The sequence below is a fragment of the Adiantum capillus-veneris genome, chromosome 17, assembly GCF_014529385.1.
Source record: "Adiantum capillus-veneris isolate H3 chromosome 17, ASM1452938v2, whole genome shotgun sequence".
NCBI lineage: Eukaryota > Viridiplantae > Streptophyta > Polypodiopsida > Polypodiales > Pteridaceae > Adiantum > Adiantum capillus-veneris.
This window is the reverse complement of record NC_140947.1, coordinates 84,893,048-84,965,136: the sequence shown is the minus strand read 5'-3', so window position 1 is coordinate 84,965,136 and position 72,089 is coordinate 84,893,048. Positions and strand designations below refer to the sequence as shown.

General features: G+C 43.9%; 1 protein-coding gene across 1 annotated transcript; it reads right to left on the bottom strand.

The window, feature by feature from the left end:
• Positions 1–18,119: 18,119 nt before the first annotated feature.
• LOC147437609 (uncharacterized) lies at positions 18,120–37,603 on the bottom strand. The gene is made up of 8 exons (XM_086487122.1): positions 36,880–37,603; positions 35,965–36,318; positions 35,467–35,599; positions 35,135–35,310; positions 33,616–33,689; positions 33,483–33,518; positions 33,298–33,394; positions 18,120–18,212 (listed from the first exon to the last, which is right to left on the bottom strand). Exons 1-8 carry the CDS (start codon positions 37,546–37,548, stop codon positions 18,120–18,122), a joined length of 1,632 nt encoding a protein of 543 aa, XP_086343248.1. The 5' UTR covers positions 37,549–37,603.
• Between the last annotated feature and the right edge of the window lie 34,486 nt (positions 37,604–72,089).

Here is a 72,089-nt window from a genome sequence, read left to right as displayed (position 1 = left end):
TTCAGGAGTCTACAGCACACCTGGCTACAGCGAGAGATGAGCAACAGCATCTTCGACGGAACGTTGCTTCCTTGCAGAGGATGCAGGAGCAGCATCCAGATAGTCCCTGGTTGGAGGAGCAATTGTAGAAGGCTCGCGATGTAGCAGACTTGGACACTCCAAGTCATCAAGAATCAACCGCGACAGCACCAAATAACCACTTCAAAACAGTTCACAGTTGGCAATAGATTGACACTGGCCCGACGGAGTTCCGTGCCTAGAGATATTGGCCCCAAAGACTGGCGCCCCTTTCGGTATTTCTTTTTGTATTAATCAAAGTTCAAAGTACAAGAGTGGTTGGGTCTCACTCTCAGACTCTGCGTCCAGATGCTCTGCAGAGTGGGAGCCCAAACCATATATTTATTTACAAGGGATGCCAAAAAGAAGAGCCCCAAAAGCTCAAAATCAAAAGCCTAAAAATAAAGCAGAGGCTCTTTCTCTCACAAGCGAGCTTACAAAAATAAAGCAAAGGATTCTCTCTCTCTCCCATCCTTGGCGTAGAATAAAAGCAGCCAAAATCTTGCGTAGCTTTTTTTCTCATCTCGCAGCTGCCGTACAATCTAGCGTGAGAAACGCCGCAAAATCCGGGGTTCTGCCGTACGGTGCCACATCATCATGTCTGCACATTTTTCGGCATCTCCCTGCTGCCCTTAGGGTTAGGATTAGGGTTAGGGTTTTTGGCAGCAAAGTTAGGGTTTACAGGTTTTAGGGTTAGGGTTTTCAAAATTAGGGCTTGCAGGTTTTTAGGGTTTCTGCAGACAGGTAGCCACGTCATCACTTTGTGACATACCCCCTCTTAAAAGCATTGTAATCGCCCTCGATACGCCTGCAAAACAGAGAGGCCACAAACCGGCTTAGCAGACACTGACTGTTAGTACCTACGCACTAGGAACACACATCTAGCACATGTACCAATCGACAGTCACATCATCACAGGACATTACATGACATTCAACATTCATTCGGATCTTAGACCATGATTTATCAGCAATGTAGCTAGCAATCGCATCTAGATCCAATCGGGACCTCATTGATGTCCGATTGACTAACCCCAAAATGCTGCAGTCATTTGTCTTTCAGCTCCTGCACTTAAAAGAAGTCAAGAACAAATCAGTATCATATTCAGGAATTCCATTTCATAAAGTCATACAACAGAATATTGTCAGCTCTCAGTATCCCTGAAGCTCAAAGAGACATCAATGACTCTAGTATCAAAATTGAGGCATCTGTTGACAAAGGAGCAGAGTAACTCCCCTCTTGTGCATCCCACTGCACCAGATCTCCGGCCAAGTTGAATTCTGGGTTCCATTTGGAGTAGACTATGCTAAACCAAAAGCCTCGAGGTAAAGTTTCACAATCTGAGGAGTATCTACTAGGTCCTCCTCCTCCATCCACTCCGCATCCAATGCAGAATAGTTCTTGAACTTAACCAAGGACCGCCTTCGGACTTTACCTTTATTCTTCGTATCCTTATGTGCCAAAATCTGTTCAGGAACAAGGATCTCCTCGTTTTCTTCCACTTCGGGTTGCTCATCATGCTCCCCATCATCAGGGACGTCACCTTTAAAAGGTTTCAAGAGACTCACATGAAATGCATTGTGAATCCTCCAAGTGTCAGGTAGTTTTAGTCGGAAGGAGACATCGTTTATCTTTTCAGAGATCTGGAAAGGTCCGTAGTATCGCATACTAAGCTTTGGAAAAAGCCTCTCCTTTCCTTTTTTCTTTCTCAGCCGTGCCTTCTCAAAACGTAAGAGCACCCAATCATCCTCCTTCAACTTCAAGTCGCGACGATGGCGATCCGCTGCCTTTTTCTGTCGTTCTTGAGATTTCTGCAAAGCCTTGCGAACCTTGGCAAAAGCCATGTCTAAGTCTTGCGTGTACTCATCCGCTTCAAAAATCTTATCTTTCGTGCTTAGGAAGGGTGGAACCTTCGCAGCACCTTCAACAATCTCAAATGGCGCCTTCCCCGTCGAAGAGTGTATCGTGTTATTGTAGGCAAATTCCACCAAAGGTAAGTCTTCTGATCCGAGATATAAGACTTCAATAAATCTAAAACCACTGAATTGGCAATCTCAGATTGTCCGTCAGTCTGTGGGTGGAATGATGACGAGAACTGCAACTGCGTGCCAATGTTATCCCAAATTGCCTTCCAAAACAAACTCGTAAATCTGGGGTCTCTGTCGGAGACAATTGTCTTAGGCATGCCATGTATTCTGAAAATCTGGGCCACAAACAGTCTCGCTAAGTGATCCGGCTTGACTGTTTTCTTCATTGGAATGAAATAAGCCTGCTTGCTAAATCTATCAATAACAGTCTAGATACCATCGTGACCACTCTGTGTTCTCGGGGATCAAAAATGAAATCCATTGCAATACTTTCCCAGGGGCGGGTGGGTATGGGTAAAGGCCATAACAATCCCTGTGCTTTATGCCTGTCAAACTTGACCTTTTAACATACCAAGCAACCGTGCACAAACTCTTCCACGTCCTTCTTGAGTCTCAGCCAAAAGAAGTATCTCTCTACCCCTTCCATGGTGGTAGCAATGCCGCGGTGACTCGTAAAAGGTGGATAGTGGCATTCAGTCATAACCTTTTCCCATATACGGCTGTGTAATGCACAACATGGTTTTTCTCATCAAGTAGCCATCCCGAATGGAATATCCTGCTACTGTCTCCCCATCCCGTATCCATGTGAAAACATTTGCAAAATCTGTATCTATGGCATACTGGTCGACCATATCCTCGAAGCTCCTATGATGTATGGAATAGCCAGAACCAACGGCTTCCGAGACAAAGCATCTGCCACCACATTCTTTTGTCCTTGAACATGGACAATCTGGAAGTGAAACTGTGACAAGATGTTCGTCCACTACATCTGCTTTTCCGATAGCTACTTCTGTGACAAGAAGTAGTGCAAACTCTGATGGTCTGTAAAGACAGTAAAATCCGCTCCGAGTAGGTAATGCCACCACTGAGTAAGAGCATGGATAACCGCCAAAAGCTCTTTCTCATAAATTTGTGCTCTCATTTCCGGCTTTGAGAACAATTGGCTCTCGTAAGCAATGACATGGCCTTCTTGCATTAAGACCGCACCCAGACTACGAGCACAAGCATCACAATATACTTCAAATGACTTTTGCAAGTCCGGCAAAGTCAAAACTCGTCCCGTAGTCAATTTTTCTTTCAATGTCTGAAAAGCAGTCACCTCTGTGGGTCTCCACGAGAAAGGGACTCCTTTCTGTGTCAAGATATGCAAAGGAGAAGCAACCTCTGCAAACTTTCGAATGAACCGCTTGTAGTACGAACACACTCCCAAGAAGCTTCTAACTTCATGGACATTCTTCAAATCGGGCCAATCACGGATAGTCTCTATCTTGGCCGGATCCATTTGCACTCCCGCTGCTGAGACAATGTGTCCCAAAAAGTGTATCTCTAGTAAGAAAAATTCACTTTTCTTTGCATTAATCACTAACTTGTGATCTCGTAATGCCTGAAAGACTGCCAGAGTGAATGGCAAAACCCCGTTTCGCATGACTCATCAACTCCTGAATAGAAGCTGACTTCTGTTCCAAGCAGTGATCTCCGATCTCTGTAGGTAGACCCAAGGTAAACCGCTCAATCCGTTCTTTGAATGAAATCTTCTTGAATGCAGATGCGGGTAGAAAAGAGCTCCAGAATCTCTTGCAATAAGCATCCACTGTATCTCTCTTGGTCATCCGAAGATGGTTCAAGCAGCTCGTATATCACGTTCATACTCTTGAGTTAGCCAAGAAGAAATAAAAAGCTTCTTAAATTTCAGCCATTTAACTGGCGTAGTCTTGTTTACAAGAAGCGTCGACCACCAAGTTCACGTATTCCCCTCAAAATAAGAGGCAGCTCTCTGAATCTTGGAGTGCTCTCAGTAGCGTCCTCCCCCGAAAGCGATGTCAAACTGCTGTATAAAAGACAAAGCCTTCGAAGCATCCTTATATCCTGAAAAGTGTCAAATTTGATCGACTGTCCACCTTCCCTAAACTCTCGAACTTTCTTGCTTTTATCTTCCAGAAAGTTATACCGGTTGGCTTTATAAAAATTCTTCTTGTTCGCATAAAAAATGCCGTCGTTAGAGTCTGAACTGTCTGTAGACGAGTCCTCTATAGAACTATCACTCACTGAGCGAGATTTAGACTTATTTGCCTTTTTCTTGCCCTTTCCGAAGCGTTGTTTCTTGCTTCGCTTTTTGCCTTTTCTGTCTTCTTCGCTCGAGTCTACAGAAGAAGAAGAAGAACTGGGTACTCCTTCAAATCGAACACGCTTCTTCTATTTATTTGCCTTATCAAATGTCGACTGACGACCCAAATAACCCGGGAAGTCAATGCCTTTCTTCTGCTTTTTGCCGTGCTTTTTAGCTTTGTTATGCGCGTCAAAAGGCTAAGCAATCCGTGCATCAACCAGCTCTTCTAATTCCTTCTCTGAATATTTCTTGTGAGCAAAAGGTTTCTTGAGAGCGGGTTTCGGGGGTGGTGTTGTGGTTTTCTGCCACTGCTCGTGCACTTCCTGAAAAGAAGTCTCGCTCATATATTTTGTCAATTTTGGGTCCTTTGCAAAATTGAGCATCATCTTTGTTGCATCGCCGATCAATTGACGACACTCCATCTCTCGTCGCTCCGCCTGCGTAGGCCGAGGCGGGCCATACTCTCTGTCGGAATCTTCGTTGTGATCCCTTCCCTTATCTCCGGATGCAGAGGGAGTCGACTGATCCTTGCGTGAAGCCATAGGTGCCGCGGAAAAAAATTAATTTGGGATCGGATTTTCCGTAGAAGAGAAATCGGCCGTGCTCTGATACCACTATAACAGACTTGGACACTCCAAGTCAAGAATCAACCAAGACAGCACCAAATAACCACTTCAAAACAATTCACAGTTCACAATAGATTGACACTGGCCCGATGGAGTTCCATGCCTAGAGATATTGGCCCGGCGGAGTTCCTGCCTAGAGATATTGGCCCCAAAGACTGGCGCCCCTTTCGGTATTCCTTTTTGTATTGATCAAGGTTCAAAGTACAAGAGTGGTTGGGTCTCACTCTCAGACTCTGTGTCCAGATGCTCTGCAGAGTGGGAGCCCAAACCGAGAGGCTCTTTCTCTCACAAGCTCTCTTGAGCTTACAAAAATAAAGCAAAGGATTCTCTCTCTCCCATCCTTGGCGTAGAATAAAAGCAGCCAAAATCTTGCATAGCTTTTTTTCTCATCTCGCAGCTGCCGTACAATCCAGCGTGAAGAACCAAACAACAATGTTTTTAACATCATGGGCAGATTTGAGATGGGATAAATAAAATAAAATGACAACAAATGCCGCAAAATCCGGAATTCTGTCGTACGGTGCCACGTCATCATGTCTACGCATTTTCCGGGATCTCCCTGTTTCCCTTAGGGTTAGGGTTAGGGTTTCTGCAGTTTTAGGGTTTTTGGCAGCAGAATTAGGGTTTGCAGGTTTTAGGGTTAGGGTTTCCAGAATTAGGGCTTGTAGGTTTTTAGGGTTTTTGCAGACAAGTAGCCACGTCATCACTTTGTGACACGCGAGGAGCATGCCAGCACAGAGGAGCGGTGCCATGAGTTTGCTTTCCATCGACAGGCATCTCGGTAGACCCAGGTGGGTGACAGAGTGACATGGGCTTTCTTTGAGACAGTGGGACCCCGACAAGCGCATGCTAGTGTCAGCCAGTTGAGAAGGCTTGACGGGTCAGTTGCTTCAAAGCCAGAGGACATCCGTGCAGTGCTACTGACTTTTACCGTGATCTGCTGTCAACAGAGCCTCAATCGGAGCATCAAGATGCATGCAGAGAGAAGGTTTGGGGACAGATGCCTTGTCTTGTGACTGAGGAGATGCGCCAGAGGCTTGAGCTGCCTCTTCAGCTAGAGGAGCTCCGCGCGGCCCTCAAAGCAATTTCCCGTGGTAGCTGTCCAGGTGAGGATGGTTTGACTCCCAGCTTTTTCGTACTGGGACTTGCTTGGCTTAGATCTCTGCAGCACTTTTCAGTATATCCTTCACACAGGAGAGATGCCTGACAGCATGAGTGAGGGTCTAATTTACCTCATTCCCAAGGAGGGTGGCTCCTTGGATGAGATTCAACAGTGGCGGCCCATGACCATCCTTAACCGAGCCTGCAAAATTCTTGTCAAGGCTCTCAGTTTGAGGATTCAGCCACTTCTAAAGAGCATTATACATGGGACACAGACAGGTTTTGTCAAGGAGCGTAGTATCCTTGACAACATCTTTACTTTTTGGGAGGCATCTGCCCTTGCACGCCTCCGTGGTGAGGATCTGGTGATACTCCTCGATTTTGAGAAGGCCTACGATAGAGTCGACTGAGGCTTTTTGCAGGGCATTCTGCGCAAGATGGGCTTCTCAGATGCGTGGATCAGAGGTGTGTCCGCTCTTTACAGACGGGCAAATAGTCAGGTACTTTTGGCAGGTGGTAGAGGAGATCGTTTCATGCTCATACGTTTGGTCAGACAAGGCTGCCCTCTTGCCCCCTTCCTCTTTCTGTTCAATGCTGAGGTGATGAGCAAATTTTTGGTTTTACATTAGGTTGGTCTACGTGGCTTACCGCTCCCTATTTGGGGCGAGGAGCTACTGGATGCTGAGTTTGCAGACGACTCAGCTTTGTATCTGTGTAGGTTGGCCAGAGGCCAACCTACACAGGTGTGAGCACGCTCATGAGACTTTTTGTTGTGCATCAAGCGCACTGCTAAACTGGAGAAAGACGGTGGCTTTCTCAGTTCACAGTGTTCCTACACCTGATTGGCTGCCAGGTGAGGGTTTCAAATAGATCCCCCCACGGACTGTAGTTTGATACTTGGGCTGTCAGGTTGGCTCGGACTTGTCTCTTGAGCAGCAGATAGCTACCCTCCTCCTGTCCATCAGGAGGAAGCTGTTACATTGGAGTTTAGCACGACTTTCTCTGGCAGGCAGAGTTGTAGTGGCCAACAAGGTGTTGTTGGCTACTACGTGGTACATTACATCTTGTTGGAGCTTTTCGAGTTCCTGCATCAGCCAGGTAGAGAGGCTGATCAGGAATTTCCTTTAGTCAGGCGCGACACTCACATGGCCCGGGCCAAAGTGGCCTGGCAGGTCATCACTTTATCTTGTTCTCAGGGGGGTTAGGATCATAGACCCAGCACAGCAGAGCAAAGCCCTTCTTGGGAAGTTTATTGTCAAAGGATTGCTTCTATGGGAGGTAGAGTGCCTCAGGCTGGAGGCCCTTGGAGACCTTTGATCAGATGGATTTTCACAGAGATGCGCAGAGTTGGCCTGAGCAGGAGACTGGAGGACCATTTTGTTGTGAGTCTTCTCTGCTCCTGGGAGCAGTTGCGGAGAGGCCTAGAGCAGCACCAGCCTACTTGCACGGAGGAGCGTCTGAGACAGCCCCTTGTTTGGAACCCCATGGTTAGCACTCAGAGAGGCCACTTGGTTGGTAGTAGGTCTCATGTTTCTTGGGGTCCCATGGAGAGGGTCTAACACGCACTTTAGGTGACTGGCTACAATTATCAGGCTTGTCGGAGGAGCTTCAAAGCATCCAGCTATAGGGCATGAGAGGGGTTCAGAGCATGTGTCAGGATATCACAGAGGCAGTACCAGCTGAGTGGCTCACACCTCTCGAGTCAGCGGGTGGGGGCCTCCACGCGACTGGAGGTCCTCATCGCAGTTCGAGCTTGCAAAGATTGTACCCTCCCTGTTTTTCGAGCTATAATGTGAGGGTCGTTTACACTGAGTTTCAGTAGAGGCCCCATAGGTTGCAGAGTGCTGTTTTCAGAGGATCGGAGTCGTGGGCATCTGCGGGAGGACTTGTGTCATAGATCCTGACCCAGCAACTCTTAAGACTGGCCATTGGAGGCTGTGCGCTTGGGAGAGCTGTCCACTGGCACGAGTGCAGTGGGATCCTTGAGAGTGATTTTGGAGGGACCCTTTCTCCTCAGCCGACATCCAAGTGTCCCTTTCTTTCAGTACACTGTTAGACTGGGACGTCACATACTAGCAACACGGAGAGAGATTCGTCTTGCTGCCACACCTCATTGGCAGGAGGAGGGTCTCGCAGCAAAGTTCTTGTCAGCTTTTTGGGCGAGGTTATGCGACGCCAGGCAGTCGCCGCGAGTCACGTTGTTCGAGTGGCTAGTTGCACATAGAGCTATAGCAGTGGGAAGTTGGCTTGTACACAGTGGTCTCTCGGCAACATGTGCAACTTGTGACCATCCCTTGAAGAGTCAGCGTCACTGTCTTTGGGATTGCCCTATGGCACAATAGGTTGATGCCAGTTCTTTCTACTGCACGGCAGTACACTTGGGGGGCAGCTGCTTGGTCCACTCTCACGGGCCGTGCATTACAGTTTGAGCTATCCTCCACCAGCAGGATGATAGTGATACAAGGGAGTCGACCTACACTTTAGCCTGCTACAGAGCTTACCCCACAGGAGTGGTGTAGTGTGAGAGAGGGGTGTTGGGAGCTCTGGCCTAACACTCTAGTTCATTTGGCGGGCCCGTTGCTTCTGCATCTTCGAGGCTCGCCTTGTGCCACCGGCAGAGACTGTTCGAGATTTTTGGCTGAAGCTGATCCATACTCTCAAGGGACAGTTCGAGAGACTTCAGGGTAGCTCCGACTGCATACGGGAGCACAGAGAGGAGTTCCTTCGACTCTAGCACCCTGGGCCTTACCAAGTAGCGTCTTGCAACCTGTCCTTTGACTTTTATGTCCTTATGTGCCAAAACTTGCTCAGGTACCTGGATCTCATCAAGTTCCTCAACTTCTTGCTGATCCTCATCTGGCATATCTGCTTGCACATCACCCACGAAGGGTCTTAGAAGACTCACATGGAACGCATTATGAATCTTCCACGCATCAGGCAATTTCAGCCTGTAAGCCACATCGCTATCTTGTCAAGCACTTGAAAAGGCCCATAGTATCGCATGTTGAGCTAGGAAACAGTTGTTCCTTGTCTTTTCATCTTCTTTAACCTTGCCTTTTTGAACCTTAACAGAATCCAATCACCAGGTGATAACAACAATTCACGACGGTGACGATCAACATCCTTTTTCTGCTTTGCCTGAGTCTTCTCCAAGGCAACTTTAATTTTCTTATACATTTCGTCCATGTTCTCAACATATCGGTCTGCCTCAAAAATCTTGTCCTTTGTGTCGAAATGGGAGGAACCTTTTCGCCGCCTTCAACAATCTCAAAAGGTGCCTTGCCAACCGACGAATGCACCGTATTATTGTACGCATACTCAAGCATAGGCAAATACTGTTCCCACTTGCCCTTATTATCTGACACACAACATTTCAGCAGATCTAAGACAATAGAATTAGCCTCTTTTGATTGTCCATCAGTTTGTGGATGAAACGAAGACGAGAACTTGAGCGTAGTGCCCATGTTCTCAAACAATCCTCCCCACAACAAACTAGTCATGCGAGGATCACGATCACTGACAATTGATTGTGGCATACCATGGTACTTAAACACATTGTACATGAACAAGCGTGCCACCTGATCAGATTTTATCTTCTTCCTAACAGGGATAAAATGGGCCTGCTTGTTGAACCTGCAGATAATGGTCCAAATACCATCATTCCCTTTGGCATTCTTGGAAGATCAAAGATAAAGTCCATAGCAATGATTTCCCATGGCTTATCAGGAATAGGCAGTGGTTGTAACAACCCTGGTGCCTTTTGCCTGTCAAACTTGACCTTTTGGCAAATTATGCATGCTCGCACAAAGGCATCCACATCTCTCCTCAAGGTAGGCCAATAGAGGAATGTCTCTACCGCTTTAACTGTCGCATCAATACCACGATGCCCTGCATATGGTGGGACACGACTCTCTTCCATGACCTTATGTCGCAATGGCCTTGTGACACAAAGTCTGCCATGCATCATCATAAAACCATCTCTGAGGAGGTAGTGCTCATGATGTTGCCCCTCTTGCAGCTGTTCAAAGATCTTGCAAAATCTTCATCAGTAGCATACTGTTCCTTCATGTCATCCAACTCATGATGATAAGGAATTGACACAGCTGAAATTTGTGGTTTCCTTAATAACGCATCACTGCATATAGTGGGACACGACTCTCTTCCATGACCTTATGTCGCAATGGCCTTGTGACACAAAGTCTGCCATGCATCATCATAAAACCATCTCTGAGGAGATAGTGCTCATGATGTTGCCCCTCTTGCAACTGTTCAAAGATCTTGCAAAATCTTCATCAATAGCATACTGTTCCTTCATGTCATCCAACTCATGATGATAAGGAATTGACACGGCTGAAATTTGTGGCTTCCTTAATAACGCATCAGCCACTACATTTTTCTTGCCTTCCACATGCATAATCTGGAAGTGGAACATAGAAAGAATGTTTGTCCATCGCATATGCTTTTCGGATAACCTTGACTATGTCAAGAAGTATCACAAGGTCTAATGGTCTGTCTGGACAACAAGATCAACACCTAAAAGGTAGTGCTTCCAGCTAGAAAGCGCATGAATCACGGCCAAGAGCTCTTTCTCATGGACTTGCATAGTCTTCTCTAGCCCTTGCAAAATTCGGCTTTCATAAGCTACTACCCGTCCGTCTTGCATTAGCACTGCTTCGATGCTACTGCCACACGCGTCACACTTGACCACAAATAACTTCTTAAGATCTGGCAAAACAATTATTGGATCTGAAGTCAACTTTTCCTTTAAGAGACTAAAAGCTGAAATCTCTTTTTGGGTCCATCTGAAAGTGACCACTCTCTTTTGCAAAGTGTGAAGAGGTGATGGTATCTCCGCAAAATTTCTGATAAACTTTCTATAGTAGAAACACAATCCCAAGAAGCTTTTGACATCGTGCATAGTCTTCAAGTCTGGCCATGTTTTAATAGCTTCAGCCTTTGCGGGATCCATTCTGACACCATCCTTTGAGACTATGTGGCCAAGAAAGTGGATCTCTTCCAGGAAGAGTTCACTTTTCTTAGGGTTGACAAGTAGCTTGTGACTGCGCATCTCTTCAAACACAATGGTCAAGTGACGTCTGTGCTCCTCTTCATTCTTCGAATAGACTATCATGTCATCGAAGAACGTCCCACGTCCCAACAAGCTGTTGATGCGAGCGGAAAATCCGGTCCATCATTCTATTGAATGTGGCAAGAGCATTTGTTAGCCCAAACGGCATCACTAGAAACTAATAAAGAGCAAATGTCGTTCTAAACGCAGTCTTGTTGTGCACATCCTCTGGCCTTACACGAATCTGATGGTACCCACAATTAAGGTCTATCCTGCTGAAAATTGCAGCACCCTCTAAAGGATCGAGAATATCATCAATTCTAGGAATGGGAAACCTATTCTTGATGGTATTCTTATTCAACGCACGGTAATCAATACACATGCGCCATGAGCCATCCTTTTTCTACACTAGGAGCACTGGGGAGCAAAAGGGTGAAGAGCTAGGCTCAATCAGCCCCTTCTCTAATAACTCCTCAACCTGGCCCTTAATATCTTTCTGTTGCGCCGCACTAACCCTGTAGGGAGGTCTATTTGGTGGGCTACACCCTGGCACCAAAATCTGATGGTCCTCAGAGGTCTCTTTGGCAGCAATTGCGACAGTAATGAATCAAAAAAATAGTCACTAAACTATTGCAAAAATGCTGACCTTTCTTTATCTAACACAAATAAATTTAACTGACAATTATTTGAGACATCATGTGCAAAAATCAAGTGCACAGAAAGATGATTCTTTACCTTCGGAATGACAAGGGGAACATTTTAGAACTCTGCCGCAAAGTCATTTGGGCAATCAGTCAGGAGATTTTTAGGCGGTAACCCCGAAACGGGAAATTGCTTGTAAACCCGCCAAGTGGCACATTTTTGTGCACTTTCCTCATGCAAGAAGAAGTGGCGCTGAATTTATAGCTGGGAGACTCATTTGCAAGTTTCCAGTCACATGCTAAGAGCTATGGAGTGCATGCTTTCCACTCTATGTACAGTGTGGTGCTAGGAGTGATGACCTGCACACTACACACTGCTCTCTCTCCCCCCTACGTGTAGTTATGTGATGCCCCACAAGAGGGCTCTTCATTTGATTGATGTACAGCTGTGTAGTTTCATGCTTTTGTGCTAAGGCAAGAGCCTCCTTGAGCAAGAACAAGAGTAGCTAACTGCTACTCCAAAAGCAGGCACCGGTGAGGGTGATAGCCTCACCGTACAGGTGCGATTTCAGTGCTGATTATGTGTTGTATTTTGACTGTTTTTCAGCAATATGGACACCAGAACCCTTGGGAATAGTGCCCCACTGCTAGAGGGCATTTCAGGGACTGTTTAGGGCTGAAAACAGAGAAAAAACCAGTAAATACAGCGAGCTGAATTTACTGTTTTTGGGCAGGAATTAGAGGGTTTATGCAAGTAGAAGTGAGTTCCAGCAGGGGAATTAGTTTCGGGCAAGTTTTGGGACTGTTATGCTTTCGAAATTTTGCCAAAACAGGTGGTATCTAGCTGGATACAGGTAAAGAATTCCCGGGACTCGTCTTTGTAATCTACCCTCTTAAAGTATAAAGAAATACCGAAAGGGGTGCCAATTTTGTGGCCTACAAGTTGTCGGCGTTTGCTCGGACCATTCTACCTTCCGAGCCGAGTGTATGCTTAAGTGTTAGTTCCCGTCGCAGGTTCCCTTTGCAAAGTATACTCTCTCTGTGTGTGTTTAAAGTAAAGTAAAGAATTTCGGGTGAAAGCTATAGCCTACCGCCCCACGGGCCTGTTTCAACATCTTAGTCACTTATTATCCTAGCAAGGATTTCATGTTATCTGACAATTTCTTCTACAAAAACTTGAGCAATATCGGCTACAAATGCAGTGGTTTTAATCAAAACAAGATGAGCTACTTTGGTAAGATTATCCACCACTACCAGGTGGAAAGGTACGTAGTGTACGGCATGTTTTAGGCACGTACGGAACGTACTACCGTACTGAACCACCTCTCAGGTACGTACCATTTGTAAAAAACCGATGTTTTAGTGAAAAACCCATAGTCTCTGTGCTACTGTCTGTGAAGTTCTCTGCAAAAACTTGCTCTTTGGAATCTCGAAATCGTTACGTGCAATAAGTTTATAGTTGTAACCCTTGGCTATTAGGCTTACAGACCACCCAAAAGCCCAAAACGGCTCGTGTTCCCATTTCCCACCTTATTATCCCTACAATTTTGCCCAAATTTGCCAATTACCATCGTACTGAACCGTACCGTACGGTTGTACCGTACAAAAAGGTTCCGTACATACGTATGAATACAACCTTGATCACTACAAAAATTGAATCAAAATTTCGAGCATTTATAGGTAACCCTGTTACAAAATCCATACTAATGCATTCCCACTTCATTGCAGGTATATCTAATTGTTGTAGCTTCCTAGGGATCTTAACTCTTTTAGCTTTAACCTTCTCGCATTTCAAACACTTCTTAGCATACTCTAGGGTATTCTTTTTCATCTTGGACCAGTAGAAATTTTGTTTAAGAGAAGCAAACATTTTGTGATAGCCTAGGTGAGCTGCAAGAGGAGTTTCATAAGCTTTCTTTAGAATTTGCATCCTTAAGCATGTAGGTCTGCATAATCGATTTCTAAAGAATAATAATCCATCTTGAATAGAATAGTCTTCTAAAGTATCTTTTTTTAATTTGAGCTTGCACCTCTTGCATTAAGAGACCAAAGTGGTAATTAGTTTGGAGGGCGCTTTGAATCTCTTTTGGTAGGGTGGAATGGACAAGGGAGATGGCAAGGGCACTACCCGTCGTCTTAGAGCATCAATGGCTTTGTTTTCCTGCCTCCTCTAAATTTGATCTCAAAAATAAATTCTTGTAGAAATTCAACCCGTCGCCTTTTTGTCGCATATTGAGACCTGGCTGGGTGAAAATCTACTTGAGACTTTTGTGGTTGGTAACAAGCTCAAACATCTAATCTAGAAGATAGTGTGGTCACTTCTTGAGGGCATGAACCACAACTAGAAACTCGAGATCATGGCCGGGATAATTCTTCTCATGGATCCTGACCTATCGGGATTCCCAAGCTACGGGATGGTGTTCTTGCTGTAGGATTCCACCTATACCTCGTCCGCAAGCAGCCACTACCACCTCAAAGGTATTCTGAAAATCTGGAAGTTTGAGAACAGGTTCACTGGTCAAGATCTCTTTTAATCTATTGAAGAATGCATCTCTCTTATCACACCAAATAAAGGATTCCTCCTTCTTGGTGAGTTCAGTGAGAGAACCTGTGATAAGTGTATAGTTTTATATATATATATATATATATATATATATATATATATATATATATATATATATATTGCATCATCCTGTGAGGCCGAGAAATCCAAGGACTTCTAAAACAATCTTGGGAATGGGCCACTCGATTACAGTTTCCACCTTAGCTGAATCGGGAAAGAGACCATCCTTAGAGACTATGAATCCCAAATAAGCAACCTTTCCTACAAAGGAAGAGCATTTGCTCCGCTTGACATAGAGTTGGGTTTTTTCGAGAAATTCCAAGACATGCGGTAGAGGATGGTTCCTCTGCCTTTTGGTTCTTTGGCTGCTCAAACTGTGTGGTGTCCTCTTTTGTTGCAGTATATGCCGTTCATGATCTTCTCTGGTCTTTGAATATACAAGAATGTCGTCAAAAAAGACTAAACAAAATCATCTATCTCTGCCCTGAAAAGGTCAATCATGAGATCGTTAAATGTGGCAAGGACATTATTCAGGCCAAAAGGCATGACGGTGAACTCATAATTCTTGTATTGAAATCTGTTTTAGGAATATCCTCATTTTTTATTCCAACTTGGTCCCTCGTGGGATCCATCATGCCCACATTACATGTCACAAGCCATACTCACACAAAGGAAAGCCTGATTTGAGATCAACCTTGGAGAAATATTTGGCACCACCTTGTCGATCAAGTAGCTCATCAATGCGAAGCAAGGGGTACTTATTCTTGATGGTGCACTGATTTAATACTCTGAAATCTATGTAAAGTTTGAACGTCCCATCCTTCTTCTTTTGGAAGAGTACAGGAGCACCCCAAATAGAGACACTAGGTCTGATAAAGCACTGTTCTAAAAACTGTGTCAGCTAGTTCTTCAGTTCTATAGATTCAGAAGGTGACATCTTGAAGGAGGCCCTTGCTATTGGTTGGGCACCTGGAATGAGCTAGATCTCGTGATCTAGTTCTCTACAACTCCCTTGGAAAAATGTCTTAATATTTGTTTAGCCATTCAGGCTCTGATCCTTCTGATTCTGTTTTTGGTTTATTAAGTCTTATAAAATAGATTGATAGTCCTTTCTTTAATTCTTTAACTAAACGAATGTCTTTGACCACCTTCAAGGGAGCTTTTCTTGCTCTTCCTTGTATTAAGACTTTTTTGCCCTTTGAATTTGAAAAAAAGATTGGTTCCTTCGCTACAATGGATGTTTGCTTTTTTTGCTCAGCTAATCTATCCCTAGAATTTCTTCAAATCGGTCCATCTTTAGGATTCTAAATCTTTGTTGGGTTGAATTGTCTTCTAATTGAAAGGATAGATCTACCATATGTTCATCTGTCAAGATAGTGGACCCGTTTGCTAAAGAAACTTGCAATTTACAGCCCATGGGTTGGGAAGTGACTTGCAATCTCTTCATAGTGTTAGGTGATAAAAATGAATGTGAACTACCATAATCAATAAGAAAGGAAAGGATTTACCCATATTCTCTCCCTTAATCTCGAGAATGCAGAATTGTTGATTCCGGCCACTCGGATCTAAGGCAACATAGATATTAGCTTGTTCTTCTAATCTCATCCTTTATTGAAATGAAGTTCATTGTGCACGTTCTAGGTGGGTTGATGGTTGGGTACTACTTTCACAAGTGGAAAATACTCTCAAACTGAGCCCAATCCTTCCTAATGCCTTGAGACCAGAGTTACCGGGGAACGCCCCTCTGTGGGCTGGGAACGCCGGAACGGCGTTCCGAAGGGTTTTCATGGCCCAGAACGGCCAGACGTTCCAGACAGGGATTTGGTACCGGAACGGCTGGGAATGGCAGATTTTTAGATTTATGAGCTTTATCTTGTGAGGGTCCCGCTTATTAAATGCCCTTCCCCCCACCCATTACCTTCACAATGCACACAAGCTTTCAAGGGTCAAAGCTCAAGCTCTACCCTCTCGAGTCTCGAGTCTTGACTCTCAAGCTCTAGCCTCGTTAGTCTATACTCTAGACTCTAGAGTCGACAAGGCTCTCTCCCTCTCCCCCTCTCTCTCAAGCTCTCTCAAGTCTCCCTCTCTCTCAACTTTTAAGCTCTCTCTCTCTCTCTCCACGTCCCTCCCCCCTCAAGCTCTCAAGTCTATACGACACACGTTATAGTTGTATGGTCTTCAAATCAAGTTTTTTGTGAGTATTAGAGTCAAAGGACTCTGACACTACTATTATTCAATCACACAGAGCTTAAGATTGCATTATTTGGGTGTTTTTATGCCTCCCGTTCCGCGCCGTTCCCGTTCCGGACCCCTCACCGTTCCCCCGTTCCGCAGGGGATCTCGTCACCGTTCCCGTTCCGCGTTCCGGTAACTATGCTTGAGACTCATCCACCATTTCTAAGCTTTTGCCCCCAATGATAGAATAGCCTCAAGGGATTGGTACTCAGGTGGGGTGTTTTTTAACCTATGCAAGTCTTGCCATTTCTGTAGAGAAGTATAAATAGCATCTTTGTGGGTTGTCCCTAGGTGTAGGTGGAGTTTCAAGAGGAGGAAGAGCCGTCTCTTTATACACAATTCCACTGTCATTAGACGTGGAAGGTATATTTGGGTCAGATGGCACAGCCGCCATCGGTTGCTTCCCCTTTTGTAAGTACTCATTTCGTTTATTCATCTAGTCTTCAAGACTAGTAGAGTAGCAAGAAAAGTTTGTGATTGTAATTCTATGTTTTCCACTCTACGTACTATCATCTCATGCTGCTTACACGATGGCACATCCCACTCTTCCCCCATGTCCTTAACCCCATACATATTTTGGTCTTGATTGGTGTCGGTCTCAAGTTGCTTTTGGTTTTGGTCATTTTCCATTTTATAAGTTCTAAAAGCAAAACTCACTTAGAACTTTAAAAAAGACGATAAACACGATGGCACATCCCACTCTTCCTCCATGTCCTCAATCCCATACATATTTTGGTCTTGATTGGTGTCAGTCTCAAGTTACTTTTGATTTTGGTCCTTTTCCATTTTATAAGTTCTAAAAGCAAAACTCACTTAGAACTTTGAAAAAGACGATAAACACAAAGCTAAAAGCTATGCACAAATGTACAGAAGAAGTGGGCCAGAAACAGCTCTGATGAAGAGTGCCGACGGCATAGTTTCCCCGTTTGTTGGAGCAGAGACCGTATGTCTGCTACTAGAAAGAGGAAGGCAAAGACGATAAAGAAGGCTACTGAAAAGCTGAAACCAGCCCACAGGTACTTGGCGAGGGGGGGGGACCTCCCATGGCAAGGGGTGAGCGCAAGCAGTAAAGAGGATTGACGGTTTGTTAAGACACTACGTTTCTTGAAGCTAGTGGTCTAGAGCCTCACTTTGAGAAGCAAGTTGCAAATTCATAAAAAGACGTGCAAACTTTGTTCAATTTTTTCCTTTACGGTTGGGAGGGTGGATTTTGATTGACATTTTCTTTAAAGTTTATTATCTTATTTGCTTTTGAGGGTTCTCTAAGCGTATTTCAGCACTATTTGGCCCCCGAAACAAATATCCGGCATGATGACTATAACCATCTCGAAACAACAATTTCAACTCTAAGCAGTTTCCCATTAAAATAACCCCATTATTGCATTTCAATAATTTTTGTCCTTAGCAGAAGCAATTTCCAAAAGCAAAAGGTGCATGAGACACATAGACTTGGCCGTTTGGGTAGACAACAAAACTCAAAAACCTTTGCTAGTGAGAAAAAAGAATTGTTTCCTATTATACCAAGTCCTCTTAATAGGTCTATCAGAAAAAGAAAGAGTGCAATTAACAAACAAACATAACAAAGAGAAAGTTACACTCCTTATCGACTTCATGTTTGTGCAATATTCATACAATCAAGGTAAATAGTGAGCAAGAATGGTGCAAACCATCACTGTCTCTCTCAGCAAGATATTCAATTCGTGTAAACGTTGTCCTTTGGAAAAATCCTGCACCCAAAACGCCCAAGTAAATCTGTTATTTTTACGACAAAACAAAGGTATGTAGAACTTGCATTTAGAGAGAATGAGACACCTAGAAATACAAGCTCCAGTTGACATCTTAAGCATGTGAAATAAGAGTGAATTTAAAAAAAGCTCCCTTAATATCAAAATTGCCAATTAGCAATACACACACTCATCAAGGCACCCACACACACACACGGAGGCACATACACAAATGAACAATGCTCTCTCTCTCTCTCTCTCTCTCTCTCTCTCTCTCTCTCTCTCTCTCTCTCTCTCTCTCTCTCTCTCTCTCTCTCTCTCTCTCTCTCTCTCTCTCTAGTTTAATTTATTTTGTTAATCTAACTTTGTATCAGATACACCGCATTGTAACTTTCTGGTCTCATAGGTCACTTTGGTCTTTTGAAGACGTTAATATAACATTTCATTTCATTTCATTTCTCTCATATTTGTATTACTATGGACCGAATACCCCAAAGATGCTAAAAGCAACCTATCTCATAAGGTGCACAATATTGTATACATGGGTATCAACGATCAAGCTATACATCAAGGTGGCTCATGAGATGAATGAACTAGGAACCAATGAGGTAGAGTATACTACCACTATATCTATCCTCTGCAAAAAGTAAAAAGTAGAGTGATCTCCACCAGCATCGCGTAAAAGCACATCGCCTCTCCCTTGTTGCCATGGAGGAGCCAAGTGATGTATCCCACTAACTGCGAAGGGAGCGGATAATGTCAAGCCAAATGTTGAACACCCCTTGTGAGGTCGATGGCATTGCACTAAGAACGTGGAGGCAACAAGTTTCCCAAACGTTCCACGAGGTGATGCTTCTTATTGCGCAAAATTTTTAATCTCTGGAGTGTGGAATTTTTGGGATCACCAGCCATTTGCAGCATCCATTTAAATATGGGCATTACCAAAGTAAATGTCCCTTGCCAGAAGGGTGTCCTTGCCAACATTGCCCTGAGGCTCAAGATCACTATAGTAAGGACTACCCAAAACAACGTGCATCTACTACTTCTTCGAGCCAGCCTGAATTCACCTTTCCCAAAATCAATTTGATAGCAGCTAGCACCCTCCCTCAACCGTCACCTTCTACTCATGTGGTGGTCCCTAATGACAAGTTCAATCAGGTAGAGAAGCCCATTGGTGTCCTCACTCAAGCCCAGAGGGCATCCTTGGGTCTCAGCCTTCCAACCGATTCCACTCTTCCACCCACAATCCCACTAATGGATACCCCGCTTCTAGCTATCGACAAGCCAAAGGGCATCCTTGGGTCTGAGCCTTCCAAACCATTCCACTCTTCCACCCACGATCCCACCAATGGATACCCCGCTTCTAGCTATCGACAAGCCATCCCCTAGTGTCAAGCGAGGATCCTCATCTCTCCTCTCTGATATTGACAAAACCTTCTTGGAGGTAGTAGCCAGCCTACAGCAGATCAAGGTACCAGAGAAACCACTAGTAAAAAAAGAAAATCTTACAGTCGAGACAATCTTGAGGAGCACCTTCCAACAAGTATCGCTCCATGACATGTTGTGGCTAGATGCGAGTTTTCAAAGTGACACCCTTGCAGTTATTTAGTCGCTTTACCCCGAAGCAGGTCCTAGTGGTGGGCACCTCCCAGTGCAACCATCAGAGTCTTATATGATATCTTATCCCGCTGCTCCCCTCAGTGATTATAGAAGCCCTCGTCTCACTGTATCCATCTTGGGGCGGCAATTCTTAGGAGTGATAGTGGATGGTGGATCTGGCATCATCTGATGCCTGAGTTCACTATGTTGGCTTTAGGTCTGCAACCTACACAACCTGCTCCCTTCACAGTTGCGTTGGCCGAGTAGAGGACAGTCTACCCATTGGGCATAGTAGACAAGGTGCCTTTACAGGTACAAGACTTCACCTTTAGCTTGGATTTTGTTGTTGTTCATCTCTCTTTTGAGGGAGGATCTCCTTTGCTCATCGGTAGACCATGACTGCGGCACATTAAAGCACTGCATGATTAGTGAAATGACGCAATGAGGATACATACTCCTGGCTACCCAATGAAACCCATTTGCCTTGAAGGCATGGATCCAGGATGCAAAATAGTTCCTTGTCAATGGAGTCCAACCCCGAACTGGAGCAGCCTACTCTATTTGATGGGTCAGAAGAGGACCTATTGGAGATGTTAGAAGCCAGCAAGTCTATGCCTTGTTATGGAGTCTCTATTCAATCTTTGCCCGAGGATACACCCTCTTCCAATGTTTCTACAGTAACTGAGCCTAGTGAGCCACCTGAGCCTGCACCAAGTGTGGTGGTCACAGAGGCCAATAACTATGTGCCCTTGGTGGAAGCCTTTGGACTTGGTGAGCCTAAAAAGCATCATAGAAGGGGTAAGAAATCTCCTTTACAGGAGTTCACCCACACCTCAACCTCAGCCCCATCTCTATCTAACTCTCTGGCCAAGCCAAAGTTCTCCTCTATGTCTGGTGAACTACCCTTCACCAAGCTTTCTCAAGGTGGGTTACAACAAAAAGATGTTGATTTCGAGATTGATGAGACACCACCTCAAGATGTCTCTTTGCTCCTAGACATGGCAACCTCTTCACCTATAGCGAAATTTTCAGCAGTGCCATCTCCAGACCCAATATAGGGAGCCATCTTCGGCGACTCTGATGCCCCTTGAGCACTGTTAAACCACATGCTGAGCAGACAATCATATTTGTTGTGGTCTGTGTCACAGAAAAGAAGATTAGCTCCTTTTGAGGTTACAAAAGAGCCAAGCACTGATGATTTTGGAAGAGATTGGTTTGCAAAAGAGCCAAGCACAGATGATTTTGAAAGAGATTGGTTTCCCTCGCACCTTACACCCCCCCCTCTCCTCGCCCCTACCCACCCCCTTCCCCTCCCACCCTCCTCGCCCCTACCCACCCGCTTCCCCTCTCGCCCCCCCCCACCCCTACCCACCCCCTCCCCCCTCTCCTAGCCACTACCCACTCCCTTCCCCTCTCACCACCCCTCCTCGCCCCCCTCCCCCCTCTCCTAGCCACTACCCACCTCCCTTCCCCCTCTCCCCTACCCACCCCCCTCTCCCCCTCGCCCCCTACCCACCACTAGCCCTCTCCCCCTCGCCCCCTACCCACCACTAGCCCTCTTGCCCCTCACCACCCCTCCTCGCACCTCTTCACCCCCCCTCTCCCCCTCACCCCCTCCCCTCTCTCCTCGCCCCTACCCACCCCCTTCCCCTCCCACCCCTCCTCGCCCCTACCCACCCCCCTCTTGCCCCTCACCACCCCTCCTCGAACCTCTTCACCCCCCCTCACCCCCTCCCTTCTCTCCTCGCCCCTACCCACCCCCCCCCCCCAACCCCTACCCACCCCCTCCCTCTCTCCTAGCCACTACCCACCCCCTTCCCCTCTCACCACCCCTCACCGCTACCCACCTCCCTTCCCCCTCGCCCCTACCCACCCCCTCCCTCTCTCCTAGCCACTACCCACCCCCTTCCCCTCTCACCACCCCTCCTTGCCCCTCTCCACCCCCCCCGCCCCTACCCACCTCCCTTCCCCCTCGCCCCTACCCACCCCCCTCTCACACATCAACACCCCCTTGTCCCTATCCATCGTTAGTCCAACCACATTAGCATGAGGTGATTTTTGGGAATTTCTTCTATGGAAGGCCACCACCGACCCCTCCTTGTCTCTTGACTGCATTTACACTACCTTTTCTGACTTCTGAATTTTGTTCATGCTTGGGCCTTCTTCAGCTTCTGCTTACTGTACAACCTATCTCATTGTGGCACAGCTACCCATACTTCTTCAAGATCTTCTGCAAATATCTACGCTTTATCAGTGGCCCCTTCCTCCTCGAATCTCAATATGAAGTCACATCAACTTCTTCACTCAGAGTGGGCTCTGAGTTCTTGTCAGGCTTTTGGGCACGGTTGTGGGACTCCTACCAGCTCAGGCGAGTCACTTTGTTCCAGTGGCTAGTTGTACACAGAGCTACAGTAGTGGGGAGCTGGCTGATACATAGTGGCCTTTCGGCAGCGTGTGCAGCGCTTCTGACCTTCCTTTGGAGAGTCAACGTCACTGTCCGTGGGACTATCCCATGGCACAACAGGTTTGGCTTCGGGTTCTTCGGCTGATGCCAGCTCTTTCCACCACGGGACACTATACTTGGGGTGCTGCTGCCTGGTCCACCCTCACGGGCCCTGCGCTCCAGTTTGAGCTATCTACCACCGGCACGATGATAGTGATCCAATGGGGTCGACCTACACTTCAGCCGGCCATAGAGTTTACCCCCCAGGAGAGGTGCAACGAGAGAGGTGTTGGGAGCTCCTCTGTGGCCTAACACTCACGTTCATTTGGTGGGCCCGTTGCTTCCGCATCTTCGAGGCTCGCCCTGTCCCATCGGCAGAGACAGTTTGCGACTTTTGGCTGGAGTTGATCCATACTCTCAGGGGTCAGTTCGAGAGACTTCAAGGCAGTTCCGACCGCATGCGGGAACGCAGAGAGGCTTTCCTGTGTCTCTGGCGTGTAGCGCGGATAATATGTCGTGCTCTCTACAGTGTGGGTGCCCCTCAGCGCAATGTGCGAGACAATCTCACTCAAACAAATGGAAACTCTCTCAAATAGAATGAAACACAGAAACAATGGATAACAACGGAGACACAACAGTGGACCAGAACATGTGGACTCGACTAGCTCAAAGAACCGTGTACAGACTCTGGCGTGGCAGCACTCTCAGCTCCAGCCCAGGACTCACAGGTACAATGGGGTTGTCGAGGCTCAGATGTGCAGGGATGGTGCTAATGTGCTCTGTCTAGGACTCTGTGTAAGACTCGCTACCAAGACGACGACTACTAGACCAACCATAAAAGATAATAATAATGACCCAACGACTACTACTCATAGATAACATCGTAAAGAGCCACCAACGGCCCATAAATGTCAGCCAGCTAAGTGTGACCTGGCCACATGTCCACTAGGCCACCACCCGTATCCCTGCCAGTGTCACCGCCCAGAGTATCCGTCCAGTGTGAACAGACCAGACCAACTGTACTAACTGTAACTGTGTCCTGTGACAGTGACACTGTAGCCTGCTACAGGTTGCCCGCCACAAGACCGCTCAGCGTCTCGGTGAGAAGAAGACTGAAACTGTGAAAGAAAAATACTAGTATGTACAATGGTGCGCTCCTGAATCTGTCATCCAAGAGATAGAGTGGTGGCCACTGCTGCATCCGAAGCATTAGCCTCTGGAGGTGGAGCCATCAAATCAATTGTGGGGTTTTGCTGTATGTGAGCTCTTCTGTCAATAAATGTGTTTCCTGAGAATTGACCAGCCACCTGCTGCTGGGCCGATGGTAGCACCTGTCCTGTAGTGTACTAAGGACGGCGAGTAACACAGTCATGGCGATGTGCTCCAGCAACTCCATCACAACAAGTCATATGTTGCATCTGAGGCAATTGTGAAGACTGAAACCCCTGAGGAGGAGGATACTGTTGTTGTTGATGATTGTAGTACTGAACGGGAACTGGAGTCTGTGAGTAAAGTCCCATAAATTGCAGAGAGGGACCCGTGGCTGCATGTTGCACTGGAGTACCTGCTCCAGTCCACCCATATCCCATACCCATCATCGTAGGCGTCGTTGCCCTATTTTCATGTAACAACGATTCTCTAAATCCTTGTAGTTGATTCTGAAGGTCACTAATCACTTGAGACTTTAACTTCATGGCCTGTTGGAGAGCGAAAATAGTGGCATCCCTATCAGCGATGGCGCTCTCAACAACCTTCAGAGCTCCCTCCATAGCTGCGTAAGTAGCTGCGTGACGCTGTTGTGTTGCTGCTAAACGCTCTGCTCCCAGCTCAATGGTGGCAATGGCTTGCCTAGTCTCCTGCAATATATCCTCCGATAGCCGAAAAAATGATGTAGAGTCCGACCCTGTGGAAGGTCCTGTAACAGTGTCAGGTGGAAGAGAGCTCACAAGTGGTACAGCTGGTGGGACTGGTGTGACAAGTGGCACTGCTTGCGGTGGACTAGGCGCCTGCCTCTCTGTCGAAGTAGAGATGGTGGGAGTGGTTGCCGTAGGACTCGGTATAGGCGTAGGACTAGGTATAGGAGAAGCAACTGCCACTGGGACGTGGGAGCTAGTCACTGTGGTAGGGGTAAAAATAGCAGCAATAGAGAGAGGAACACACATTGTGGAAGCCACAGCTGTGACATGCATAGTGTGATCTGCACCACCTGTACTTATCATCGAATCAGTAGCGACCGTGTGCGAGGAACGTCGAACTGGTTGCTTCATGCGAAGCTGTTGGCTTTCCGAAACTGGTAGGGATACTAAAGATTCTAGTGTGTCCTTCACTACCTTTGCTCGCTTTTTCTTTGGCTTCTCAGATAGATTCATTGTTTGTTCAATATCTTTCCCTTTTCCCTTAGAGCTTTTACACCGCACCGCCGCATCCACATCCATAGGACTAACAGGTATATTAATGACCCAGGCCAACATCGGAGCTGCGAAGCATTGAAAGCTAGATTGCACAGATTGTACCTGAGATCTGAATCTTTTTGCCCGCGACTGTAAAGAGGTAAATAAAATTTGATGAAAGCCACATGGGATGGTGTGGATGAGGCAGTATAGGCCTTCGCAGTGCACGAATATCGTAGGCACATCACATCTGGCCTTGCCCTTGCCCTTGCCCTTGTTCTGGCTGACTTTAGGATCTCTGACCAAAAAGTAATACTTGAAAATAGCCCAGAGCTTTTTGTTCCTTGCATAGTCAGGATGACTCGTACTAAGTAGCTCTTTGCATGCCTCGATTGTCGCGTCTTTTGAAATTTGTGAATAGGTTCGCGTAGCCGGTTTTACTGCAGGAAAGGTTGTCATCCCCAAAGCGTTACCAATTCGTGTAGCAGTCAGTGAGTGTCCTCTGACTTTGGGAAAAAACTTGAGGAGTGCATACACCATGTCCATGGGGATATCAGAAGGCAGATCCATGTCTGCTAATGCTAAGAGACCTAACTTGTGAAGCTGGTCTTTTGATAAGACTTCTCTAAGAGATGGATGAGGCTGCTGCAGATGGAAGTTCAGTGTGACTTTGGCTTGGGTCTTGGAAGAAGGAGGCCGAGGAACTTGATGACACAATACCTGCATTATGGCTTTCTTCTTCTTTTGATTCTTTACTGCTTCTTCTTCTTCATCCTCTTCCTCTTCCTCTTCCTCTTCCTCGTTGTTGCTTGAAGACTCTGAGTCGGAAGCAGAGCTTGAGTCGGACGCCTTGTAATTTTCATCACCGTGATCAGTGGTGGACACATCGGTGAGGCCATGGCTGGAGGTATCCGCATCCTCTTCCTCTGCAGAACTTTGGGATTCAGTTGGCCTCTCTGGAGAGAGAGCTCTTTTCTTCCTTACTTGTTTGCTTGTACCAGCCATCTTAAAGAAATGTTCTGGTTGATTGTATCACAGAAAAGGTTGATTAAGCATGCACGCTGGCGAACCGGCGAACTCTGGAAGAGCCTGACTACGCCAAAAGCGAGTAGCCCACACAGTAGCTCACGCGATGCGCGACGGATGCGAAAAAAACAGGAGGAGTTGATGGATGATGGATGCGTAAAAAAGCAGATGAGTTGGTGGATGCGAAAAAAGCAGGAATTGGCGAGGGTTTGGGTAAGTAAAGGTCGAGGGGATGGGTAGAGGATAGGGCCAGCGGAGAGAGTAGATAGGTTGGGCGAGAGGGGTTGAGGGTGGGCCGGTGGGGTTAGGGGCGAGGGGGTGATAGTGGATAGGGGCGAGGGGAGAGAGTGGTTAGGGGCGAGGGGGGTGGAGGGTGGTTAGGGGCGAGGGGGAAGATAGTGGGTAGGGGCGAGGGGGTGACAGTGGATAGGGGCGAGGGGGGTGGAGGGTGGTTAGGGGCGAGGGTGAAGATAGTGGGTAGGGGCGAGGGGGTGACAGTGGATAGGGGCGAGGGGGGAAGATAGTGGGTAGGGGCGAGGGGGTTACAGTGGGTAGGGGCGAGGGGAGAGATAGTGGGTAGGGGCGAGGGCCCAGGGGAAGATAGTGGGTAGGGGCGAGGGGGTTACAGTGGATAGGGGCGAGGGGAGAGAGTTTAGGTAGGGGCGAGGGGGGAGATAGTGGGTAGGGCGAGGGGGTTGAGTTTAGGTAGGGGCGAGGGGTAGATAGTGGATAGGGGCGAGGGTAGATAGTGGATAGGGCGAGGGGTAGGCGGGGCTCACTATGCAGGGGACGAGGGGCGAGAGCTGGGTCGACAGGGCGAGGCTGGAGAGGGGCGAGGGCTCGACAGGGGAACGAGGGGAAGGGTTGATAGTGGGGAAGACGTGAGGAAATTAGGAATTAGGGGCGACTTCAGCATGGAAGACTTTGGGGATAATTTAAGCAAAGAACACCAACAAGAGTAGGGCCCTAGGGAACAAGGGCGAATAGGGGTTCATTAGGTAAGAGAACAGCTCGGGAAAAATAGAGTTAGAGTCTCATTAACCAGAAATAGCTACCAGTTGAAATTCCCACCCACCCGGTAGAAATTGAACTTGCATGAGTGAGCCAGGATAGGGATGCGAATGTGAGAGTGCATTTAAAAATTAGAGACGGAATAGAGAGATGCAGTTGGAGCTGGTTAATTACGAACAATATCCAATGATCAAAAGATCTAGTCAATGAGACTTGAACCTCGAAAATTACAGAGGGGATCAGAGACAAAGACAAAACAACAGTAACTGGTGCATGCCTTGAAACAAATGGTGCATGCCTTGAAACAAAGGGAGTTTTGAAAGATAAGAGCTGAGGAAGATTTGAGAAGAGGGAAAATGGTAAGCTAGGTAGAAATACCGAACTGAGGAGGGAATAATCATATGGTGTTGAGAATCCTATCATCAGTAGATGTGGAGATAATTAGGGCGAATTATAGCACTTGATTCTTGATCCATTTACCAGTGGCAAAGGAACGCCCTCTAGAGTGACTAATTGGACTGCTCCCTGTGGTAAAATCTCTTCCACCACGAAGGGCCCTTGCCAAGCTGGAACCAGCTTCTTTGCTTTTTTCAAATATTTTGCCTGATAGAGTAGCACCAGAGAACCCTGCGTTAATTTCGGCTTTCTGAGGTGGCGATCATGCCACGCTTTGCGACGAAGTTGCTCCGCTTGCAGAGCATGTGAAGCTAAGCGGCGGCTTTCCTCCAATAAGGTGAGACGGGATATAGAAGCACATTCCATACCCGGACTTGCACGCAGACTGCCCACTCTAGGGGATCCGGAGTTGAACTCAAAAGGAGCTATGGCTTCCAAATCGTAAGCCAGTTGAAAAGGCGTGTGATTCGTTGTTGCTTTGAAAGATGTGCGGTATGTCCAAAGGGTACCATGCACAGCCTGAGCCCAAGATGCTGGATGGAGATGACATGCTTTCCGTAGTAGGGCGATCAGAACCTTGTTGGTGCTCTCGGCCTGCCCATTGGCTCTAGGGTAATAAGAGCACGACTTGCGGTGAAAAATCTTGTAATTTTCCAGCAAAGTTGAGATCATGTCATTGACAAAATGACTGCCCCTATCACTGGTGATCTCCAAGGGAGAGCCAAATCTGCATAAAATATTTTCATATAAAAATTTGGCCACTGTATTGCCAGTGCAATCTACTGTCGCTAGTACCTCTGCCCACTTTGTTGCATAGTCTGTAGCCACTAGCAGATATTTGCGATTACCTGGTTGAGCCGGGGGATATATTGGTCCCACAAAGTCCAAACCCCATCTCTCAAAAGGTAGCCACGACATCGAGACCTGCAGAGGACGGTTGGATTGCTTACTCGGCTTCGGCCCACATCGCTGGCACACATCACAAACCTTAGAATATGCTATTGCATCCTTAAAAATGTAGGGCCACCACAGACCACTCTGTAGAATCTTTGGGCAGTGATGTGACCAGGGTAATGGCCACCAGTGGGACCAGTGTGGGCATCCTCCAAAATATGCTCCACCTCATGAGGCGAGACACAACGCTTCAACACACCATCTGGTCCCGATTTATAGAGCTGGCCCCCAATCAAAGTGAAAGGCCTGGACTTCAACAACAATCTCCTCTTCTGCGGTGGAGATGCATTCTCTGGGTACAGCCCAGTAGATAGAAAATGTAAGACCTCGCCGTACCATTCCGGTGTTGTATCTATCTTAAAAAGACCGCTATCGGGAAAGTCGTCCGCAATTCCGGTAGCTTCTTCACCTGTGTGAATGCGAGAGAGGTGGTCAGCCATTACATGTTGCTTACCAAGACGAAGTACCACTTCAAAATCAAACTCTTGGAATAGGAGGAGCCATCGCCATACTCGACCTGCGACCTATGGCTTATTAAGCAGATAGCGCAAGGCATGGTGATCAGTAATAATTGTGAAGTGGACCCCTAGCAAATAGTGCCGAAATTTGTGTAAAGCATATACTATAGCCAAACCTTCCCTCTCTGTGGTGCTATAGTTGCGCTCTGCTTTGGTGAGCAGGCGACTTGCATAATGTACAGGGCAATCCAAGTTGAACTCTTTGCTAGGCTGAGTCAGCACAGCACCCACAGCCAGCAGACTCGCATCAGTATGCACATGAAAAGGTAGGGACCAATCCGGGGCAACTAGAATGAGCGCTTCAGTGAGGCGTTTTTTGAGGTATGCAAATGCTTCATCCTCTGGTGTAGACCACTGGAAGGGAACAGCGGCACTGGTGAGCCGGGTCAATGGTTGAGCCACCTGTGCATACATACGTATAAACCTGCGATGATAGCCGGTGTGACCCACAAAGCTCTGAACACCTTTGGGATTTATGAGAGGAGGTAACTTCAAGATGGCCACTATCTTCTCTGGGTCAGGTGCTAAACCTTGAGCAGACACCACATGGCCCAACAGTGTGCCCTTCGTTGACCAAAAAATGACACTTGTTCGGATTGAGCTTCAAACGTGCCTCTCTGCACCTGAGGAAGACTGCAAAGAGCTGAGCAAGATGCTCCTTTAGATTTTCTACTGGGGTTGAACATTGAGCACCCGAGAAGGTGGAAAAGTCGCCCATGAATATGCGAAGGTGATCAGTAAGCAGAGGACAAAAGATGAGATATACTATGCGATTGAAAGAAGGCGGTGCATTTTTAAGCCCAAAAGACATTCTAGTATAGATGAAAATACCCCAGGGAGTTACAAAAGCTATTTTGACTTGGTCGTCAGGATGTATTCCTAACTGATTGTAGCCACTGAACCCATCCATAAAACTATACAGTACATGGCCAGCGACATCTTCAAGGACTCTCTCAGTGAAAGGGGTTGGAAATCCATCCAGTATTGTGACCTTATTCAGAGCCCGGTAGTCGACGCAAACTCGAATTTTGTTGGACTGCTTCTTTGGGGCAATAACCATAGGGGACAACCATTCTGAGTGCTCTACTGGGACAATAATACCTGCTTCTTGCATTTTCTCCAACTCGATTTTGACTGCTTCTGCATATTTGGGATTCAGTTTGTAAGCCCTTCCTCTGACTGGCTGAGCCCCCTCAACCAGAGGAATTGTGTGGACTCCTAGCTCTGCTGGAATTCCCTCCAAATCGTGGTAAGACCAGGCAAACACATCCTTGAAAGAGTGCATGAAAGAGATTACCTGGTCGAGTATAGCGGGATGATCCCATAACCAAGAGGCTATACCTTTTTCCCCCTTCTATGGTGGGTTATAGGCTCACCCAGGCCGATGGTTTCAATCAATGGACCCTCTAAAGGATGGTCATCAGAGACTGGCCCACATGGTTCTGGCGCACTTGGCTGACTGGGATTACTGGCTTCAAGTGTAGGATCAGGGGAAGAGGGTGAATCTGTTGTCAAGGGTTGAAGAGAGACTACATAGCATGGCATCGAAGATGTAGCTTCTAACCACTGCAGTAAGTCTTCATCGGACCCATCAGGAGGGACCGCTGCTCCAAGTCAGGGTTGGACTCTACTGACAAAGAGCTATGCTGAACGACTGGATCCATGCCACCTTCGAGACGAATTTGTTGCATTGAAGAGCCAAGGGTATGTATCCACATGGCGTCGTTTCCCCAGTCATGAAGTGCTTTCGTATGTCGCAACCATGGCCTACCAATCAGCAAGGGATAACCTCCCTCTACCTGGGGAAGATGAACTACCAGAAAATCCAAGTCAAAAGTGAAATCTTGTACCTTCAGAGGCACCTTGTCGACTATGCCCACTGGGTAGACTGTTCTTTGATCAGCCAATGTAACAGTGAAAGGAGCAGGTCGGGTAGGCTGTAGACCTAAGGCCCTCATAGTGAATTCGGGCATCAAATTGATTCCAGATCCACCATCAACGATGACGCCGGATAGCTGCTGTCCAAGAATAGATACAGTGAGACGAGGACTTTTATAATCGGTGAGAGGAGCAGTTGGATAGGAAATCAAGTAAGACTCTGAGGACTGTACAGAGAGGTGCCCGCCACTAGGCCCAGCCCCCGGGTACAGAGACTGAATGACTGACAGGGTGTCACTTCTAAGTGTTGCGTCAAGCTTTAGCATGTCGTATAGTGACACCTGCTGAAAAGTATTTTTCAAGATGGCTTCTGCTATGGGCTTGGCGCCTTCGAACTGGGCTCCTTTTGGGACCTTAATCTGTTCCAAGTCAGCCACTGCTTCTAAGAAGGCTCCATCAATGTCAGATAACAAGGAAGTTGGTTTGCTCTGAGCAATTGGGAAGGACTTGTCCTTTGGGTCAGGTAGACTAGATTGAGGAAGTGGAGACTGGCGAGGTGGACCTGTGGGTAGACTGAGACCAAGAGCTGCTCTTTGTGCCCGAGTAAGGACACCAGCAGGCTCCTCCACTTGCAGAGGCTTAACCACATGAGTAGCAGGTGAAGGTTGAGGCACGGTGTTCACAGTAATCAAATTTATCTTCGGAAAGGTGAATTCGGGCTGGTTCTCAGTCGATCCTGAAGACGTGGATGCCCTTTGCTTGGGACAATCCTTACTGTAGTGATCCTTCGAATCAGGGCAATGACGACAAGGAGTGGACCCCTCGGGTGAAGGACACTTGCTCTGATAATGCCCATATTCTCCGCATCTGTAGCAGAGTATGGGTCGATTGGAAGGACGAAACGGGGGACGAGGTGGTTGCTGCATGGAGTTGGAGGCTGAGGTGTAGAAACTTTGGGGAACTGAGGGAGTACTAGCATGATAAAAGATGTGGGGTGCAAAGTTGTTGTGCATACCTTGCTGCATAGGGGATGTTGTCAGCAGAGGAGGCAACTGGTTTTGATGGCCATAGGGTGAGACCATGTTGGATGCCGGTGCTAGCCCTTGTTGGAGAGAAGGACCAAGATTTTGTTGTATTTGTCGCAATCCCTTGAGGTAGTAACAATCCTTATACTCATGTCCAGATTTTTCACAGAAGTGGCAGTAAACCCGAAGGGGGCATTCCTGTGGGGGGTGCCCTGGAGAGCAGCATGAGCTGTATACCTTCATAAGTTCAGAATAGTCTGAACTCACGAATTATAAGAGGGAATAAAGCACTCATAAAACTATAAAAGCAAGGGACACACGAAAAGAAAACAAAAACAAAAACAAACAAACTAACTAACTAAATCACTTTGATTGCTTCGAAACAAAACTAGATAAAACAAAACATTATTAACTTAAAAATGTTTTCAAAAAAGGTATGTGTAAAATAAGTTGACGCAACTTACTTGGCTTAAAACAAGTACTCAACTTTAAGCGGGAAAAAAAAAAAAAAAAAAAGGATAAGACATCTTAAAAACTTAATCCTCGAAATCAAACTTCACACAACAACCTATAACGGAACACATTCTTAAGTCCTCAGGTAAGCTAAATATGAAATCCCAAAATGAATACTACTACAAACCTACGAAGAGCAAAGAACCAAACTTGACAATATGTGATCTCAACTTCACTGCTTGTCCAAACAGGAAGAATAAGATTATCACCTTTATCATGCATAGCTTGGACAACAGCTATGACATCCCTACTCACGTCGTCAGTGCCCAAGAGTAGGTGCAGGTTCATATAGAGGTCATTCATGCTTTGAACGTACTCTACAAAACCAACGAGCTGAGTTTCTATCACCCTCCGGAGGTGATGGGCATACTCAGCCATGATAAAGGCTAGCAATTGTCAAGCTATAGTGAAAATACTAGAAACGCTAAAGATCAAAACAACAACATAAGGTGTTATTAAGTCAAACAATAAGTCGGCTTTTTAGCTCCCCACTTCTATTGAATTTACTACTGATTATCTTGAACATTCCAAAGGAAGAAACACTAAAAATAAACTTACTACGATGCAAAAATGAACGAACTTTTTTCATGATTCTTTTGAATGAGTATCCTTTTTCAACTAGTAAAGAAATAAGATGGCAAGATTGAACAACAAAAGTAGATTTACTAGAACAAAGACGAGAAAATCTAAATAGTTGAGAGCAAATGACACCGTACTTAGCTAAAAGAGAAATGTTCGAAGAAATGTGAGGCATGCGGATGATTTTTAGATTGGCATATTCTGGTTCAAGGCGCTTATCATAGATATCTACTTCTAATCCCAAGGGAGTCTGAAAAATCTTAAGGTCTAAAAAGGCACAACAATCACTATTTGTGGTACAGTTAAGTTCACAAAACTCCTTGGGATAAATCCCTCCGCCTACAGAACTCGAATTCAAGTACATAAAATCTTGAAAAGAAGGAACGTCAAGGACAAAAAGATCATCTACAAAGCGTCTTACATTGCATAACTTGTGCAAAAATATTGGGCAAGTGTTAGCAAGGACAAGACGCTCCATAAAATCAAACTCATAAGTAAAAAGATAGAAATTAGCAAGAAAAACAGCACAATTGGTACCCATAGGGATACCAATTGTTTGCTTGAAAAGAGAGTCGCCGATGGTTATATATAAATCATTCATACTTTTGACACCAGCATGCAAAGCCAATATATATGTGGTGATTAGCCTTTTCAAATGCAACATATTCACCACCGATTTTCATCAAGCACACTCACACTTAAACAATACACATACAGAAAAATAAACAGTAGCCTTTGATGAGATGTAATGCGTACCTTTTTTTGCCACAAAGCTTGATCGCCTCCTGTTGATGACTCAGATAGACAATAAGACTTCGCAAAGTCATACTTGCTTCTTCCAAGTAAGCCAGGGCTGTTATGTTAAAAGTTATCTTAAGCAAAATGGTGAAGCATCTTGCACAAAACACTCTGAACATGAAAGTAAAATTATTGTACATCACCTTACTATATTTATTTGATGAAAGATATCAAAAGGCCTGCATAAGTAGAATAAATTTTACATCAACAAGATCAAATTGCTTCCCTGGATAACCAGCTTAAAATGCTAATTCCAAAAAGGAAGAAAATTCTTGCCTAGACAATGATGGTGTGCCTGACAGTAGTACAATTCGTTTGATATTTTGGGCGATTGCAAGAATTGTTGTTGTCTATGATCCAATAAATAAACATGATTATTTCAAGATGTTGATATGGCCAAGTATTGATTGTCATAGAAAAATTAAGGCCATTATTTAAGAAACTTTAAAGTCTTCTTGATTGCTTACAAAATATTTGTTACTTTGTGATGATGTTGCAAATTAAGCAACTACCCCTATCATGTGAGCGACTTGGCCATTTAAGAACGCAATATTCTTAAATATCAAAGTGTATGCTCAACTTCTTTTTATATTGTATGTCACATGCCAAAACCAATGCCTTAGACAGAAGCACACGAAGCTACTTATCTACTCTAGAAAAAGCTCAGCTCATCCTACTTCATAAACAAGCTGATTACTGGTGAACGTAAGACACCTTGTAATAAGTCCACTCTGTTTCCCCTTTTAAGTTTGTCCACGTAGGTTATCTCATGTTTTGAAAATGGATCAACCCTTTATAATTTTGATTGTGAGTTTAGCAAGATCAACAACATCCTTAGGGGAAAGCAGCTAATTATACATGCATAGCAAAAAGTGGAGATGCACGAATGAAACGTCTCATTTTAGAGTGATTTAGCTTACCTGATCACTACTTGGTAAAATACTCAGGGTTTCTATGATCTCTAGCATCTACCACAAGAGCCAAAGCTGCTACAATACATCAGGACATTGATAATTGGTGCTAAAACCCGCTATCATAAAATGATCTCTTTAAAGTCTATTCGTTTTCATTCTTTACTTCTTATTTGTCTCCCAAAATGCATAACAAATATACCCAGAAACAAGTATAAACGTGCCCAAACCCAGTGAAACAATGAATGAAATAATGTTCTCAAAACCATACAGAGGATAGAGAAACACATAGATAACAAGAAATTCCAGTAGCTGGCAATTGGCCCCAATAACTTCAACTACTGCTGAGGTGTATGGTTCATGAACAATTTGTTGTGAGGCAGGCCCCCTGAGACATCTTTTGAGAAGAGACTTAGGTTTGCGCGTTTTTGTGTTGTCAGGTGCTTTTGCCCTTGAATATTTGAGTTTCTTGCATGGGCAAGCCAAGAGGAGTTTCAATGCACACGGCCAGGTAACTCCCCTAGGACACTCTTTGAGAAGAGAGGCTTAGGTTTGCATAATTTTCATGTTGCCAGGTACTTTTTTCCTTGAAAATTTGGATGAGTCAGCCAAGAAGAGTTTTGATGCCTCCACTGGCTCAAGCGTGGCTATCACTCGTGTCCATGGACGATGACTCCACTGGCTCAAGCACACAGCCATCATTAAGGCTCTTGTTGGATGCCAAGTGGCTCTTGTACAACTAGGTCTCAAGGCTAACATCAGGCACAAAACAGCCACCCGCTGCAGGCCAGGTGTGTATGCTTTGCCTTTTTGTCAAGAACTAACTTGCAATGACTTTTAAAATATAACCGTGAAACTGACAGGTAAACAAAAATTCAAGGTACCTCCTCACATTCAACTTTGCCTCTAGTGCATCGCAGATTGTGAGACTCATCTACAATCAGCAATGCCCACTTGCGAGCCATCATGTCCTTTCTCAGCCGGCGCAGCATTGTGTAAGATATCACCACCACTCTTGGAGTCTTTGCCTCATCTGGAATTTTGGTCTTATGCCCAAACACTACATGCATTCAAAATAGAAATGATACATCAAACGGGTAGGTTTCTACTATATGATACGTACTGAAAACAGTGATTTGTATCAAAAGGGATCTCACAAAACGAATGTGTTGGATCTAAAAGTCACATTAGAAGCATTAAAAGCATGATAAATTACCCAGATGTACATCTAGAGGTGACATAAAAGGGAGCCAGCGTTCAAGCTCCTCAGCCCACATTAACCTCAGGCTTGCTGGGCAAGCTACAAGTATGGATCCCTCTTTGGAATAACAAGCTGCCAATGATATGGCCTGCACATTAACCACCCATCATTCAGTTTTTATTTGTCTGCTTGGACTTTTAAATGCACAAGTGGCTCCAGCATGATCTGTTCAAAAAGTTGACTCTACACTGTAAGTCATTTCCTACCAACATGAACAAATTAGACTCCGTATAGGCATATCAATCCTTGCAATCTTCTTAATATGTTTCATAGCAGCCCAGTTTAATTTTATGATTTCAAAGCAGCACAACAAATCCAAATTAATGATCATTTCTGACCTGCCTCAACTAAAAGGGTTTCCATCACGTAACACGAAACATCCGTAACACTAAACAACACATTTATACATTGTCCAAGCACAGAATTCAAATAGTTTTACTTCCAAAACAGCACCTGAATCGTTTTTCCCACACCCATCTCATCTGCTATGAGGCATCGCCCACCTCTTCTTAGACCAAACTTCACACCTTCAAGCTGAAAAGGTAGCAATGTTTCCTTTAACCTGCAGGGTAATTGCTGTATCAGCTCATCCACAGCAGCATCTGAGATATGGTTTGGCATGAAGGGAACCCAGTGCTGGGGAGAATATTTAACATGATGCAGTTTCTGAATCATAGAGAAGGTAGTTTGTGGTATGTGCTGCACAATGACACAAGTTGTGTCTCTGAGAAAGCAAAGCACATTCTTGTAGTCCTTGACATGATACAAAACTGGACTTGAAACACTTGCTTCAAGTATTGGAGCTACCTGTACATGACATGACAGTCTCATGTTACCATTGGTGGATGATTGCTTACGATACATGCTAAGCATAGTGCATTCAAACTAGAAAAAATTAACTGAAAGTGTGATGGCTTGATTGTAAGGACTAGTTTCTTTATAGATTTGCAGTTATAGAGATGTTCAGTGTTCTAACTAATTTGAAACTACCCTTTCCGAGAGTTGCATGCACAAAAAGGACCATGCATTCGGCTCTGCCGCAATAACCAGTACAGCAGTGCTGCTATGTACCCATCAACTGCCATGTTGCAAAGACAGACAGATCAATGCCTTAAAATTTAGTGACTACTTTTCTAAATAAGTTGTATAAGCAGAGAGTAGCTCATATTAATTATGATGAAGAGCAATGCACTTGGCATACATGTAGAGTGACAATAAATAGTACTGCAATAAGGACTCGAAAATACGAAAGCCTGATGCTACCTACACAGTCATCGATTCTTACAACAACGAAGTAAAGATCAGACAGTATGCCTATTCTTCAGTTCTTTAACAAAATCCCTCCTGAATGAATCAAGTCGCACTTACAGAAGCAACAAGCCGATTAAGGATGTCCCTTGCAGCATTGCTGGGATTTGAAATAAGAATACCGAATTGATCAAAAGCTTGGAGCTCCAAAGATACTTTCACAATATTCAAGGGTAAACCATGTTTGTCCACGGCATATGGTTCGCTCTTGCTGCTGCATTGGCCAGTGGGAGCCCAAGAGTCACTGTTTGTGCGACTCTTTTTGCATGCTGGATACCTTCTATCTGCTTCATTCAGGAAATGCGTGTGAGAGATCGGTGCAGGGCCACAAACAAGGCTATTGTTCTGTTGATTGTCTATGGGTAAGTGCTCAACATGATAAGAATTTTCATTAATCTGTAAAATCTGGTTCGTAGGGTGAGTATTATCCTTCGAGTATGGTTGCTCAAAATCAAAATGACGCACATAGTATGGGATTTTCTGATTGGATGCAGCATGATTTTCTTTATAATTGGGCTGAGCTTGCATGAGTAAAAGGGGATTTCCCCACTCAGGAATGTCTGTTTTGGAGAAAGAATGAATAGAATGAACGCTCTGAGAGCTATACGTAGATGGGTTAATTGTTGATTTAAGCCCAATTGGGGCTTGAGAATCCGTTTTGCTCTTGAACCGAGCAATAGCTGCGGCTCTGTTTTCCTCCATCCGCTTTCGCTGAGCTTCAGAAATCATAGCTGCAGCTTCAGAAATCCGAGCTCGTCTCTCCTGTTTGTGATAGAAATGACCGTTGGACGAATATATATATATGGATGGAGAGAGAGAGAGAGAGAGAGAGAGAGAGAGACTCCGTCTCCGTGTGTGCGAGGGAGACTAAACTTTAAAGCCTATGTCACGCCCCTCGTCACCATCGTGAGCCGTTGATCTCGCGGTGCGCCCGAATTTACCAGTTTGTCCGAATTTACTAAAGCTGACCCGAATTTACACAGCGAGGGGTTTCTCATAAAAGAAACTTTTTTCCCATTGCTTTCAACGAGCACGCGCAGGTGAGGTGGTTAAGGTGATAGGCTTGCAAAGGTGGCGTCCGAGGTTCAAGTCCGGAGGATGAGAGGGGGAGGGGGGGCGGGAGCGCCTGAATTTACAAGTTTTGGTGCGTCCGAATTTACCTGTTTTTTTGAATTTACGAAAGTCGCATCGGACGGCTCATATCGCACCCGATCCCCGAAATGGGTGTGGGCCATTGATCCCATCCAGCCCATGCCCGTGTGAGATAGTGTTGAGGCTCGTCTCCCTCATTTTTTGGAGGGGATCTACGGTTGAAAATTCGGCATCGCTTTCCGAAGATGATCACAACCGTTGATCCCGAATATGAACTAGATGTAACCTAGACATAAACTCAAACAAATCTGAACTCGTTGTGATCTTGCATGTAAACTAGATGTGAACTCTGCAAACTATGTGTACTATATTATTGTGGTGTCAACTCAATGTGAACCCGTTGTAAACTCAATGTGAACTAAGATCTCGGTGGGCTAGAACCATGCAATATAATGCTACCACTCTCAAAGACTATCAAAATGTGCGCAATAGCGTAGTGGTAAGGCAATGGCCTAGGGACGAAGAGATTTCAAGGCCGAACTCCACCCAACCCTCCTCCAAATGAATTGAATGGCCCACGATCAACACTCATATGGGACCATAGATCCCTAAAAAAATGAGGGTGTAAAATAGAGACGTGGAGGGCCCCAGACAATCCCATGCTGAGGTGGTCAACACGTCGTGCAATGGTCTGTTGAGGCGGGTGAATGGTAGGAGGCTCTCAAGCGCATGGTGTTTTGTTGGCAAAACAAAGCCTTTTTATAAACTTTCTTAGACAACAATAAACCAGGAGTCTGGTCCAGGGCGCAAAAGGTGAACTCAACTGATTGCCAAACAGTTTAGTCGTTGCGATGACAATGGGTTCTGATAAATGATAGGTACATCAATGACGATCCACAATGATGAGCACATTCATAAGAGTATACAAAATACTTTGTGATCAAGCACCTGAAAAGATATTGAGGTGAAGATGTGGTATTGTGATGTCGTAATGTTGTTTTCTTTCTTTGGAAGGTAGTTTCATCCTAGATTGTCATATTTGTTACTCAGAGGCTTTGCACATGCGTCCAAGAGTAAATAGCAGTGTCCAAAATCAACGACATGGCTCAAATATTCCATATGCTATGGTTGTTGGATGAGAGTAGGACTCTGAACATAGTTTGCCACTGCGTCAATGTAATTTTCTCTCTCAAGGGCATTTTGTGAGGTGCCTGCTATTAAAAAAAATTGTTTGTGTGTGTGTGTAAGAGGTGTGGCCGTAGTCTCCAAACTTGAAGGCCCCTTGGAAATTTAATGCACACTATCTTCATGTGTGTACCCTTTAAAGAACAATGAAATATGTCTTTGGCTATTTGTGTCCAAAAGAAAAGAAAAAACCATATGTAGGTGCCACAAGGAGGTGGCACCGCCCTCACCCAGCTTCTATAAATCGTAGGGAATGTGCCCTTCCTTCCTATACTTGGTTTCTTCTCCATTGTTGAAAGGGCATTATATGCTTTTTCTCTAGTGCTAGAGTGTCGATTAAATATATTTTTTTCCAATATGTTTTTCATGTGTTCTATCATTTCTTATTAAGTGCAATTTTACTCGCAACATTTCCTTTGAATATATGTAGTCCACTGTGAAGGGGCGTTATGGAATGATAAAACTCTTTACAAATCATACGAGATGTCTTAATTTCCTTTCATGGCGGATGGGTGTATGGCTTGGCAACTTTGCTATCGAACATTTTAGAATCATGGCTTTTAAGTTTTTAAGTCCGATGGATCCTCATGTACGATTTGTTGCATCAATTCAATGAAGGTGGTCGCCAACTAGATATAGTTGTGGAAGTTATTGTGTGGAGACTCAAACTTCAAGGAGTAAATTTCTCTCTCTCTCTCTCTCTCTCTCTCTCTCTCTCTCTCTCTCTCGTCCCCCTTTAACTCAAGGGAAGCACCTCTTACATCGGATGGACTTCTTAGCAAAAAAAAAACCCTTATGGAAGGTCCCCCACATATACACATAAGCTATATATGACACCTTCCAAAAAAGAAAAAAGAAGGGGAGAGGGCAATGTGAGTGCCTTTACTAGTCCACATACACACCCACTTTAATAATTCCCATAACTCACCACTACCCTTCCACATGGGAAAAGAAATATCCCACTCCCCCCATCCGTCTCTTTCTCTTGGAGGGAAACAAAAGGAGAGAGCACACATATAAGGTGTCCTTTCTTCAAGAAATTTGTACCTAGGGAGAAGAACATTACCACTTGCTGCAAAAACATCACACCCCACACTCAGCCCCCAAATGGTCTCTTCTAAATCAAGTTTTATGAGTCTATTTTTTTCTTGCTTTGTGCATTAGATGGACATCTATAACATGTAGGAGCATCTCATGACAACTGGCTTCCACGTAATGAACTAACAATCTCTTGTTTTTTTGTGGGAGATGGACCTCCGGACTATATGACACGAGCATGGGGGCATGGGATCTATGGTGAGAGCATCGAACGTCGTAGATCTTGTCAGCACCGCAAAAGCAATCTCGGGTATAAAAAGAAATCTTGGGTATCCGAGATTACAGTCACATTTGGTATAAGAGAAATCTCGATCCCATACCATCACAGAAAATGCACAGTTGCTCGTGGATAGGACATGGGAGTCGCAAAGGTGAGGTCAAGGGTTCAAGGCTTGGGTGTGAAGTAATCTCGGGTACAAAGTAATCTCGGGTACCCGAGATTACTTTGCCACGCCCGAGATTACTTTGCCACGATCTACGTCTCTCCTTCATCCCACCATAGATCCCACCCCCTCATTGCCTGTCTCACTTAGCCCGAGGGGTGATGGTGGCAGGTAACAGGATACTCCTTGGTCTGATACACATGCATGGCAACCATGGATCCTCCATATAGCAAGATTGTGTATTGAAAAACCTTCTTTTTCCCTTACTATCAAAGCATCTATTGTACTCAAAATGCTTGGATAAATTTCAAGTGGGTAGTTGCAAATATTGGCTCTCTTTTTCCATGGTTCAATATGGCTTTTAAAAGATAAAATTATATGAATACCTACTCTCTCTAGTGGTATAGTAGAGTCCCTAGTTGTTAGGGACCTCTACCTATTACTTGTAAGCTCTACACAATTTAAGAGCTATCATTTCCATGGCCTGTATGCAATCTGGTATCATGAATGTATTGTTAACCTTTTTTCGATTAGATCGTTTACTCTAGGGTTGGCCCCCCTTTTTTCCCCAAAACCCTTTTTTTGGGTGACCTCTCTCTCTCTCTCTCTCTCTCTCTCTCTCTCTCTCTCTCTCTCTCTCTCTCTCTCTCTCTCTCTCTCTCTCTCTCTCTCTCTCTCTCTCTCTCTCCCCACTAAGAGATTATCCCCGGCTTTCAAACCTGAGGCATAGTTCCCCCACACAAAAATGGGGATGGGAACACTTATGTTAACAAACACTTGAAATAGGTAATGATTAAGTCGGTTGGCTTAGCTATGAAGGATAGAATATATATATATATTTAAAAGGGGGTGTGGCTCGCTATACACGCCTTAAAGAAGGCTCACTCGCCTTGACATCATGGCACACAATGCCGTGAAGGGTCACCTACCTCATTCATGGACCCTAGCCCCTCGCCTACCCTAAGTTCTTGGCGCTCGGTACCCCATTCTTTTCATAACCTACGTTTCTCATTTTAGCGATGGTGCAGAGAATCCTATCTTGCACCACGAAGGCTCATGGTCTCGCGTGGCCCTGCTTTTTGAGCCCATCACAGAGAGAAATGAAATGTTATATTCAAAAGGCCAAAGTGACCTATGAGACCAAAAAGTTACAATGTGGTGGATCTGATACAAAGTTAGAGTAACAAAATGACAAAACAAATATACTATGGAATCCTGGGTGTGAACGGGGCAGAGCAGCTAGCTGGGGTAGCCAAATCACAAGAGATCCAGCATCGGCCACTGAGGATCTCATCAATCTCCTCCATGGTCAGTAGTCTGACCGGGCGTCGTGCATGTCGGGCCAAAGTGATCTGAAACCTCTGATGCAACCTCCGTTGGTGCTGTGTAGTCCTCCGCAGTCGTGGGTGTCTGGATCTCCCAGCTCGGCCGCCCGATCGATCAGGGTGCCTCTAGTGTGAGGCGACGAGCTCTGTTGTGGTAGTAGCTCCTCCGGGTGTCCAGTGTCTGCTCTAAAGATGTCTGTGATGTGTCTCTGAGACTGGCTAGCCTCTCCTCTCATCAGGCTCTCTCTGTGTCGGCGCAGCTCGAGTAGAAACAAACCCAATCATCTCTGATCCTCGTACTACATGACTCTGGAGAGTGGTCCAAAGCCCTCTCTAAACAAGCAGTGGAAGCGGCCTCGTATCTCGTAGTAGACGGGGCAGTGGCATGTGTAGTGCAGCTCTGTCTCTAGCTCCATGCCACACAGGGGGCATGTCCTGGCCTCTGTTGGTACCCCACTGTATCTCCCAGTCTCGATCCGCAGCTGGTGTGAAGATGTGCGTATCTAGCTAATAGCACATCGTATCCCATGAGACAAGTGAGTGTCCATGTATCTGGGCCTCGTCACAAAACCGTCCTCTGTAAGCTGGAGAATATGCTCTCTGTAGAAAGCCATCTTCGTGCCCAGCTCCTCTGCTGGCTGTATCCATGTCCTCCTGATGTCTAGCTGAGCCAGGTCCTGTCGGATGAGCCTGGTGATCTCGGACTGTGTAAGAGTCAGAGAGGGTGCCTCTACTACGTACTGGAAGGGGGGCAATATGTCTATGCTGAACCCATGCGCCTGAAACCATGATGTCATTTCACCATACCAGCATGTTGTATCTCCCTGCATGGCTAACCGTCGAGAGGACTCAAGTGCAAGGCGGGCATATCTATCTCTAGGAAGTTCCCACATGCGGTGTATGAAGGAGACAGATCTGGTAAGTGCCTCGACTACCAGTGGGGGAGCAGCTAGCTCTGCTCGGATAATGGAACGTGGTACTGAAGCCTTGGCTCTAATGAGCCGCGAGATCATAGAGACCAGAGGCTTCTCCATGTCCCCCCACCCATCAGTGCAACATGTCCTCCCGTGATGATCCAATGAAGGTCCCCATATCTCAGCTCCATAGAGCAATGCAGATGCCACTAAAGTGTCAAATAGCCAGAGCTTCATCGGAGGCTCCTGAAATTGAACCCGTGAACACATCCTCTCCAATCTGCCTAACGCTACATGGGCTCTGGTCAGTCTAGTCTCTGCTGCTCTCCTCAGTGAAAATGTTGGTCCACTAAAAAATACTCCAAGGTAAGTGTAAGCATCTGTATACTCCACCGTCTCCTGGCCGTATGTGAATGTGGGAACTGACCTCCTAATCCACTGTGGGGTGGTATTAAATACCATGACCTTGGTTTTACCAAGGTTGACAGACAAACCACTTTTGTGGGCAAATCTATGCAGAGCATCCAAGTGACGTTGCATCCCCTCTGGAGAGTCGGAGATCAACACAATATCATCAGCATAGAGCAATAGTGGAATCCATGTCCCTTCCAGCTGTGCACCTCTATCACCTTCTTTCTCAATGTAGTCAGCAACCTCATCCACATACATACCAAATAGAGTAGGAGAGAGCGGGCAGCCCTACTTCACACCAATAGTGGAGTGAACCGGTGCGGACAAACCCTCTGAGGTGCGTACATGCCCCACTACTGACCTGTACAAAGCCATGATCCCCCAAATGAGCTCTGTGGATACTCCCATCTCATGTAATCTGCGCATCAATCTAGCTTTGGGTACGTGTCAAATGCTTTGCGGAAGTCCACAAAGCTACAATAGATCCGTCTCCCATGTGATCTGCCCTCCTCAATGATGGCTCTGAGTGTCAAGATATGGTCAAGAGTCGAAAAGCCTCTCCTAAAACCTGCCTGCCCAGCTGCACGTATCCCTTCCCTCTCTGCCCATCTACTCAGTCGCTGCTCCAGAATGGATGCGTACAACTGTGCCAATGTGTGTCCAATCATGATAGTGCGATAATTCCCAGGCTCCATAGGGTCTCCTGACTTGAAAATGGGTACAATCGTAGAAAGGCTCCAAGTATCAGGTAAGCCCTCACACATGGCATGGTTGAACATAACTGCTAGAAGCTCTGCTAGTAGGTCTCTGGCATGCATGAAATGCTCAGCCACTAAGCAATCATGATCATATGCTCTCCCAGTCCTCATCCTATCAATGGCCTTCCTCACCATCTCAACGGTAAAAGAAGCACATGTGTGTGGGCATGGATTGGGGGGGTCGGGGAGGGGCGGCTATCCAGAAACTGTGTATAGAGATGATGCGTACTGGCCCCAAGTCTCTGTAGAGGTAATGGCAGAGGGGGGGGGGGGGGGGGGGGGGGGATTGCTCATGAAAGAGCCGCCACTCCTCACGCGAGTCCTAACTCAAGAATAGCTGGTAAAGATCCTGCTCTAGTCGAGCCAAAAATGCCCTTTTCTTTCGCCGCACTAGGCGTCGGAAGTCAATCTGTGACTACCTGTGAGTGATGTCTCCCAAAAGCACCTCCCTCTGAAGTCTAGCTCTAGTCTCGCGGCATTCCGCATCATACCAGCTGTTCTGAGACATGCTCCCAGAACGGCGTCTCTGCTCAGGCTGAGTGTGTGGGTATGCCTCTGTTGCTGCATCATGTAATGTATGTGTTAGTATAATAGTAAGCTCCTCCAGAGGTCGTCTTGGCTCCTCAGTGCACAAGCGTCTGTATATCCCATCTATGTATACAGAGTTCGTCTCCTGCGTGAAGGTGTAGCGAGTAGGGGTAGCTGCCCGTGGCCTGTGTGCTACACTGAAATGGAAAGAGATGGTCAACGACACAAGAGCGTGATCCACTGCCACACCAACAGGTCTGGGCCCAACAGTGAGATCCTGGATACTAGAGATGAGGCTCGGCTGTGCCATGACATAATCCACTGTGCTGGCTCCATGTCTGTGTGAAAAGCATGTGAAACCTCCCGCAGCGGGAAATCTCTGTAGGCCATTCAAGATGGCCAATCCATGTGCAGTCCCCATGTCTATCAAGTGCCGTCCATACTCAGTATATTCCCCATCATGTGATAGTCTAGATAGGCATGTCTCCACAACATCCAACTCTCTCAGCATCTCCTTTGAGGTATCATAAAACACTGTCTGATGATGGGCAGTCCTAGCATTGAAGTCCCCTAGAATGATAATGTCACCATCTCTAGAGAACTCCTATATGTCATCATCCAAGATAGAAAAGGGGGATTGTCCTTTAGGTGGTGCATATACTGATGTACTCGGGGGAAAGTAGCAATAGCAATGTAAAGATATCTGCCTGTCTCTGCTCTCAATCTCACCCACATGTACCGAGCTTGCTCATCCCTGCGAGCTATATGTATCAATGGCTGCAACTCCTCCCTGAATAATACTGCCACTCCTCCCGAGCCCCGCCATCTGTGCTCTGATCGTGTCTCCTGTCTATAGGATGTCTCCCATCTGTATCCACTAATGTGAGGCATAGACTGCCCAGGGGCCTGATGTGTCTTAGAGTAGAAGATGATGTCTCTCTCGGAAAAACTCTCGTCAAAAGCACCTACATCAAGACGCATAGATCCATTACAATTCCAGGTAGCAACTTTGAGTGCAGTCCCATAGGCCTCACACCGTCATGTGGAGTGTCGCTTCAATACCACTCTTCCATCTCGGTAAAAGGCAATCTTCCCTTTTTCCCTTGCCACTCTAATCTCTGGCATTACCTCCTGTATATGAGCGATCTGGGAGAGGGTAAGGTCATCCCCGAGAAAGATACCTGTTTTCTTAAGAGTTGGTCTTTTCTTCAAAAAGTCTTTCTTTGCTTCCATGGAGGGAAAACGAAGGATGAGTGCCCTTTCTTTCGAGGTTTCCCCATTGCTCCCGTTTTTCTTGTTGTTTCCCACTCTCCAGGCTCTTGAGTGCATCAGCTCATGAACCCCCATCAAAGCCATGAGTTCTTTTACCTCTTCGTCTACAATTGTCTTTAAGACCGCAAATTCTCACATGTAGAGAGCGCACACGTCGTCTTTGCTCCTCTTCTAGGCTCAAGTTGATAATGGTGGGTGTCCACATTGTTTCCTTGCTTTTCCCTTTCTTGACCACGTCAATCCATTTCTGGGCTTCATCTGCCTTCTGCTGAGTCTTTGTAATAACGTCCACCCAGGAAGTCGTCATCTCTTTTTGCTGCTCTGAGAGAGAGAGAGAGAGAGAGAGAGAGAGAGAGAGAGAGAGAGAGAGAGAGAGAGAGAGAGAGAGAGAGAGAGAGAGAGAGAGAGAGAGAGAGAGAGAGAGAGAGAGGCATATCCTCCTTTCACTCAGACCCATCATGCCTGCATCCCTGAATTATGTCATGCTAGTGATGGGAAAATAAAAATCAAAGGGGCATGAGGTACAGTCCAAACCACGCGGTGAGCGTGTACTTTCGGACTCTAGGCACACACCTACAGCTCGTTCAAGCCTCCTACTTACCCAGAGGTGCGTTGCTCATCTGCAGCAACTATTCATTTACCGAGCGTCAAATCTGGCAAGGGGAGTGGCGCTTAAATAGCTCGCCTACAATTGGGCAATGTCATGTGTTGAGAGGCATGGCTTACACTCCTTGGGCACGGACCATGCATGCCCTCATCTCGGATAGCAGCGATGTTGTGTGTGATCATGATCTACCTGCTATCTCACCAGCAATCCAAGCGGCTTGATGATGAGCACTTCAACGACTCCAGGGCCGCATACAAGCACTAGCCCGCAACCTCGGACAGTTTCGTTACGGTGCCCATATAAAGCACGCCTACTGTTGTATAATTGTTTTAATTTTTGACTAGCTATTGGTGGGTTGGTCACTGTATGCAGCATAATCTGACCTTATTGACTCACGAAGGCTTCTGACCTTGCTATTTCTTGAAATTATCTTTAATATGTATTTGATAAATTAATATATTTTTCTATTTTGTAGTGCCTTTCCTTTAACTATGTGGTCAAAGGGTCGTCACTTTCGTAGGCGCCACATTGACGAGCGTAGAACCACCATGGATTGTGCCATCATGGGCAACTTTGACACAGACGGTAATGGTGTGGTTGGTTTTGTAGTACTTCAGGTACTATAGTAGGGTGTGATCATGCATGCTCTCATGGTGGGTGGTGTAGCTTCTATGTCTTTAGAACTAGGAAAACACTCATGTCTCGTGAGAAGCCATATGTGAGAACAAAACTTATCCTTATGTCATGAAATGCCTTCCACTCCTAAAAAGTGAAGGGGGAAATGTAGCCATGATACCCTCCAAGGATATGTCATGCTGACCTAATCCCTCCCTAATCCTAGTTGCACCCAAAGGAAGCATGCAAAGTTGATCTACACTATGAAACATTGCCATTTATCACTGGTCAAAAATGTGGTAAGTTGTGCTTATCTAAATGGTCCTCTATGTTTCTATCCCTCAACCGTATATGAAGATATGGTCGTCAATATTATAGTCATTCCTCAATAGCTAGCCACATGGTAGGTTTTTCTCATCTATATGGATGGATATCTACTTTTCTTTCCTCTAGCCATAAATGATAGTTCGTCATAAACTATGATATGCTAATCCATAGCATTTGTTTAGGGAGGTATGAATGAGATATACATTCGATCTTAAGTGAAAAATGCTAAGCTAGATGCATTTGGTGAGATAGGATCCAAGGTTGGAGGGCCAAGGCAATTAACAACATGGTTGTGACCCTTACGGAGAAGGTTATATTAACACAAAGGCTGCATGCCATTTTTTGACTACTCTTTGAAGAGCTCATATTATGTGCACATCAAAGAAGAGCATAATTGCACATATGTATCAATTGATTTACCTAATATGTGGACCCATGTTCTCTATTGTCTACACACGATACCCAGCAGCAGTATATGTACTGCTTCTCTTTGGGTAGAAATCCCAAAGCCTTCTTTCCCTTATATATTTATTCTCCCACAAAAATCTGCATTCTCCTCATTTATAGATACCTGCATGCTCTTTATCGTCTTTGGTGCTCTATTTTAATCTGCCAACCTGTTTCATGCTCGTTCTCAGACCTTGAGCTTTGTACACGCCTAGAAGTGGATGCTATGATGCAATGCTCGACGTTGTGTTTTGAAGGACTGGCCTGGACCATGTGTGTAGCCTTCGTGGCTGTTTTACTAACATATTGTATGTGGTGCCTGCCTATTGTGCCTACCTCATCATCTGTGCAGGATATTAATGCTGTTAAACATAATGCTTGTCCTCCTTGAGTATGAACCATGCTTTTTATGCTCAATTTCTATACTTGGTTCTGAATATTCGGCGCTTGCGGTTTCAAGCCTTGGAGGTGATGCCTTCTCACACTGTTTTGTAGCCTTATACGCACCTTACATATGATGGCTGCACCTGGGCTCTTGCTTCCCATGAAAATACACAACCCCTTGGCCTCATGCACTATGCAAAATAACACTACATGAAATCTGAACCCTTTAGGCCCTATCCTTCCTTCATTTTCAAGGGATCCATTTGCATCTAATATGAATGCCTTAGGGCTTACAAAACAAGCTTGGGTATTGCACATTGTATTATGGCACAATTACAACACCTAGCATATATACAGGCACACGACTACATTTTCAGGCTATGGTTACAAAAATCAGCGTGCTTTAGTAGACTGAGTTTGCCTAAACTCTCTCTACTATGTTTTCTTGCCTTTGCAGGACGCTGGCAGTTGGGATGCAGCCCTTGCCCTCCTTGGGTATGTGTTCCTCTCTCCTGCCCCTCCACCTATGGTGCAAGGCCTACTCCTTTGCATCAAGGATCGGAGCTTCCATCAGACATTGATTGAGCTCGAGAATACAACTATTGCATTAGATGAACACACTGATCTGTAGCTGCTTAACCTTTTTGATTTACCAGCATGGTTTCGCCTTTATTCTTTGGCACATGATAATCCTCATGGTGCCGTACAAAGGCTTCGAGAGTTAGCAGCCAATCTAAAGGCAATTGGTGAGGGGGATGAACAGGAGCACAAGGAATGGGCTGAAAACTCCCCGAATCTCATGAGGAGATTCATGACAGCCATGGGAAGAATCTATGGAATGGCCCAATGGTTCGACAAAGGAAGTGGCACCTTCTCAGCGGCTATGAAGAGGTCTCTCTTGCCCCTCAAGTTGAATCAAGTAGCTCCCTCATCTAGACAGGAGACTCGGATGAAGAGGAGCTGGAACATGCCAAGCAAAGTTTTGCAACTAACAACCCGACACTCAACCTCTCAAAAAATCCCTTTGAATCATATACTGACCCATATATCCCTTGCAGTTTTTTGGAGATTATGTTGGGGGATGCACACCACAAACCCTGGACATTGGGTAGCTTCACACTCATGGCACCACTTTATGAGGGACTCTTCTTCCTCTTATTAAATGGTAAAGACAAGCTCTCCTTGAAACTTGGTTTACAACATGTTCTGGAGTCAAATGCCTCAAACATTATTGAGAGCTATTTATTAGCCACCCCCTTCACCATGTCAAAATTTGATACAAATAGGTGTAAGGAATATTTTGGGTGTGTTGTTGGGGTGAAAGGTGTGATCTCTACTACTGGTAGGGAAACAAACTACACCATGCAAATCTAGAATTTCCATCTCCCCTTTATGAAGTGTGCTTGTGAACATGTGGGTCAGGCCGACCATTGCAAGGATGGGAATATATTATGGTTCGACCATACATTGTGGATGATGATGCATCATCTTCCTATCTTCTTCCCGGGCTCAAGTTTAAAAATGTCAACTATTGCCTTTCTCTCTTGGATTGAGAAAGAGGCCCAAGAGGCCATAAAAGCTTTGCTGATTCACCTTTTTCTACAGGGAAAAGTTGAAGGATGCTATCAAGCATCGAGTTTTTTTCAATCAACAAGCCCCCACAACAAGTCTCAATCTTGAGGTTGATAACTTTATACATCATGCCATTATTCCAGGGAGAGACGCTGGAGATGCAAGAACAAATAAGCGTGCTCGAGGAGGTTCCACAAAACAATCCCAAGGTCGAGGACGGCAGTCGTACACCCGTCAAAGATCAGTTGGTTCCACTGTGACCAACTCTGGATGGTCGCTAGCCTCACCTACCGACTCTGCTAATAGCTCTCGCACACCATTCAACACCCCCACTTATCTTGCCTACTCCTCGCAAAATTCTGCATAGTCCCCCCCCCCCCCAATACTGGCCCCTCCTTTAACCCATAGTGTGCAGCTAGTGCAAAATCCCTATTGTATGAATGAAAGCTAAATCTGCTTCCTTGTTGTTTGCTACAGGTTATCAGAGATTTGCATGGAAGGCTATGCTTTGAGAAAAAACCTTAAAACAAAGGCATCTTTGTTCCCATCCATTTTGTTAACCCTCTGCTCAATTTATGTAATGTAAGGGTCTTTTTTTAACTTTTTTCTTTGGATTGAATATTGTCACCACTCAACTTTGGAATGTTTGTCTCTTTACATGGACTTTTGACACCCCTTTGAAGGTAAAAATGTGTAATGCACGTACTGTTTTCACCTTGCATAAGGAAATGACTTACACTTGTCTGTGTAAGCAATTCCATCCACATGTGGACCTGACATGGGGACACATCCTAACCACTGATATTAGCACATTTATGTCACCAAACTTGGCTTGATTATGTGACTTTGGACTCTCAAATATAGCATCTACTCCACCCAACTTGGGGCAAGCATATGAGGAATTGTGTCGCATCTTGGACACGCTCATGCATACCAATTGCATCAAACTTCCATCAAGCCTTACACTTGATGATGTATGTGAAGCCCTACAAGGCTGTTGTTTCAATTTCCTCCCCCGAAAAAATCAACATCGTCTGTACCCTAACCTCCATAAGGAAATTGTACAACTAAAGCATACCTTTTTCATCTCTTGCTTGGATAAGGCACCAAATAACATGGTACTTTTATGTAAAAATCTCATTGTTAATGAGGCTAACAAGAGATTGTAGGGTAAGGACTTTACATTGTACGCTCAAAACATCAAGGATACACTAGCTCAATTTCGCTCATTCCTCGATCCCATTGTATCTTTGAGAAATAATGTTCTCCCCTTCTTAACCGCCTCGTTTAAAAGCCATAAAAACTCATTTCGATGGATAACATGTGCCTCTACATGCTACTATACGGATATTTCCCTCCTAATGGCATGCTTCTTAAAAATGTGCATAACACATCTCAAACATAGAGCTAAAAGCTTAAACCAAAAAGCCTTATCATGCCATAATCTCCACATCCAATCATGGTGGATTGTGGACTCAATTTATGAATGTGCCTTGAATCTACCAAAGCATGCTACCACCCTATATTCAGGGGACGTGAAGAAGTGCTACGAAAACATCCCCTACCTTGGGGAACAAGGATTAATCCACCACATAACTAAACTCATACAAGCTGCTTTTTTGTCTCAACAACCATACATCTCGTTAAGAAGATTCCCCACCCAATGCACAGAAGGAACATGGTCTTCACACTCATATAACTCAAGTTTATCATTCACCTACACCAAATATTGGAGACCAGTTCTTGGCTCATCAATAACATGTACATACAAAACCAAGGATTGGTTTATCGCTAGAAAAATGGGATCCTTATGGGGCTTGCTTGTGGTGTAATCTCTACTTACACTCGTTGGAATTTGACTTCTAACACATCTTCCACCCTTTAGAAGTTGGGGTCTCATCATTGACTCAATGGACCCCCTATACTTCATTAACAACCAAACCATCTATCTTGATTGCCTCTCCATTGAAAGCGAGATTAGCACAAATACAAAATTCCTCAATCTTCAATTATGAATTGATAAGGGGAAACTCATTTAGCATCTCAATAGAAAGGAGGAAAACCTCTCTTGCCAACCCATCAAATTTACTCAACGATCTAGTAATCGACCCTCAGATTGGGCTCATAAGGTCATACTTGCATAGCTAAAACCAATCCTCTTTTGCAACACCTACCCACCATTAAATGTTGCATGGGACATCCGAGAACTTGTCCAAGCTTTTTGCCATAACGGGTTCAAAAAGCTAAGCTCTAGAGGCTGATTAAAAACCTTTTGCAGAGATATGTAGCTTCCTCCCATACAAGCCTACTAAGCGAGGTATTGGGACACCTAAAAGTTGGAGGACACTAGGACCCCTTGTTGGAATTAGGGTTGTAAGAAAACACACACAGCTTGGAGAAGATGAAGGAAGCTCAAGGCACACAATAGAGAGTATATTACTTAGTTGCAATGAAAAGTTAGATAGCCCTAGAGTGATGGGCGTATATACAATGCACGGGGGAAAAAACCTCCTAAAGAGGGAAAAAAGGCACCGGCGGTCCTAGTGTGTTCACACACATCACTACGACATGTATATGGTAACACCCCTTAGGGGGCCTAGTGCCCCCTAAAGAGGGATTAAGCACTCCTCCTAGTGTGCGTGGAGGAGGGCCTCTCTCTCTCTCTCTCTCTCTCTCTCTCTCACACACACACACACACACACACACACACACACACACACACACACACACACACACACACACACTTGTCCCCCTTTAACCCAAGGGAAGCACCTCTTACATCGGATGGACTTCTTAGCAAAAAAAAAACCCTTATGGAAGGTCCCCCACATATACACATAAGCTATATATGACACCTTCCAAAAAAGAAAAAAGAAGGGGAGAGGGCAATGTGAGTGCCTTTACTAGTCCACATACACACCCACTTTAATAATTCCCATAACTCACCACTACCCTTCCACATGGGAAAAGAAATATCCCACTCCCCCCATCCGTCTCTTTCTCTTGGAGGGAAACAAAAGGAGAGAGCACACATATAAGGTGTCCTTTTCCCAAGACATTTGCACCTAGGGAGAAGAACATTACCACTTGATGCAAAAAAATCACACCCCACACTCAGGCCCCAAATGGCCTCTTCTAATCAGGTTTTATGAGTCTATTGTTTTCTTGCTTTGTTCATTAGATGGACATCTATACATGTAGGAGGATCTCATAACACCTGCCTTCCACCTAATGGACTAACAATCTCTTGTTTTTTTGTGGGTGATGGTGGTAGGTAACAGGATACTCCTTTGCCTAATACACATGCATGGAAACCATGGATCCTCCATATAGCAAGATTGTGTATTGAAAACCCTTCTTTTTCCCGTACTATCACGGCATCTATTGTACTTAAATGGGTGGTTGCAAATATTGGTTTTCGTTTTTCACGGTTCAATATGGGTTTTAATAGATAAAATTGTCTAAATACCTAGTCACTCTCTCTCTATCTCTCTCTCTCTAATGGAAATTCCCTATGAACTTTGAGAATAGCAGAATTAGGAGAATTAGAGTGAGCATTTTAGACTACTTTGAGAACATAGAGGGTGAACTTAGTTAGCGGTAGCAACATACCCATAGTAATTAATTAACTTGGCATGAACAATGCTTTTGCAAGAGAGAGAGTTTAGAGAACTTGACAACAATGGAGGACCGGATTTATGTAGAGCCGGTCCCCCCTCCAATAGGCTTTTGTATTATAGATTCCCCCCATCAAGAGAGACTTGGTACAATACAATCTTTGTGTTCCTTGTGACATAGGTGATGCAATGAAGATGGAAAGCTTCATGCATCACGAGCATAACATAGACTTTGTAAAAAGCATTTACCATGCCCAGTCTCAGTCCCAAGGCTTCAAACACCTTCGAAGGTGGAGAGGAATGAGGATAGGGAAGAGAAAGAAAAAACATTCATACGAGAAAGAAATAGTTCCTCGCTTATCATTACTCTTCTTGCTTAGCATACATAATAGCATAGTAATGAAGATGGAGAAGATGGCAAGCTTAAGCATTGGAGCATGGATCTTGGTTGAAATTGCATTCCATAGCCAAGAGTGTTGGTGTAGGCTCTCAACTTCTCTACTAGCTTGGAGAAGGAGATGGAGCTCTTGCACTTTGCAACTTCACACAATGAGTGTGTGTGTGTGTGTGTGTGGTGTGGGGGGGGGGGGGGGGGGGGGGGGGGGGGGGGGGAGGGGAGGGGTATACCCCCCAAGCTAGCCCCTCCTGGATTTGGTCGACCCCCTCTTCTAGCACTATCTTGCACCTAATTGGACCTCCTCAAGCCTGGCCAATCACATGCTTAGTGCATATCAAGCAACAAGGGTAGCCTTGGGACAAGTGTCCCTCTTTCCCCTTTGAGAGAGAGGACTTGATAAATGCATAAACAATTAATTAAAATTAACTAATTTATCATTGGACCCCTTGGGAGGCCAACCAATAGGCTTTAGGCAAATCATGAGGGAAACATGAAGAGGAGCTTGACAAGTGTCCTATTTTCTTTCTTTGTACCAAGCTTGATTTGTGTGAGTGTGTGTGTGCTCCCTCTCTAGCTCCTACAATGAGGGCTTGCCCCCCTTTGAGTAGGGATCATGTTGACCTTGTGGAACACCTCAAGCCCCTCAAGCACCTTAGTCACTAAGCAACTTAGCCAGCAAGCATGACAAGCACCTCAAGCACCTTAGTCAGCAAGCATGAAAAGCACCTCAAGCTTGGGCCGGGTTCCCACCTCAAGCACAGCCCTAGCTTGCCTAAGGTCAAAGGACTTGTAACACTAACCATTGGAGGTCTTTAACACTAGGTTGGTAATGGGACACTTTTATGTCCTGGGACACTTTTATGTCCTATTAAGTGACCATTTTCCTTGAATTATGTAAAGACTTTCAAAATGGATTTTGAGGTGCTATCTATCTAGAAAGTTGTCTCATGAGCTGAAAAAAACTTGACATTTTTTTGGAATATCAATTCCATCTTTAACCTTGTCCTTGCACAACATTTCACAAACAAAACTGTGTGAAAAGACGGGTCCTGTTTTTGGCTTTTTTCAACTTTTTGCAACTATACCACTCTATAATTCATGTTTGTGAGGTCTATAATGCTAGAGAACTATCTTTAGTAGTCCTCAACATGTCCTGATGCTTCTAGGGATAAATAAATGTTAAAGTTGTAAGTTATGACCAAATTACAAAAATTATCAAATCCTGTTTTTTAGCCAATTTTAGCTCTTCTATGATTTTTTTGGTGGCTTTCATGATATCCAAATGAAGTTTTGATTTTCTATGTCGCATATTGTAATATAAAGCTAATATTCCTTGATTTTTGGGGCACCTAATACCCTATTTTGCATAGTACACAACGATGGTTGATTTTTTCAATTATAGAAGAAAACGAAACATTCTAGTATATCAAGTATAGCTTTTTCAATATTTCTAGTTTCTTGTGACAACTATATGCATTTTGTAGGTAGTAACCATATCTAGTCATAAGGATCAAATTTGGCTAGATATTGAATAGTTTCTATGGGATTCTACAACTCATAATGTTGAACCCAATTTTTTCATGTTTGCTGTATTTAGCATTTCATCTTTGTCCCCAAGATTCCCCTTGGTAAGAGATTTATTATTCTTTTGACATGCTCCATGGATCCTTAGGAACCTAAAGGACAACAGGGAACTAAGAAAACATGCATATATTATTTGTATTGAGCGTGGCTATAGAAACTTTGATGATAGGTTTGCAGATTGGTAAAAATTAAACTTTTTTGTACCTATTTCTTTTGCCAAAACAAAAAATAGTGAGTGAGAAGCAATCATATGTTATGATCACCAACCCATTGAAGTTAACTAGGGAATTTATCTCAAGTCCTACAAAAATCCCTAATCTTATTTTTATGCAACAAAACGTAAGAAATGACTGTTTTGATGAAAATGTACTGTTCCATCAACTTTGGAGGCTTGGTGTGACCAAAAGATGGGAATTTTTACAAGTTTCCTATTTTTTCCATGTGTAGTACGCCTTGAACTATAACCTCATGAAAGGATTTTCCAAAATGAGTGGATCTACTATGGTTTTGGAGGTTTTTTTCAAAACCCTAAAAGGACACTTTTATGTCCTGTTAGGTTACCAACCTAGTGTTAATGAAGTTAACCCTAAGGTCTTTAAGCTCCATTAGCTAACCTTGCTCTTTGAGAGATCATCTTTCATAATGTGGACCCCTTTACCATTGGCCCCGTGTTGAGATAGACCCTTAAGCACATGTCTATATTCTAGCCCTTGTTCCCGTCTATTCTCCCACATTAAATGATCATTTTAATATGAGAAAATCATTTGGGTTGGTTAGATATTATATTTTATGACTCTCTCTCTCTCTCTCCCCCCCCCCCCCCCCCCCCCCCCCCCCCCTAGATTTAGTTGTCTATTTTTTGTTCTCTTTCTATGGTGGCCACTAGATGTCTCAATTTAGAGAAAGTCTTCAATGGAAGCATGTTGGATAGATCTTTGAGGTCTCTTGGGATTGTTTCTACGATGAAAATAAAATTCTCTTACGGTGTCCTCTTGTGTCTCTCTATTTAAGTTAGTCTCTCTAATCCTCAACATCAAGCCCTCAATTAACAATCTTATGCTAAAGCACCTTGTGCTAAAATATCTTGTGCATGTCAACATCTCGTGCAATGTCACAAGCCTCTAACATGCATGCATTGATGATTGCATCATAGATAAGGTCTTTGCTTTGCATTGGCTAAAAACAACCCATAGCTTCATTGCCAAATTATGTTGGACATATCTTACCATTGGTACGGCCCAAGAGTGGACAAGTAGTTGATTTATAACTTTTGTTGCTTCCTAAGGATGTCCCATGTGGTGTTTGTGCCGAGGAAAGCTTCACTAAGCTAGACATAATAGCCTTTGAGTACCTATCTAATCGTGAGTCTCTTCATTGATGCAAATAATCCCCTTGCATTTCTCTTACATCATGGTACTGCATGCGTGACTCCAAATCTTCCCTTACATACCTCTTATGTTTATCATTACCTAGATTGGTGCCATTACTACTTTGTTGGTACACCTATATTACTCCCATAGGAACTATAGCTTATTACCATCACCTTGTTGCTTCTGAGAGAGAGGGGGGAGAGACCTGTAAATAACCACCCAACCATCCTATATATAGGCCCCTGGCCCTCTAGCTCTTAGCTATATATAGACCCCTTTATTGCAAGTGTGTCTGACACTTTGCCAGGGCCGTGCCCTCCTAGTCCTACCCTTGGCATGACATTACTCCCCCCTTGGAGAAGCTTTTTCATTCTCAAAAACAAAAGTGGTAAGATTGTCTCAAGACCACTAATATTTTCCATAATGGCATTGCTGAGAGGTCCAGGTATTCATGTGACCAATACATGCCCTCGGCAGTTGCATCTTTAAGAAACTATTAATATAACATGCGTTCAAAGGTATTAAAATAACCCATTTATTTACATGCTTAAGGTAATAAAATGGCCCCTTTTTCTTCAAAAACTTACGCGTTTTTTCTTTAAAATCAATTAAAAAACCCCTTCTATTAATTTAATTCTATTAAAATTTTAAAATTTTGGTAATTAAAAAACCTATTCATTTGAGCTCACGTGGTAACTTACATGGCTAAGAGGTGAACCCCTCAAACACACAGTTTAGTAAGAGGTTCAATGAAACCAAGAGAAATATCTTGATTTTCCACATTGATTTGCCTGCGCAATTGTTGTTGTAACTGGACTAGGAAGTAGCAAGTCAAGGCACAAAGCTACACCATTGATAATACAAGCTCATTACACTTACATTGGAATGCTCTTGCTTGCCCACGATACCACTCTCCACCATTGTAGGTCCTCTACGCCAGATTTTTTAGGGAGGCCCCGAAAACGTCCACATAAGAACTCTCTCTCTCTCTCTCTCTCTCTCTCTCTCTCTCTCTTTGTGTGTGTGTGTGTGTGTTTAATTTCCTACACACACACACACACATCTCTCTCTCTCTCTCCTAGACAGCAGTTCACTCTTTTGACCATAACTTGCTCATCCGAACTCCGATTTAGGTGATCTACAGCCTCAATCGAAGAGCACGAAGCCCTCTACGCATTGATGTAAAGACAGAATTTTTCTGTGTAATGGAAGGCTTTGCTGTAACAGCATCTCAGAACTGAAAAAACTGTCAAAACTTTGCGTTTTTGTTGCCGACTTGAAGGCAATGTCAGACAAAACTCGCAAGGGTGGAAAAGCCACACTCGCCATGGAGAATGATGCAAAATCTCCAAGGAATTTGGATGCTAATCCAACCACATCGTCTACAACAACGGAAGCAATGATCATGGCTTACTTGATCTCGTTACAAGAAACCGTCAACAAGCAAGGTGAAGAGTTGCGCGCACTTGCAATGGAGAATGGTACTTTAAGAGTTCTCGTTGTGGAGAATGAGCACCTCAAGAAGGTTCTTGAAATGCAAACAACGCGCTTGATGCATCTTGAGAATGAGGTTCAAGAATGTAAACGCTCTCTTGTGGACATGAATGTAGTGAAGGAGCGCTTGAGCAAAGTTGAGAGTGATCATGTATTGAAAGAGGAAACGATAGATACAATACGACATGATGTATGTGAGATGAGAAATGCATCCAAATCATGGGCTGATATATGTAAGGATAATGTGGTTTCTACATCTCCTATCACTCAAGCCGTTGTCCAAGCAAAGAATGTAGAGAATGTGGACACTCAAGAATTGCAAGAACGACAAAAACGCTCAAAGAACATCGTCATTCGTGGAATCAAGGAGGAAAGCATGGAAACACCCCAATCTCTTGCGGTTGCTATTGAAGAGTTTTTTGCTACACACTTTGGCATGTCAGGAATCATGGCTTATGGTGCACATCGAGTTGGAAAACAAGGAGTCCCTCGCTCGGGAGAAAGACCTATTGTATGTACCATGGCTGATGAGGTAAAGAGAAAGATCATCCTTGACAATGGTTGGATCTACCTCAAAGGAACGGGTTGTAATGTATATGAGGATCGCACTCTTATGCAACAAAATGTACGTCGCAAAGCATACGAGGAAAGAAGCAAGAAGGTTAAGGTATCATCTCAAGAAGAAAAGGCACTTGAGGAGGATGCAAGTCCACCCAACAAATAGGGACACATGATCTATGAGACCAACTCACGCTTGCGAATAAGCTTTTGGAATTGTAACGGGTATCCATGGAATGCGGGAATTGGCATTGATGAGCTTACCAATGACTCCGATGTGATACTTCTTGTCGAAACATGGGAGCATGATGCGCAACGAATTCTTGGATTTGACAAATACGATGTACATTCTTTGATGTGGGCCAAAAATGCAAAGCAACGAAGAGGCCAAGGAGGCATAGCATGTATGACCAAAAAGGGTTTGAAAGATGTTTCCATTGTCAAAGAAGATAAGTATAAACGCTACTTATGGCTGAAAATCAGCCCACCAAATGGTCAAGTCATGTTTGTGGCTGGCTGCTACATTCCTCACTATGACTCCAACTTTTATGCTCGCTTGAATATGGATAGAGATCAGCCCTTTGTTGAACTAGAGGAAGACATTGCTTATTACAAGGATCAAGGTGAAGTCATTGTTTTTGGAGACATGAATGCTCGCACAAATATGTTACAACACGACACACAACAAGTCGACATGCCGCATGTATCAAGAAGAGTGGATGACTCATACATGTATAATCGAAGTTCTAATGATGCAAAAGAAGTGGATCACTATGGAAAGTCACTTCTACATATGTGCAATAGTACCGGAATGCTCATTGCAAATGGTGTATCTCTATGGCAAGGCACCAATGACTTTACATGTAGAAAGCACAATGGTGCTAGCGTGATTGACTATATGTTGTTCTCAAAAGCCACTCTAGAATGCATACAAAGCTTTACACTTGGTGAATGGAATCCGGAATCGGATCATAGGATGTTATGTATTGACCTCAAGTGTGGTAAACGGCCCGAGCATGTAGCCTCCAATCATGATGTGAATCATTTGTACCTACGTCTAGACTTCAAACGAGCACTTATATATGCTGATATGGTGGACCAAATGTTAAGCATGATAGAGCATCAAGGGAGCCCAACATTAGAATGCAAGTGGAAAGTTTTCAAAGAAGTAATTTTCTCTTGTGCGAAGGAATGCTTTTCGGCGAAACACATGTCTTGCAAAAGGTCTAAGAAGGGTAGCACCAAGAAGAAATGGTTTGACATGGAATGTAGTCAAGCCCGAAAACACTTGCTAAGATTGGATGCAATCAAAGACAAGGAAGTTTACTTGGAATGTTCACACACATACAAAGCACTTGTTCAAAAGAAGAGGAGAAGGTGGGAAGTCGAAAAACAACTTCTTTTAGCACAAGAGAAAGCACATGCATGTGGCAAGTTTTGGCAAAATCTAAAAGGCAAGCGCGTTGAGAGCTTTGGTGACTTGACTCTTGAGGATATGTATATGCATTGTAAGAACCTCTATGAGCAACCCAATGTTGATAAGATGGAGGGTTGTAGCTCCCTTCCATTTATGTCTCCCTTCTTTACCATTGAAGATGTATGCCGCGCGCTTGAGAAACTTGCTACTCGCAAGGCAGGTGACCTTCAAGGTGTCAAGGCTGAAATGATTAAATGGACAAGCAAGAAAACACGATATTGGATATGCGATATGTTTAACCTTGCACTTCAATATGGCATGCCTCATGATTGGAGTGCAAATTGGATCAAACCTTTGCACAAAGGAGGAAATGTAAACAATGTGAGCAACTATCGCACTATAATGGTTGGTTCTTTGATGACAAAGTTATTTGGATGTATCATGGAGATGAAGATAAGTGAATGGGCTGAAAAGAATGGCAAACGTGCGCTTGGCCAAGCAGGTTTTCGAAAGCATCATAGCACTATTGATCACCTTGTCACTCTTCGAGTTCTTATGGAAGCGTCTCGATTGAAAGGAAAAAAGTTGTATTGTTGCTTTGTGGATTTCAAGAAAGCTTTTGACATGGTACCGCGAGGAAATCTTTGGAGACGTATGCAAAGCCTTCAAGTGCCGAGAGAATTTATGCATGCAGTCTTTCGCATCTACCAAAAAGTGATATGTCGATTACGTATGGGAGATGGAATTTCAGAATTTTTTGCAAGCACTATTGGTGTCAAACAAGGATGCCCACTTTCCCCAACCCTCTTTGGGCTACTCATTGATGAATTGGAATACATGGTTCTTGATTTTATGCAGCAAGAAGGCATAGAAGAGGTTAAGATTGGAAATGCGGTGATCATGCTTTTGCTTTATGCCGATGATGTAGTGCTCTTGGCACATACCTTAGAAGATGCACAAAAGCTTATGAGTGTCTTGGAACGCTTTTGCCTACATAGCGGGCTGATCGTGAATGGATCCAAAACCAAGGTTATGCTTGTAAAGACCCTCAATGACGAAAATCCATGCATTGTATACAACAATGAGAAACTTGAAGTGGTAGATCACTTCAAGTACCTTGGCCTTGAGGTTCCATCCAATCATAAATGGAAGGATTGTGCAATGCGTCGCTTGGAAGCCGGAAAGAGGGCTTATTATGCATTTGAGAACATGTGCAATGCAGGAGAGATCAAGTGTTGGGCTCTCAAAAAGTACCTCTTTGACACATTGGTGACACCGGTGCTTCTTTATGGAGTGGAGGTGTGGGGTGGAAGCATCGGGAAGTCTACTTGGAAAGAGTTTGAGAATGTCCAAAAGCGTTTTCTCACCAACTTTCTCCAAGTCAAGACACAAACACCCTACATGCTCTTACTTCTTGAGTCCGGATTGCTTCCCATTCAGGTCTTGGGCATGGAAAGGGTTGTGGAGTACATGCGTAAGACACAATGTAGCCCTTTGCATCGACTTCCTAGAATCGCATATGAAGCAAGTCAAAAGGTTCAAAAGACATGCAAGAGCAAAATACTAAGTTCGGGGTGGATGCTTGATATCAAGAAATGGTTTGGAAGATGGGATGCATGTCACTTGGTCAAGGATGCGTCGATCGACTCCCAAGTTAATGAGGCCTTCTTACAACGCCAATGTATCATGGCTTGGGAGAAATCTGGAGGTTCTCGCTTCAGCCATTACACCACACACGTTGCCCCAAACTACAAATCTCTCTTCTTCTCGGAACGAGGTAACCGAACCCATTCCTACATCCTTGAGCCCATCCCGTTGAGTGCGATCCGCACCATTGCCTCCATTCGTCTTAGCTCCCATTCTCTACGCTGCGAGACAGGACGTTGGGGCACTGGCGAGGAGTGTCATCGACTTTGCACCTTATGCCCTCGTCAAGTGCGAGAGAGTGAGTACCACACACTACTTGAGTGCTCAGCTTTTGACCACATTAGGTCCTCTTTTCCCCATATATTCAGCCATGAGCTCTCCCTACATACCTTCCTCTCCCAACCACGATGTGGACTCTCTATTGCGACGCTCATTTCAGCCATTTTTGAGCATCGAGAGTCACTTATGAACTCCACTCACACCACGTGACATGTTCATTTGGTCCCATAGGTCATATTTGACCTCCCAGGACGATAATAGAACTATCTATCTATCTATCTATCTCTCTCTCTCTCTCTCTCTCAGAAACACATCCACTCTTAATGATTCATGTTACTTTGAGATCACATTTTAGTTGCCTCTTCTAATTTGGTTCATGCAAATATTATTGCTATAGTTCTCTAGCTTTTGATCAAAGCATGGTATCGGTGCAACAATTTTTTGGTTTGTTTGCTACTTAGATTTCTCTCTCTCTCTCTCTGGTGTTGCACTGTCGTCTGCTATTTTGCTAGCGTAAGATTCCTCTCACATTAAGGGCTACACGCACGTTCGAGAGAAAGGAAGGTGGGGGGTGGGTGCTTGATGTGTGGCAATGCTCACAGACAAATAATTTTTAAAGCTGCATAAAGAAGCAGTATAGATTACTCATTGTGTATTGATCCCTATTTTTTTTATAAAAGAAATGAAGCAAGGTGAGGAGTCACGACGACCTTTTGAAGGTAAGGGGAGAGTGGGAAGATTTATCAAAAGTAGGTCTTAATCATTTGTGCATTGTATTGTTTTAATATAGAACTGTATTGTCCATATACACACATAATTAGGCCCATATCAAACATTGGGCCACGTGCCCATCATAAGTTGGATGACCATGACGAGCATGCCCTTGCGTGAGAAGAGTTCCGATTACAGCAGCTAGCACAAATGATGTCACACTGAGCGTGCTTAAGAAATTGGAAAAGTCGGTACACGTCCAATCAAACTACAGGATTAGTGTTGGGGTTGAAGTTGCATGCATGGGAGGTCGATACACTTTGAAAAAAGTGTGCCACTGAGTTGGCGACAAACTAAGCTGGGAAACATGAACAACGTCCCAGTGTGACATGTGACTTCGTCGGCATAGCCGTTGATTGGTTGGTAAGAGAATAAATGTTATTTGTATGTCCCAATGTGACATGGGCGTTAGAAACTAACGATTCCAAACCGAACTACCAATCGGTATGGCCCTCACCACTGCCTTTGACAACGGATTATGGATATGGGAAATGCGCTTTTCCTTTTGTCCCCGGTCCCCCACACACAAATGCACACACACCTACATAGAGGTGAAATGGTCAATAAATAGTGAGGTTAAAGTTTGTGTAAATGTAAAAAGAAAAGGGGATTTTTTTAATGACCTTTAAAATGAAAAATGTGGAATCACCCTTAAGATGACACTTATTTTTTCCAAACTCCATAATTAAGTAGTAGAGATGCCTTGTTTGTTAAGATGGAATCACTAAATAACCAGGTGAAAATATCACATTGGCATTTAAAGATAAAATCAACTAAAAAAGTAAAATAAAAACAATAGAAATAGCAAAATAAAGAGACCCCATTACAAACTAAAAAGTAGATTTAATAAGCATAGATAATAATAGACAATTTCTTAAGAAAATATAGGTTTAATAAGAATAAAATATAAAAAACATTTTTGTGAAATGTTCTTTAGGAGGTCTTAAATGAAAAGATTCTTTTACAAATCAAAATATTGCATTATTTCACATCACAAGGTCAAAATTCTATGAATGTACTTCTAATGCTTTATATCTTTATGGCTTTTTTAAGCTGTCCAAATAAACAAAGACAAAAAAAAGTCAAGGGAGATTTAAATGAAGGTACCAAATTACAACGATGGAAGGATCCATTTAAAATCTAAAAGAAGATATAATGTTTATAATACTTTCCTTTTCAAGCTAAGGGAACACGTGTCTACCATCGACAATCTCTACATTGATGGTTCAGATATTGCACCATTTCTCCACCATCCCCCTATGGCCTTCTTCAGGCCAACAAGGTGAAAATTCACTATGGCCTACATAAGGCTATTGAGAAGGATTTCATAATAAGAGGCTTGTTTGTGAGAGAGAAAATAAGAATGTGACACTAGTATTTTAAAACATGCGGTATCACAAAAAAATTATTATGTTTTTTCGAAAAAAAATGTAGCAATGAACTATTTAGATTACAATATATTCCAAAAGCATATAAAATAATGTTTGATACAATACTCAATGTCAGTGTTAGAAACAAGGTGAAGGTTCACTTTGACATTCTAAAATAATATAATGCAACAAAGGTCAAGTCAGGTGACTAGAGGCTGCCGAAGTTAAGGGGGAAAGAGATTTTCAAGAAGTATGTTAAAATCAATGCCTACAATCACACGTCATTTTTGTTGTGTTTTAATATAGAATCACATTAAATACACATAATCACAATTTTCTTATATTAAACAAAAAAACAATTAAAAGAAAATCAAATGAAAACAACAAAATAAAAGGATCCATTGATAAACTAAAACAAAAGAAGATTTAATGAGTGCATAAGAAAAGGTAGGTCTACAAGAATAGAAAATACTAATATAATTTAATGAAATAGATTTTTATGAGGCCCTTAAAGGAAAGCACTCTTTCACAAATAAGAATATTAAAAGAAATTTCATTGAATCAATACTTCACATCATGATTCAAACTCCCATGAATGCACTCCTTAATTTCTTGTTTTTAAGGTCTTTTTGACGAGGCAAAAAAGACCCATTTAATACAGTAAATCCAAGGACATTTAAGGCAAGTCCCAATCTCAGTGAAAACATTGAAAGTATGCCTAACTCAACTCTCCTCTAAGGCTTCTTTTAGAAAGCCAAAGAAATGAGGTCCAGAGTATTTTAACCAGCTGAAATGTTAAAATCCCGGTTGGATTTTGAGCTTGCCTTGAAGAAAATCGGGAAATTTTTACAAGTTTTAATGTAATTACCAGCAAAAGCTTCAAATTTTGACCTGAAAACCAGGAAAAATTCAAGTTTGTCCTTATTTTCTTCAGTTAGGAAAAATGTATTTTTCCAGCCTTGCTCAATGATCCTCTTTAAAGCGAGAGGTGCACAAGTATCAACACCCTCTATCACAAGGGCCTTGTGCGCGTATATCGCACGTGTGAAAGCTACGGACTTGCCAAGCACCGCATGCGAGCCATAGAGGGATCTAAGCACTCAACCATGCTAACCTAGCAAGCTCAAAGGGAGCAAGGGTTTGTCACTCACCTCTCTACGCTTGCCGCCGTGAAGGATTCCTAGCCGTAAAGAAGAAGGAGCCGCTGCCACAGCACTCAACCGCCTTGCCATTGTCGATGCCACCGCTAGGCTCAATTGCACATACTCTCTCTCTCTCTCTCTCTCTCTCTCTCTCTCTCAAGCATACACACAGACACACACAGACTCATACTCGTGAGCACACGATGGAGAAGAAAATGGAGATAAGGCAAGAGCACTCTTCTTTAGCATGCACCCTTTCAGAATGGGGGATTTAGGTGACAATGGCCCTTTTATATGAGTTTGGCCCATTTACACATAGGCGTACAACTGGCCGGTCAAAGTAAAAATAGTGTCAAATGAGATATGTGGTGCGCCTCTCATCGGCGATCACCCAAGCACCTATAGGACTGACAAGCTCGGCAAGAACCAAGCGATGGGGAGCGTTGGGCAATCACCAAGCCTCCTATTTGTTCGTTGCTGACTCCATTGTTGCTTGTGATGACTTTAACACCAAGGTCAACACCAAGCGATGGGAAGTCACCAAGCCTCCTATTTGCCCGATGCTGACTCCACTTCATGACCTGTGATCACATCACCACAAGGGTCTCCGCCACCGGTTAACATGCTCCCCTTTCTGATGTAGATTCCGTCCTTAGAAGCTTTTAAGGTGAAGCTCGTTTGTAAAGGTGGTAGAGCATCCAGGATATATTGTCTGAACAAAAAATTCACCGTGAGAGTATGCAAGCAAAACTATATGGCAATAAAGCATGAGGGGATTGTAAAGTACATGAGGAAATGAGTAAATGCAAAGAATTATGAAATGATACACTGCCATTGAGGATGAATAAATTGCACTTTGATGAAATTAATCAATCAAGAGTTTTAGGCTTATGGATGAGTCTATCGATTAGTTAGTTATGGCTAAGGTTAAGACAACTACTTTAATAGTAGCAAAGTTAGAAAGATTATCTAAATGCAAGATTCTCTAATTGTGCCTTTAGCTTTGATTAGCGAACTAACTCTCACAACTTTAAACAAGAGCTTGAATGTTGCCTTTTAAGCTTAATGGAAGTCTTTTTCATGTCATTTTTCTTTCTTTTCTTTTTGATTCAAAACTATTTGTCATGTGCTCTTAATTTGTATGCCTGGGCCTTTTTGCTTCTCAAAGAAAAGCGCCCACATTGGAACCTCTAGGGCTCTAGTACCATAGACAATACATGTGAGTGAAGTACCAAATCAACCCGGATTTCTCTTCTAGCTTAAGATTTTACCTTTGTGGCACTTTTGCTTTTTGCTTCCATTTCCTTGTATTCTCACTATTGTTTTATGTTGTTTAAGTGAGCAAGCTTACCTATGCCTAAAGCACTCCCAAGGTCTCAAAAAATCGGATGATTTTACCAACTAGGGCTAGTGGTCGAGTAATTGAGTTAACCTAAAATCACGGCCGCCTAACCTCAAGGCTGATCGATAAGACTAAACTCTAGTTCATCAACTTAAGAAAAGACAAACTTATACATCGATAATGGGAGATAAAAAAACATAACTAAATGCACTTAATCAAACCATGGAAAACCACATCAACAAAAATATAACTATCCACAAGCATGAATCATGGAAAGTAGTACACCTGGAGGTATGGAGGAGCTCATTCATTGAAGAAGATGTCCTCAGTCATGTGGATGGAGATCCATATAAGTTCTCTCAAGTTCTAACACAACAATGTCAAGCAACAAGGCACTTTACCTCCAAGAGGCATGTCAAGTGAAAAGTCCAAAAAATCTTGGAAAACAAGCCAAAACAAAATCTAGACCCCTAACCTACCTATCTGTCACCACTTAAGGAATCAACGGAAGAGGATATTATATAGATCAAGTGGCATCCCTAAGGCTAAGCCTCTATCCTCATCATCTAGATAAGCAAAATCATTTTCAGTGAGGCCATAGTCTTCCTAAGTCTCTAATATGGATTCTTCATCATTTTCTTGTGCACATATGTCAATCAAGAATTTCACAATGCGTGGATACTCATCTTGTGCAAAAGAAGAGGCATGTGTCACTAAAGAAACAAACATTACTGGGTAGAGATCACTAGTAGTCCATAGATGTATCAACCATTCTAACTCCTCAAAAATTTTCTCACACACGAATCTCTCTATCAAATCCCATTCACAAGAAAGTACAGGGTAACATATGTGAAACACTTGAGAAAAGTAAAAAGGGTACCTTTCATCAAATATAGAAGGGCATGTCTCTAGAACACATATAAATTTGGTTAGGTCTCTAAAACATGCGTGCTGTTCTCTTATGTTGCTTGTTCTGACATGATGCATTTGGGCTATGTGTTGGGTCCGATAGGGTGCACTATTGTTGCTAGTCGCTCTTGCTCTTTTACTGTTTTTTATTATTATCATTATAAAAGTATAAGGCTATATATATATATAGTCCCTCAATTGAAGAGTTGAGAGGTCGGGGAGAAAGGTTGAAAGGGAAGCGAGTGAATGATGGATGTTGGTAAACACTCCCCTCTTCCTTGGGCAGATCATACTTTTTGGAAGGTTGCCGTCACTTTTTGAAACCAATTGTTCCAAACTGAAATGGGTGAAGACTTTACCCAATAGTTTTCCACCATCCTAGGTGCTTCATCAAATTGCAAGGGTGGCAAGGTACTCTCCCATGATCTTACTTGTATGGTTGCTTTAGGTGGTGAACTTAAGATGGGAGGTGCTAATTGTTTCTTGTGTTTTTGGGTATTTACAACGATAGGTGGAGGTTGGGTAGAAGCTTGTATTTCTGTGGATGAACTACATGAAGCTTCATTTGACCTCCCTATCCCCAAGCTAAGTGATACAACTTGTTTTTGCTTTGGTACCCAAACGTGCTCTGGAACAGGTGTGTAGTATTCCATGATCTTTCCCTTCCCGCGATCTTCAATCGATTTCATAGTTACAAGATCCAACTCACATGGATCTATAGGTGATAGGAACCAGCACAATTTATGTTTAGGCACCCAGATTTGATCATTCCTGTCATAGTAGCCTTGGGCTTCTAATAGTCATTTAAGAACCCAAGATAACCTTTTCTTACATTTCTTGGGGCGAGTAGGGCGTGTCTTACAAGGTTTTTGTTTGGGACTAGATTGAGCATCGAAAGTGGTTGTTGTTAATGAAGCTTTAGGGACCCATTTGTATGTTTCCCTTGACAATTCAAGTTGAGTTTTGGGTGCTTCATTCTTTGTTTTAGCCACGAAAGTTGAATTTCTTGAGTGTTGTGCTATTGGGACAGATGTTTCAACCTCTTGGGTATGCAATGTTCTATTATATGTTTCCTCAGGAAAGGATAACTTAGGGACTGTCGCTTGAGTGGCAGGGCTGAGAGTTTGTTTCTTTGTCGTGATACTCCTCGTTCCCCAATCGATAGTACACTTTGTTGCAGACATCCACTTACATCCCAGGTTTATGTTGCCCTCCATAGTGCCAACATGCATAACCAAAAAGCTTTGGCTCACCGTCTCATTGTCATAAGTAACAAGAGTGTGCAAGATTCCAAAGATAGTAGTTTTCTTCTTTTTAATGCCCTTGACTTGGATGGTACTCTTGGATAAAGACGACTTTCCTAATTGACACCACCCTCCATAAGTTAACAGATTATGTTTAGCTCTTGTGTCCAATAACGTGTTATATAGCACTTTCCCATAGGTGCTATTTAACTCGATGGGGTATCATAGAGGTGGATCAAAATCTACCAAATCGTCCTTTGATTCAACTTGAAATGCATGTGTAACTCCAATTTTGGCCTCTTGTTGGTGCCTAATACGTTGTTGTCGCTCCTGAGCCTCGACTTGAGCTTGTATCTTTTTCAATTCTGCTTGTGCCTTGGCTGCCTTTTTCTGATGAATGGTACGTAGCTCCTCTTAGCCTAAAGAATCATAGTATCTTTTAAATTTACTCTCTTTGAGGAATCAAATGGTTTCCACTCCATCAAGAGTTTCCACATGAATGGTACCTTGTGGGGTGCTTTTGCACACTCTATGGTCCTTTTCTCGCATATTTCAACTTTTTCTTCTCGTTATGCACTCCACACATAAGAACTTTATCCCTAACCTTGATATCCTTGTTCTTTAAATGACAATCAAACCATTCCTTGCACCTATCCTTCTCCACAAGATCATTTTACACTGTCAATTACCTCTCTTCATCTAATCTCTCAAGGATATATAAATGTTCGACTAAAGGGTTACCATCCCAACCTTCTTGTGAATCTATTCAAAGACTAGGAATGACAAACTCCCATGGCATAACTGCTTCTTGGCGATATACCATCTTGAATGGTGTACTATTAATAGTCACTTGCAGTACGATAAGCCCATAGAGCTGATGTTAGCTTTAAATCCCATTTTGTGCGATGAGCCTCTCCCGTCTTGGTCAAGATAGAAATTAAAGTCTTGTTAGTTTTCTCAGCTTGGTCATTTGCTTATGGATAATAAGGAGTCGACTTATGTGGGATACCATGAAGGTTGTTGTGAGTTCTTTTATCATTTCATTTATAAAGTGAGTACCATTTTCACTCACAATTTCAAAGGGACAACCAAATCGTGTAATAATGTTCTAAAAGAGAAACACTTGCATCAGCCTTGCATGTTGCCTTAGCTTCTGGCTACTTTGTTACATAGTCAGTCGCAACAATAATATATCGGGATTGGGTGTTACAGGCTACCACACTAGCTGGGCCTACAAGGTCTAAACCTCATTTTTCAAATGGTTGGGTCACTTTAATAGGATGTAAGGGCATCCTATCCTTCCATTGTGTGGTCTTGTAATGTTGGCATTCATCACATCCTTTTGCAAAAAGTGATGCATCCTTGAATAAGGTGGCCACCAACAGACTAATTGCAACACCTTCTTAGCAGTTAGTTTTCCTAAAAAATGTTCTTTGGCTATGCCCATGTGTGCTTCTTGTAGTATGTACAAATACTCATCCTCACGAGCACATCCTCTAAGAATATCATCCTTCCCTAGCTTGTAGAGAGTCCATGTAATTAGAGAGTAATGTTCACATTCCTTTAGTAGATTTCGAACTATATCTTTACAAAGCTCCTTGGGTGGAAAACCATTAACCAAAAAGTTTACAATCTTCTCACTCCATTCAGGCATGGTCTCGACTAGGAATAGGGAAGTATCGGGAAATTCATCATCAATTCCAGTAGGGCTTCACCATTGGGTATGTGAGACAAATGATTAGCCATGACATGTCTTTTTTTGGGTTTCACCACAATGGTAAAAGCAAACTCAAGAAGAATTAATAACCCTTGTGTAATTCTTCCCGTGGAACATGGTTTGTTTACTAGATATAACAACGCTTCATGATCCACATAAAAAACAAACTTGTTGGCAAGAAGGTAATAGTGAAATTTCTTTACTGTATAAATCATAGCTAAACCTTCCCATTCTCTAGTGGTGTAGTTCCTCTCAGCATCATTAAGTTGGTGACTTGCAAAGCTAATGGGTTAGTCCAATTCACGTTCTCCAAGTTGAGCTAAAACACACCCAATAGCAAAGTTCGATGCATCGATATGCACATGAAAAATTACATTCCAATCGGGCACTCGTAGGATTGGGGCACTTGTCAAGGCTCTTTTTAATAACTCATAAATATGGTCACACTCCGCGGCGCGGTTCAGTGAAACTCAATAAGAAGCTTGCACAATGGGCGAGCTATCTCAACAAAGTTTAAAATAAACCGTAGATAACCAATATGCCCCATGAACCTTTGAACTCTATTATAGTCTGTAGTTGGTGGTGGTTTTAATTTTGCTCTCATTTGTGGATATCCCATTCTTGGACACTATATGTCCTAAAATGACTCCATGTTTAACCCAAAATTGGCATTTAAAAGGGTTTAATGAGATGCAATACAATCTGTATTTTTCAAACACTTTTCGTAAACATGATAGATGTTCTTTCCATGAAGAATAAACACAAAGGTCATCCAAAAAAGCTTCGCATAACTCCCTTAAATATTCCCTAAAGAATGCAGTGTTTATAAATCTTTGGAATGTAGTAGGGACATTAGTTAGACCAAAATCAATAACATGGAATACGGTCACTCCAAATTGAGTTATAAAAGCGGTTTTAGCTTGGTCCTCTAGCACAATTGTGATTTGATTGCAACCAGAGTACCCATCTAAAAATCTATAAACTCTCTTTCTTGCAACTTGTTCAAGCACATGTTCTGAATATGGCAATGGATAGTGATCTCTCCTAGTGGCTGCATTAACCTTCTTGAGATCCACGCACACTTTGAGTTTTCCTTTTTTTTTTACACAATAAATATTGGAGACACCCATTTTGAGTGCTTGATAGGATATATGAATCCATATTTGATAAGATTTTCGAGTTCTTCCTGAATAATCTTTGCATACTTAGGATTCATTGGGTAGTGTCTTTGTTGGACCGGTTTAACAATGCTAATCATTGGAATTTTATGTTGCACTACAGAAGGTGGAACACCCTTCATGTCATGATATGTCCAAGAAAATATGTCTTTGAATTTCTTGAGGAGCTTCTTAAGTACATATTCCTCAGTCTGTGTCAGGTCTTGGGCAATGAAAACAGGTTTGGACTCCTCACCTGGTCCGCTAACTCTATTTCTTTAACTATCATCATCATAGACTCCACTACTTCCATTAATAGGTGTTCTTTGGGCCTTTG

Coding starts and splice junctions, on each gene's coding strand:
- LOC147437609 (XM_086487122.1), bottom strand. CDS start 37,548: ATGATTTCTGAAGCTCAGCGAAAGCGGATGGAGGAAAACAGAGCCGCA. Junction 35,311..35,466: donor ACCTCTAGATGTACATCTGG/GTAATTTATCAT, acceptor GAATGCATGTAG/TGTTTGGGCATAAGACCAAA. Junction 33,519..33,615: donor GGCACACCATCATTGTCTAG/GCAAGAATTTTC, acceptor CTACTTATGCAG/GCCTTTTGATATCTTTCATC.